Source organism: Oryzias latipes, chromosome 12 (genome assembly GCF_002234675.1).
Source record: "Oryzias latipes chromosome 12, ASM223467v1".
NCBI classification, from domain to species: Eukaryota; Metazoa; Chordata; class Actinopteri; order Beloniformes; family Adrianichthyidae; genus Oryzias; species Oryzias latipes.
In genome coordinates this window covers 7400247-7471795 of record NC_019870.2, presented here as the reverse complement: position 1 = coordinate 7471795, position 71549 = coordinate 7400247, and the positions used below count along the sequence as shown (strand labels likewise).

At 38.8% G+C, this 71549-nt stretch overlaps 4 protein-coding genes across 5 annotated transcripts; 1 reads left to right on the top strand and 3 right to left on the bottom strand.

Moving 5' to 3' along the window:
* The first annotated feature begins 11578 nt into the window (after window positions 1-11578).
* Window positions 11579-14869, top strand: ptger4 (prostaglandin E receptor 4). The gene is given in 2 exon segments (NM_001308974.1): window positions 11579-12597; window positions 13444-14869. Coding segments are annotated over 2 exon segments (1332 nt in total). The 5' UTR covers window positions 11579-11826; the 3' UTR covers window positions 14005-14869.
* A 4158-nt stretch (window positions 14870-19027) lies between these two features.
* Window positions 19028-31524, bottom strand: ttc33 (tetratricopeptide repeat domain 33). Of its 2 annotated transcripts, none has more exons than XM_004074536.4 (5): window positions 31414-31524; window positions 30812-31042; window positions 26521-26602; window positions 21928-22059; window positions 19028-19901 (listed from the first exon to the last, which is right to left on the bottom strand). In XM_004074536.4, the coding sequence occupies exons 2-5, from the start codon at window positions 31039-31041 to the stop codon at window positions 19527-19529; spliced, it is 819 nt and encodes a 272-aa protein (XP_004074584.1). In that variant the 5' UTR covers window position 31042; window positions 31414-31524; the 3' UTR covers window positions 19028-19526. The 2 variants fall into 2 exon arrangements, with proteins under 2 accessions (XP_004074584.1, XP_011479830.1); XM_011481528.3 differs by having other exon boundaries at window positions 31305-31416.
* Window positions 31525-32307: 783 nt separating this feature from the next.
* Window positions 32308-48187, bottom strand: prkaa1 (protein kinase AMP-activated catalytic subunit alpha 1). The gene is made up of 9 exons (XM_020707550.2): window positions 47977-48187; window positions 45002-45143; window positions 43785-43878; window positions 43358-43502; window positions 42341-42428; window positions 42022-42246; window positions 38575-39094; window positions 37030-37156; window positions 32308-35022 (listed from the first exon to the last, which is right to left on the bottom strand). Exons 1-9 carry the CDS (start codon window positions 48071-48073, stop codon window positions 34742-34744), a joined length of 1719 nt encoding a protein of 572 aa, XP_020563209.1. The 5' UTR covers window positions 48074-48187; the 3' UTR covers window positions 32308-34741.
* Window positions 48188-55687: 7500 nt separating this feature from the next.
* LOC101161658 (allograft inflammatory factor 1-like) lies at window positions 55688-65849 on the bottom strand. Its single transcript, XM_004074533.4, has 6 exons — window positions 65722-65849; window positions 65496-65557; window positions 64464-64530; window positions 60401-60442; window positions 59505-59667; window positions 55688-57038 (listed from the first exon to the last, which is right to left on the bottom strand). Exons 1-6 carry the CDS (start codon window positions 65744-65746, stop codon window positions 56951-56953), a joined length of 447 nt encoding a protein of 148 aa, XP_004074581.1. The 5' UTR covers window positions 65747-65849; the 3' UTR covers window positions 55688-56950.
* Between the last annotated feature and the right edge of the window lie 5700 nt (window positions 65850-71549).

Below are 71549 nucleotides of genomic sequence, written 5' to 3'. Positions count from 1 at the left end.
AACCAGTTGACCATCAAAATGTGTAAATTACATCTTAGGAAGCCAATACATTTGCATCTTTAAGAAAAAAAGCATTGGTACCTTTTTTAGCAAAAGAGGACAAATAACAATCAATGCCCTTACACTTCAGCTTTTCTTTTCCTCATTTCTTCTTTTGGAATGTCTCAGGGGCTGTTTTCATCAGCTTTAGTTTCACTTTTGTTTTTTCATTGAGGTCATGTGTTTAGCTGCACAAACAAGCTGCACAAACAAATGTATTCCATACATCAGAACTTATTTCGAAATCCCAAACTCAAATGAATTTAGAATCTATTCGGATTATCATTCAATTTGGCTCAGATCTTTCCATTTTAGCCAAATTATTTAACTGTATTTCAATATTGGCCTAGAAAATGGAAAAACAGATTATAGTAAGAGAAGGACTGATGTATTCCCACGTTCTGAACACATGCTGTGGATCCACATTTGTATTTTCTTCTTGTTTGGATTAAAAACCATAACTGTTTTGCATTTATAAGAATGGTGAGTTTACAATGTTTATTGCTTCACTTGTAGAATAATCAAAAATTAATTTTATTTAACTGCTATTATAAATAAAAATACATTTCTTAATTGGTAATTTTATCTTATGTTAATAAATATTACATTTCTCTTCCTGTGAATGTGGTATTTACAGTTTTATCTTTAAAAAAACCCATTATATATAATCCTTTAATCCCTTTCTTATGTTTTTATGTAATTTAAACCCAAACAAAAGACCAAAATTTGCAAAATTAGTCATTTTGCATTTTGGTGGGGTGCAAAAAGAAAAATTAAGTAAAGGAAATGCACCGCTTTCCTATCAGAATGTAATTCCTTACTACGACCACTTTCTGGGAAAGGACATGTTAGGTGAGTCATTTGGCATTTACCAAATCTGCCTGTCTGAAGATTGTATTATGCTCTACCAAAGCTACCGTAATTGGTCTTCAGCAGACAGTCAGGATAGACAGATTGAGTAGATTTACACATGGCCTCATGGAAAGTTTAACTAACGTGCCATGAGTGCTCCTCCTCTGCAGTCTGCAGCCTTTTAAGGCTTCACTTAATCTGCCTTCTGACCCCACAGGTGGAGCAAACAGGCAGTGCTCTGTTTGTCTACCTGCCTGCTGGGAGCAAAAATGATCTCAGTGCTTCCTCTTTTATAGATAAATGAGATGTACTCATGACTGAAAAAAAAACAATTTATGGTACTCGGAACCGAGCAATACACTCCCCTGTAAAATGAAAGAATTAATTTTGACTTCCTACAATCTGTATGCAGTGATAACGGATCATAAATTTGCTTCAAACATTACCTCATTTGCCAGGTGTTTATTATATTATCAGAGCATTGACAGTTGATTTAGCATCTTTTTACAATGTAGGTCAAAGGTGACGGATGAAGTTTTTTTTTTTCTGTTTATGATTCAACTTAGTTTCCGAAAAACTTAAACTTCAGGTCACAAGGAGACGTGCCTCTCAGCAAGATTTCCGAGTTCTTCACCACAGCGACAGCAAACGAATCAAAACACTACGCATGTGTAGCAAAGCACAAACATCCTGTTCATAAATGTCTTTTTATGTTTTTGGAACCAACGTGACACAACTGACAGACCAATGTGTATATAAATACCCCGCATTGAAATAAAAGACATGTCCATTTATTCTGATGAAAGGTTTGATTCCATTTTATTTAAGTTTGTTTCAGCAAAGCGTGCGACACAATTGAAAGGTCACTCACGGTCTGTCATCTTGACAAAATCGCAGTGACTCAGATCAAAAGTTAGATGATGGAAAACTGTGGTTAAAAGCTGTTACCAGAAGACGAAAGAAGTAGAGTGATGACGCAGGTGAAAGCTTTGCAGGAAATTCACAGATGCACTCTTTATTTGAACTCATCCTAATTCTATTCTGTTGTTGACTTCACTGCCGTCACAGCTTTTAGATTCTGTGTTTTTAGATTTCTTAATGGTTTTCTTCTATTCTGTTTGAGATTCTGTGTTTTTAGATTTCTGGATGGTTTTGTTCTGTTTGTCAGGTGACCTTTTTCTCTAAAGTTCACAGAGAGAAACTGCCTCAAAGAGGATCTGAGAGTTTCTAATACCATGGAGGTTTTTAGAAGCAATAATATTTAACATGCACTATTATTTTAATTGTTCTTAAATCTTAGTATTCTTTTATCATTATTGAATTTTCTTTCTTTTGCCAATGTGTCAATAAAGACTCTCATTCATCCAGGTTGATTCCATCATAGTAGTAGGTGTAAGGGCTGTCATCTGGACTTGGTTTTTAACGTTGAAGACGTTTCACCTCTTATCCAAAAGGCTTTGTCAATTCGAAATGACAAAGCCAGATGAGCCCTTAAACCTACTATGATTTCTTTTGCCAAGTCGACTGTGTGTTTGTATTTTTTGTTGCGTTTTTTTGGATGTGTGATTTTAGGTATGAATAAAAAAAATTGCTTTCTTGATTGTTTAAATGAATGTCTACTTTAACTGTTTGCTATTTGCTTGATTGATTGACACTAAACAAAAGAAGCCACAAAATAAAAAAAGACAGGTGAAACATGACAAAAACAGTTTTAAACAGAAACATATTGCTTTTTTTTCATATTTGGGCATGAAAGGAATGTGCGGTTTGGGTGTCAGGATGTGACCAAAGCGCTGCTCCCCATGATGTGAAAACAGAGAACACATAGAGGTGGAAGGTCAGGAAGATCTGAGACAGTAGGAGGGAGCAGCAATAAGGAGGAGATTTGGCAGATATGGAGGAGGAAGGTTGCACATGGTCTTAAAAGCCTCAAGGATTTTGAGTAATTTTCTGAAAATGACAAGAAGTGAGTAAAGTTCTATCAAGACAGGCGTGAGATGGTAGAAAAACCATTACAGTTATATTTATAGACGTGATCAAAGGCTGGGCAGAGGTAGAGATGAGTTAAAGATGGGCAAATACATTGAAAGAATATACAAAAAATTGCCAAATTATAGATTTTGTTCGGGATTGACAGAGAGAGACTAGATTCAATGTGAACAAAATTGTAATTCCTGTTTGTTTTAGGGACGTTTGCAGAAAAACAGGACTGACTTCCAAGTTGAGGGTGGAAGAAGGGGGCTCGGTTTGTGGGAATAGTTATGCTTATTCGTATTAATTTAAATTAAACAAATTAAAAGCTGCATGTTTGTGATGACCCCCCCCCCCCCCCCCCCTTAAAACCTGCGCTCTGCGCAAGAGGCCCATCCGTTCTGTTCAAGTGATGAGTGCGTGTTCATTGCGTGCTCCTTATGTGTAGGGCGAGGTCTGGCAAGGCATCCTATGGTTGTCCTACGGGGACTTATGCATTACGTGCGAACCCCGTGCATGTAGCCTTTGCATGTGGTCAGTCAGGAGCCAATGTGTACATCTTACTAACAACTAAAGTTTGGATTTGGGGCACCGTACGACAGCATCATCAGTACGTCATAAGTGTGTGTAACTTACATTATCCTTAAAAAAATATTTCCCAATACAATTACTGCAAGCACGACAATGGTACATTCCATTTTTTTGATGTCCCTTAAAGTGGGCTTGGACAACCCATAAACCTGCAGTATCCGTGCCGGTCAACCCCCCCATATGGGTGTCTAAGGCTTTTGCGAACTTCACCCCTGGAAAGGGCCTTACTTAGAGAACTTAAGCCAATTTAGTTGCCATTGCTCTGCGATACAGACGTCGCCATGTTGGAGCCAGATGACAGTGATTGGTCAGAGTTAATCTGAGTGAATGTTACTGTGGAAACTCTTGCCACCAATCAGGAGTGACCTTGTTTGAAGTCCACACCCCTTCTGCTGAAAGCGGGCCCAGGAGAATCTGTCAATCAAACATTGAAGTGGGGGCCAGACAGCACCATGTGCTTTTACTGAGACATCGAATTGGTCAGTTTGTAACTTGAATAACTTGCGATAAAGAAAAAAATCATTTTAAAAAATTAGGATTAGCAAGAAAACGTTAATAAAAGGTATCAAGGCAGGAATACTTCTTCTGACTAATAGCTTTACTGATTAATAACTGTTTATTTCTCTATAGAAGTCTATGGGATTTTGACTACTTGGAGCCAGCGGGTACTTCCTAATTGGAATGCAAGAGGGGGAGGGATCCCTCAGTCCAGTTCTCATCTACAGTCAATGGCTGCTGTCTGCCTAATGTACAGCCATCAAATTAGAAAGTCAGAAAATAACAAAAACACACTAGAACTTAGTTTAAGTCTCTGAATCTCCGTTTAAAACAGCCGATCTGATAAACAGCTTCTACAGCATGTTCTTCTACAAACAATAGCTGTTTCTCATGTAAATGCCAGGCTCCTCTCCACCATCAGCCTTGTTTATTTATGATTCTATCTGAGTCTCCTGGGGATTCCTCTGGTCATTACTGAAATGAGCGAGCTGCACCCATTTTGCTAGATCCCTGCCATTTCTGTGTTTCACGGGTTAGATTTCCCTTCAAATGTCCCTCTCAGCTCTGTCGGTTCTGTTTTCATCAAAGCTATAAAATTTTAAAAGGAGTTTGAAGGTCCTGAAGGCATTAGACTCACATTACAAAAAAACATTCAGAGTGATGTTTCCAAAGTGATTATTACCAGAAAGCTTTGCAGGAAAGTAGGAAAAAAATCTGCAGAAACATTTTTTGTTGAAACTGCTGTTGGATTTAAAAAATGCTTTACACTGGTAAATTTGGTAACTTCTAAAGGTGGAGACACCAGAATTTTTTATCAGGTAGAGCAATAAATACAATCCTGAAAGGAGACAAACAAACCAGTGATAAAGAGCTCATTTCTTTGTGCCGCTTAAGAAAACAAAAACTTGCACAAGTGTGGGTAATTTCATGTTTTTTGACCACATTTTCCAAATGTTCTAATATAAGGCTTAAATTACATTTTAATATAATCATTTGAGAAAACTTCATCAATGAAAACTTAGAGTGTGACCGCACTTTGCCCAATGTCTAGTCATTTGTACAGGTTTAGCCACTTCGCAAAAAACATAAATCTTTTATCTTTTAATATTTGTGGAAAAAAATATGTAGTTTAATTAAACACAATCATTGCACATAAAAATATATTAAAATTTTAAAAATCTGAACAAAGATGATTGTATCTGACTGCATTAGGGTGATTTGGATTACAAATGCAGCAAAAATTCTGCTGTTTCATAAAATCTTGTAAAAAAATAATCTAAAAACCAATTATTTTCTCCCAGAAAAGAAACCAGATATTCACAATAAAGAATCGGCGCTGACTTATTTTAATGTTGTTTATAGTTAAGCATATCTTTTGGAGTCATATTTCCATTGTACAAAGTGATGGAATCACTTGAAAAAAGAGAGGGATCTGGCTGCAGACAAGATGGCGCCTGACATTAATGGCCAGAAGCAGAAATTCTACAATTTATCCTTACCCTCATCCCTAACCTAACCCAAAAGTGTTTAGAATTGTGAAAAAAACTTGTATCAAAACTTAAAATGGGAAAAAATAAAACTATTTGGGTCGCCAGTTGAAATACAGTACTTCTCGAGTGATGTGGGGGGGGGGGCTTCCGGTCCTGGACGTTGATGTCTACAGCCAGGTCCTCTTGGAGAAACACTAATATATTACAGTAATCATTTCAAAAATGTGGGAAAAAAATGAACAAAAACTCTTTTAAAAAATGCCTGCAGTAAAGGATCTAAAATGTTCCTGAGATGACAAATATTCTTTTTAGTTTATTTCACAAATCAAACGGGGCTTTTAAAAAACTTTTGTGAAATTTTTTTGACAAAGAGGAAACAAAATCAATTTTCCGCAGATGTTCTTGACATAACAAAGATCCTCTCTAACAGCACAAGCTCAAGCTATCTGGTGGAAAATCAATGCTGACTAAGCCCTTCGTTTTTTGTTATTTTTGGGTGAAGTTATTAACCTCAAATCTGAGTGTTTGTGGAGTGATGCATTTGTATTTATGCCGTATTATCACAAATGAAAAGGAAAGCGGACTTCTTTCTGGTTCTAGGAGTCTGACGGCTCATTGCATCACTTCTGAGGCTTCCTCTTTTCTGATTGAATCGGAAATTCCCCAAAGTGCAACATCAAGTGGCTGCACTTTCTCACACTAACAGGAGTTAATTATCCTTTTTACTCGTAAAATAGCCCATTGGGTCATGTGACTTCACCAACTGTTTAATGGGCTTGTAAAAATAAACAGCCCAGAGTTGAATGTAAAGAGATTCAGAAGAATTCAGATGAAGACGTCCTTGTGTTTCTGAAGAATTTGGCTTGAACCGGCTCAAACCTCAAGCAGTTTGCAAATAAAGAAATTTACCGGGGCTTAACAGGCTGCGGGAAAGAGGAACCTCGTTCTTCAAAAGCAAGCTTCTCTCTACACTAGTTAATCTGAAGTGGATCGATGAAACCAAAAGTGATTTTAATGACGCCTAAGTAAAAAACAAACATTTTTGGGTCAATATGAATTTTTTCTGAACATAACATTACAAAAAAATGTCTTAAAATAAATGTTACGTTGGTAAATCTATTAAGGATCTGACAATAAAAGTGTCTAAACATTTCATTTCAGCTGAAACTGAAAAACATTGTCGTAAAGCTAACTGAGCAGATTTTCATGATTTTTAATGCTATAGCTCAACTACATCCAATAACATAATGTGTCTAAATGTGATAGCAATGATAGCCATTGTGCAAAAGATTATATATATTTATATATATGTATATATATTTTTAACATTCATCCAGGTGAAAACATTTAGGTAAAAACACCTAAAAAGTTGGATTTCCAACTGCTGTCCTTTGTTAATGTGGTACAACAAATGGAAAGATCTTTCAGTGCCACCATCCAATTGACAGAAATCAACATGCATTTAGCATTTAGCTGTCTGTAACAGTCATGCCTTGTCTCTATCTTTCTTTAAACGGATCAAAGCAAGCAAAGAGCAGAAGAAAGAAATACAGCACCAGGAAGTTAGGGGAAAGTACGCTGTCTTTAAAATCTAAGAGATAGGGAGATAATCCTTGCTTGACTTTATCAATATATATATATATATATATATATATTTTTTTTTTTAAATAAATACATCTAAACATAATGCATAATGGATAATAATAATGGATTGGATTTATCTGCGCTCACTCAAAGTGCTTACATTGTGTCCATTATTCATTCACTCCTCATTCATACTTGGTGATGGTAAGCTACTGTTGTAACCACAGCTGCCCTGGGGCAGACTGACAGAGGCGTCAGGAACCATTCACTCAGAGGCGTGGCTGCCGGTTCGCGGCTACGGCCCCTCTGACCATCACCGGGGCATTCAGACACATTCACACACCAGTGGAGCCACACTGGAGGCAAGGAGGGTGAAGTGTCTTGCCCAAGGACACAATGACAGTTGGCTGGGGGAAGTGGGGATCGAACCGCCGACCCTTCGATCATTGGATGACCCGCTCAACCGCCTGAGCCACTGCCGCCATGTGCAGATAATGATCTGATTAGATACAAAAAATTACAAATTGTTGACTGAATTTGTGAAAAACCTTTGTGAAAAATGAACAAAAGTAGTACTAGTAGTACTACTAAAGTAGTACTACTACTGCCAAACTACAAGACAAACAACACCAGCAGATCAGAGTTCCAGAGTAACATCCTACCAGACAGCCTTAACAGCTTCTACGCAAGGTTCGACCAGAACAACAAAGAGGTCCCCCAAAAGACCTCCTGGGCCCCAGAAGAGGCTGCGCTGCAGGTGTCTCACAAACAGGTCCTCAGGGCCCTGAAGCAGGTGAACCCACACAAGGCGACGGGACCGGACCACGTTTCACCAAGGGTTCTGAAAGCCTGTGCGGAGCAGCTAGCAGAGGTGTATACAGACATCTTCAACCTCTCGCTATCGCAGGAAACAGTGCCCCGTATCTTCAAGTCCTCTGTGATCGTGCCGGTCCCGAAGAAAACACACGCCGCAGCGATGAACGACCTTAGACCCGTGGCTCTCACCCCTGCAGCAATGAAATGTCTGGAAAAGCTGGTTCTGTCCCACATCAACTCCCTGGTCGACGAATCAGTAGACCCCCACCAGTTCGCCTACCGCCCCAACAGATCAGCAGAAGATGCGGTGGCACTGGCACTTCACTCCACCCTGCAACATCTGGACACCAAGAACACGTACGCCCGGATTCTGTTCCTGGACTACAGCTCTGCCTTCAACACCATCAGGCCCCTGAAGCTGACTGATAAACTCGCAGATCTGGGAATACCAACACCCACCAGAAACTGGATCCTTGACTTTCTCACTGACCGACCACAGGTGGTGAGGATGGGAAAGCAGGTCTCTGCTGAGCTGACAGTTAGCACTGGTACACCACAGGGGTGCTGCCTCAGTCCAAAGCTCTTCTCACTTTACACCCACGACTGCACCTCCCCCGACTCCAACAACATCATCATTAAGTATGCAGACGACACAACCGTCCTCGGCCTCATCAGAGGAGGGGACGAGTCTGCATACAGAGACCTTGTGCACAGGATCACCATCTACGGAGAGGACAACGACCTTGTTCTCAACGTAGAGAAAACAAAAGAGATAATCGTGGACTACAGAAGGAAAGCACCGCCACATCAACCGCTCATCATCAACGGGACTGTGGTGGAGCGGACCGACTGCCACCGATTCCTGGGTCTGCAGATCACTAACAGCCTCAGCTGGGAAAAAAACACTGTTGCCACAGTGAAGAAAGCCCAGCAGAGGCTGTACTTCATCAGGCTGCTGAAGAAGGCCGGTCTCAAGCGCCGGACCCTCACCCAAGCCTACAGGGGGCTTGTGGAAAGCATCCTCACAAGCGGACTAACAGCCTGGTTCGGTAACACCACCTTAAAAGAGAAGAAGATGCTGCAGAGGGTCATTAATACAGCTGGAAAAATCATAGGTTGCAACCTTCCATCCATGGACACCATCTACAAACAGCGCTGCAGGAGGAGAGTCTCTAAGATCATCAGAGACAGACACCACCCTGCTCATGGACTGATCCAATGCGTGGACTCAGGCCACAACCTCAGGCGTCGCAGGCCTGAAAGCATCCACGCACACACCACACGCTTCCACGACAGCTTCTTCCCAGCTGCAATCAGAATGCTGGCTAAGGACATCAGAGAGAGAAGACTGGACTAAAATACTAAGTGCAGTAAACAATAATATGTGCAATAATTCTATGTGCAATAATGCTTCTGTACAGATTGGGTCTCTGCAATATCCATTATCATATTTTACTGATATTTATATTTTTATACACCATGTAAATTTGTTGTCTAATTTTGACTTTTAACTTTATTCTATTTATTTTTATTTTCTTTATTATTTCTTCTTCAAATTTTTCTTTTGTCCTTTTTTAACTTATCCTGACATGAGAGATGCCAAAGAAAAATTCCGATGTACCGCATGTGCAAACGGCAATAAAACTTGAATCTTGAATCTTGAATCTTGAATCTAGTGCAATGGTTCCTATCAATTGACTGTATGTGACATATGTGTCAAACTCAAGTCCCGGGGGCCAAATGTGGTCGCCATGTTATTTTATGTTGCCCGCGAGAGCATACAAGTTCTCGATTTCTTAAAATAAAATATTTCTCTAGTTGATTACATATCATTTATGTGTAGCTGCTGTTGTAATTATTCAATGTTTTCAGGTCTTGTGTGTATGCAGACAAATTGTTGTCATCAAACCATCAGTTGGATGCAAGGCTGTGTGCAGCCTTTTTTTGTTAAATGTTATACGTGTGATACATGTTCTTTCTCGCTCAGTTTAATGTCATTTTTCTTTATATACTTGGGCAGTTTAATCATGGGTTTTAATAAGTGGACAAAATTTAAAAGGATTTATGCCAGAGGAACAAGCAAACATATGTTTTCTATGCAACTGTAATTGTCACTTTAAAACTTTACAATAATTAAATAAATGAGATATTTAATATTAAGGAGTAGTTACATTTATTTTTCATTACATTTAGTTAAATGTATAAGTTATATCTGGCCCTTTGAGGACAGCCCCTATGCTGATGTAGCCCTCGGTGAAATTGAGTTTGACACCCCTGGTATATGAGAACTGACCTTCGTGATCCCTCCCCTTCCACCTTCCAGGAAGTACCTGCTGGCTCCAAGAAGCCAAGAAGACTTCTCTTGAGAATAAACAGCTGTTACTCAGTATTTTTATTTGTCAGAATAACCATTCTGACAAGCTCCACTGCCTTTTGATTGACAGAATAGTCAGAATGACTAATCTTGCTCTGATACCTTTTTATGACAAGTTCTTGCTAGTCAAATGTTTTTTTTTCATGATATTTTTTCTTTAATCACAAGTCATTCAAGTTATAAACTGATCGATCAGAGGGCTCCTTAAAAGCTGGTTCATTTGATTGACAGATTCTTTGGAGCCCGCTTTCTGTCTGTGTGTGTGTGGGGGGGGGGGGGCACTTTGACTATGCTCACTCCTGATTGACGACAGTCGTTGCCATAGAAACTGTGACTCAGACCACTCGGACCAATCACTGGCTGGCTTCAACATGGCGTATATCGCAGAAAAATGGCGACTGAATTGGTTTAATTTAGCTGGAGTGAACATATATGCGTCTCACTCACTCCATCCAGTTCTTTTAAGCAGTCAATGTACCTATCAGAAAAGAGCTTACTAGCCTCAATTACTGTAGTTCAAAGGTTTTTTTCTAACTGATATGTGTAAAAAAATCATATTTGTAGTTTTGTTTTTGACTGAAGTTAAACGGAAAAAAATCTTCACTGTAGGAAACATCTGTGCCTTTTTGTTGCAGGGATGTCACCCTCACATGAGACAATGGAGGCAGAAGTTGCCTCCAATTCTCGATGTTTTTCACCCCTGCTCTAGAGAAAAGGTTCAATGTTACATGAAGGCTTCCTGATCTTTTTTTTTTTTTAAAGGATGAAGCTGATTCTGCACATTTGACAGAAGTCAGGCCGATGTTTGTTTATTCTGCAGCTCAGCTTCCCTAACTAACTCTCATAATTGCTAAAAAATCTTACATTTAATTCAAACTAATTAGTCTTGATGGCTTAACAGAGTTTTAAACTAGAGGAACAAACATTCCAATGCATTAAATGGATAAGAGGAAGTCACTTTTTTGAGCAAAAAGAATGCTGAGGAATTGTTGGTTAAAGATTAGAGATGCAGTTGTTTTGTTATATCAGCATGTTCTGTTTTTTTTTTTTTTTTTTTTTTTTGTGGGAGGGCTGAATTGGTTCAAAGCAAACTAAATAAATGCTGTTTGGGGAAAGCGTGAGACTTCCACCGTCATAGATCGGTAATAATTGAGTTGACCTTTTCAAGCCCCAGCTGTTCTGGCTCGGCAGATGTAAAACGGAGGATGACGAGGACCAAAAGGAACTCTGGACTCCAGGGATTTTCTCTGAGATGAAAAGGAAACGCGACCTGGAGCACATGCGCGCACACCCACGCGCGCAGCGCCTCTTGGCTGCACGCTGCTCGTATGTAAGGGAGAGGAGGAGCTGGGTTGGTCTGAGTAAACTTTCCTGTCTGCTTGTGGGTGTGTAAAAGCTCAGCTCGCAGCCTCGACGTTTCAGGTCCCAAACAAACGCGTCGGACTAACAGGTTCCTCTGCCGCGCTCGAGTTTTCCAGGCAAACATGGAGGTTTGAATCCGTGCGTAAAGAGGATTTTGGACGCGATGGATTCCCTATCTGGAGACAGCGAAGAGCGCACGCAAAAGGAAAATCTTTCTGAACTGAGAGATAGTTGTCAGTGAGAAAAACGATGAATGAAACTCAGGTCGCTCGTCCAAGGGCCCCCACCGTCCCAGTGATCATGTTCATCTTCGGGGTGGTGGGGAATGTCATCGCCATCGTGGTTCTCCGGATATCAAGAAAAGAGCAGAAGGAGACGACTTTTTACACTCTGGTGTGTGGCCTGGCAGTGACGGACCTCCTGGGTACGCTGCTGGCGAGCCCCGTCACCATCGCCATCTACATGAAGGGCTCCTGGCCCGGCGGTGACCCGCTGTGCCAGTACTCCGGCTTCATCCTGCTCTTCTTCTTCATGGTGCAGCTCAGTATTGTCTTTGCGATGTCAGTGGAGCGGTACCTGGCCATCAACCACGCGTACTTCTACAACCAGTACATCAATCAGAGGCTGGCAGCGCTCTCTCTTCTTGGCATCTACATGTTCAACGCCTTTTTTTGTGCGCTGCCGAGCGCGGGGCTCGGACACGTTACGCACCAGAAACCGGGCACCTGGTGCTTCATCGACTGGCGGAACAACAACATGACAGTCAAGAGTTATAACCTGACATATGCCATTGTGAGTTCGGTCGTGGTGCTGGCCACGGTCATCTGCAACGTGATGGTGTGCGGCGCCCTGATCCTCATGCACAAACGCTTCATCCGCCGCACGTCTCTGGGCACAGACTCGCGGCGGCTGTCCGAGCGCAGACGGAGTTTTGGACGCTTAGCTGGAGCAGAGATCCAGATGGTGATCCTGCTCATAGTTACCTCTGCCGTGGTTCTCATCTGCTCCATACCTTTAGTAGTAAGTATATATTTTTTTCAAAACACATTTTTGTAGAAATGAGTGTTTTACTGACATTACAAAAAACAATCATTGAAATATTTTAATCAAAGAAAACTACAGGCTGTGTCAACCAAAACAAATGTTATTACGCCCGTGGTTGGTATTTACGCACGTCCTTCTCACAGTTTGTCTTCTTTTCAAATCTCGTGGTTTTCTGTCACTTTGCTTTAACACTTTCAAGTGTTGTTTCTCTTGCACGCGGCATGTGCAGCTGCTCACTTCTCTGCCATTGATGTGGTTTCACTGCATCACCATTAAATGCAAAGGCAGACGAGTCCCTGACGTTTTAGTCTTTTATTGAAACAAACATAAAAATGAATCTAAAAATGATAAACTATAAACTTAAATCTCTTAAGACTACATGTCTTGTTTTAAATGCCTTTTTTTTATTTCTCTTTGACAGAGCCACGGTTAGGCAGAATTAACTACTGTGGTACTATAACCCAAAATGAGATGTCAACACATGTGGGCACCAGGTTTTAAGAGAGTAAATGACCATAATCTGTTTTAATTTTTATATTATACTTCAGATGTTTCACAGTTGAAGAATATTACAGCTGAGGTACTAAACAGAAGGTGTTTGCATGTAAAGAATGACATTGACAGTGTGAAGTAATTTGTTGGCCTTCTGCCAATTACACTCTTCTATAGTTTAGTAGAAGTTATTATTGCCTCAAGGCTTTGTTTGCACTGAAATAGTTCACTGGCAACGTTTTGAGACTCTAAGGATATAGGTTTTTTTTTACGTCATTCAAATAGTTTAGTGAAGTTTCATTGAATTAATTAGCTTTTTTCTGTTCCCAGTTGAGGATCTTCAGAAACCAGCTGCACACCCCTGGGGATGCAGAAACCTCACTGATCAATGAAGACCTCCTGGCCATCCGCATGGCTTCCATTAACCCCATTTTAGACCCCTGGATCTACATTCTCCTCAGAAAGACGGTGGTCCTCAAAATGATGGAGAAAATCAAGTATCTGTTCTGTAAAATGGGCCGGAGGCGACGAACAATCGGGAGGCAGTTTCACTGCCCCGAGGCTTACCTGTCCTCCTCCATCATATCCAGGGATTCGCCCTCGCTGGGGTCCCATGAGCCACGGGAAAGACTGAACACATCCCTGACGATCCTCTATGCGTCTGATGGGACGCTGGACAGGCCAGGGTCATCGCAGCCCGGGTCGCCGGGCAGCTTCAGCCTGCAAAGCTCTCAGGAGGGGGAGCAGCCTCAGAGAGCGCTGTTGCAAAAGGATTTTAAAGACGAACCTTCCGGGAAGTTGCTGAATCCACTTCCAGTGTACCCCAAGGATCCAGATCTGCATAAGGCCTTCAGCGATGAGACTGCAAACATGCAGGAAAGATGCATTTAACCTCCCACTTGAGGAAGACTGAGTCTGGAACAAACACAAAGACTGAAAAATCTTATGACACTTCAAATGTATTACTGAAATGAATGTTAACTCCTCTGAAGACCAGAGAACAACATCACCGTTCAAAGAAGGTTCACAGAGGAGCTTCTTGTTGCACTTGTTCAAATGTCAATCAGTTACGTACCAGAGATTTTTTACAACTCGTACTGTACAGAATTGATGCATAAATGTGACCACAGATATATTTATTTAAACTATTGTTGTCTTCTTCTCTGTGAGAAGGTCTTCCTAGTACACACATTGTGTTTTTATGAAGGGCCATTTAGAAAGAATTAAAGCCATTCCCGGAATAACAACGAAAAGGCAGCTAAAGTGCAGCTTTTCCACAGCAGACACCAGATAAGGACAAAAAAAAAGTTGGTTGGTTCTCTAAAACCTTTTTCTTTTTTTCAAGTTTCATCTGATTGGAGCTAAATGTGTTGGTTTTAATCAGATGTAAGGGGGTGGGAAACATTTCTCGACACGTTTTGAGGGTTTTATTTCAGCCAGGGGCGGCACAGGCATCGCTTTACAACAAAAAAGGTTCCAATTTCAACTGAAAGATGTCTGGTTGTGCAGTTTCCATGTTCCGACTGAACACAGAGACTTGGTCTGCAGATGAAAGTGCATGCTTGCTGGTCAGTGTGTTAACCTGTTATGGACTGGCGACAGAAAATGGATGGAACTGTTTCAACGTGGCTTTGACTCAGTGCTGCTATTTAAAATATTTGTGGATTTTAAAGCCAGGATCATGTTTGTGAACAAACTGTTGTTCTGTGATGTGTAAAAATTGTGTAAGCTAAAATAAAATAAACAAAGAATACAATTTTTGGGTTGTTTTTCATCGTAACATTTGGGATTGTGCCTCAACATGACAGGAGTACAGGAATCAATAAAATAATCGTTGCTGAAGATTACATATTGATCTAACCTGATCAATGATCCGAACCGCTCCCTTGAAAGATTTTCTTCCACAATAAAAGTGAAAAGAACTGTCTTTAACCAGATAAATCCTAGCAAAACCTAGTTATATTATATTCTACAAATGCTTTTGCTAACTGCGAATGTCATTGATGGACCAAGTTCTCCTTCTTCCTCAGCAGCTATGATTGCTTAAGCACATTTTCAGCTATAATGAGACCGCTCACCTGCAGGCAGATGGTGTCTTAGAGTCTGAAGGTTTCCAGCTCCAGTGTGGCAGGCATCCAGAACCTCCCAGAAGCCATGAAAAGTCCCGGAGAGAACAATAAGCCAATAAAATGAGCTGTGACCTCAGACTTTGAAATTTGTTCAACTTTTGATGTCTCCCCAGAGACCGAGGGAACCGTGATTGACAAACAGTAAAGAGAGGAATTCAGTCGAGGAAATAATGATTCTTCCTGGAAATGTGGACCACCTCATCAATAATACACTGCAGCGTCCGGCCACTTTGGACATTTACCACTACTCTGCGAAACAAACTGCATGCTTTTAGAGAATGACACAAATTACCGACTGAGGGCTGACGGTGACGCATCTGGTCAGCTCCCTTTACTTTTTTACTTTCCTGCTCGCTTCAATTATTTGAATTTTAAACATCGATATCTGTGGTTCCATCCTTGTGGGATTGAAGTTGAGTTTGGGGTTTTTGGATGTTGTTTGTTGGCAGAGAGCTGGGCAAGTTGCGGCTCTGGATGAGGGTGCTCAGGTATGATAGAGCTGTTGAGCTGATCAATGTGCAGGCAAATAAAAGACCTTTAATCTGAAAGATTAAAGAAAGAAAGAGCAAAGCTATGAACCCGATGCACCCTTTAAAAATGACAAAAAGGAGGCTGCATTTAAAGATCCAATCGGATCATCTTTTGATCCATTTCAAAAGCATTTCCAGTGGTCTTTTAATGATGATTATGCTGTTCTTTGTTTTCTAGTACATAGTTTCTGCAGAGCAGCAGTAGTTCATTCAAAATTTACCTCAGTTGCATGAGAACTTTTCAGTTTTCAGAAACGAAAATTTCAACTTAAATTTTCTGTATATATGTCGTCCTCCATCATTAGAAAAAGGCCACAAGAGCATGTTAAAAACACCCAAAACAACATTTTCACTGGAGTAGGTCTTTAAGGTCAGCAGGATTCTGCAGGTTGGAAGTTCTGCCAGAAAAGCTTTGAAGCAGTGAAGCATCTACACAAAGGAGTTTGGATTATGCAACCAGAATGAGACAGACTTTTCTAACAGCAAAACTTGCATGGCCAGGAAATAGCAGAGCTAGCTGTTCCACCTGAACATTAGCTGCTGCATGACTGAGGTTTAGCTGGCAGGTGTGGTAGTCTCTGCAAGGATGACTAAACTTTCCTCTGCCAGCTCTTTCAAAGGAAACAGAGCTGTTTCCAGACCAGATGAGACATATCTCTACAGCGTCGGCTACAAGGTCTTCTTCTGGTTGGACATACCCGGAAGTTCTCAGTACGAAGTGGCCTTCTCATCACATTTATAAACCATCAGCTAGACCTTTTTGTTGTGAAGAGGTTGTGACTATATACTCTTCTAATGTGGTTGAGCTTTTGTAAGACAGACCACAGCTACACAGCAAAGGACGCTTGTGATAGTATCTGTTTGTTCACAACCCACAGGCCACAATTGTGAGCATAATAACATTGATTGGCTGATAAATTAAAGACACACTCCTATCTTCTTCCTATCTTTTGATCTATTGTAAAAGAGTTCCGAGTGGTCTTTTTCATTTTCATTCTGGTGTTTTTAGTCAAGATCAAAAACCTGACAACGTTTTTGCAGAGCGGCAGTATTTCATCAGAAACCCAGGAGTTGTGGGCAGAACCACTGGTGCTACCCGCATTGTCTTAAAAAATTAGAAGATGCAGAAAATGCTTCTGTGCTTCTGCTTTACACAAAGCCCTGGGGGGTTGCTGTGTTTTATTGGCCCCAAATTGGCATTGCAGACATTCTTGAAATAGCAGACCGACATGACTCTTGATGTTGCAAAACATTATCTGCATCATCTTCAACATGCGGCTGCTTTCCCAGCTCAGGAGCAGGCCCTGAAGTGTTTTCTTATGCATCTCAGGTGCTGAAAGTACAGCTTTGAATTTAAAAGTTTCCCTTGCTCTTTAAAAGAAATGACAACACAGTAGAAAAGGTCCTGAGAAATTAGGCTGATCGCACATTTTTTGGAAGAGGAGCGAAAAAACTGGAGCGATCCATCCAAGTATTTGCGGCACACTCACTCATGTCACCTCGGTGAAGCCCTCACTGCCCTGCAGTGAGAGAGATGGAGGGGAAATTCCCCAGTGCGTCTCGTCTGCCTGACAGATGGTTAAATGATCCTCAGCTGACAGCTCAAAAAAACTGATGACACTTTTTCAACTGCTGCGTTTGCCTGGATGGTCCGAGGGGCAGCCCGAGGTCGCAGATTTGGATGGAAAAGTTGGAAAATACAAACCAATTATTCAGGGAATCGCAACAATAGATGGTCTTTATCACAGATTCGAAACTATTTCTGATGAACCGAGTAGGAATGAGATATTTTTATTGACAGATAACTAGAGGTGTAGGCCAAAATTGTAGGGCTTTTGTCAAGATAACAGAAATAACAGAAGTTGCTTTATTTTTTTCTTCAAGAAAAAGATTCTGAACCAAAACAAACATCACCGTCTCGCTTGAGAGACAGATTCCATCCCAATTGACCTTAAGCACTGCATTACATTGACCCAAAAACAGTAGCATTAACATACATGTCATGTGATATGTTACCAATCTTAAACCTAAAGAACTAGTTTGACAAATCGTTTGACCACAGCTGCTGGTGGGATGGTCCAGGAGTGAGTTTCGACATGTTTAAGTAACCGGGTTAGAATAAGTTTTTTTCCAAAAACCTGGTTACTATAATAGCATGTGACCTGAGTAGGGGATCAACAAACTGGTTTTCCAAGGTAGAATTCCCAAGAAAAATAGGCTTTTCCCAAGAGTGCATTAGCACGACAAAGGTTGCAGACGCTCAACTTTCACAACAGAGGAGCAGCTGGATGGAATCAGAGATAACTGCAAAATGAACAGAAGGCGCGTGACATCACCTGTTTGTAATGGACCATTTGAAGCCAGGTTTCCAGCACTGTGATCGTCAGTCGGATGGGAAATTGCGTCTTTGAATCTCATTCTTTTTCCAAAAGTTCTCGGAACTAACGCGGCAAGTTTTTGGAACTGGATTCAGGCCTTTGTAGGGCTTTTGGTTAGCCACGAGCCAAATGACCACACCCACATTTATCAAGCCTAAAAGTAAAATAAAACAATGTACATAAAATGTCACCCCCAACGCATTTATTCATATACATATTCCTGTCGTCACATTTTACATTAGTGACTAGGATTCTTTTTGTATTGAGCCACCTAGTGGTTAAAAGGTAAAGTGCATTGGCTCCACTTATGTTTGATTTTGTATTTGCCTAAAGGAATAAAAATAAAAATTTGCTCCTTGGATGAAACACACACCAATGTTACAGTAAATAAAACATATTCCTTATGAAACAACGCATTTAATTATTTTCATGTAAGTAATGATTTGACTTTGTGTTAATAGAATTTAAATAATCTATGCAAAAAGCAGTGTTTTGCCATAAAAGAACAGGAAATGTCATCCATGGATTAGGAGAAAAATTGTGTTTTGTAAGTAAAGACCAGTATTTTGATTAATTACCAATCTATGGATTTAATTAAAGCCAATCCAAGTATTGCATATAATAATTCATGACCAAATTCCACCAGTAACGAGGTTTCTCTTAGTAACCAGGATCCTTAGGAAAAACATAAAAACCAAGATGCGTCGGGTGTGACTTTGATAACTTAAACGTGAATAATATTTTCAGTTTCCCATTTTTATGCAGTCTTTGTTCTGTTTTATTCAAACATAAAAGACTAAGGATCATTTTGAAATACAGTGAGCAGAACCTGTGATCGTCTCAGAGGGAAAAACAAAACAACACAATGCAAGCAAAATCTCTGATCACTATTCCAGTTTAAAAATATGACAGAAAAAACACACTTCATACGATGACATAAAGCTGCAGGGCCTACAAGAAAGAATAAAGGACTTGATCTACAAAGCTATCAAATATTTATATATATATTTACACACGGAAAAGGTGGCAAATGTCCTCAATCTAGTTTTGATGTCAACACATTTTCAAACGAATCAAACAAACACAAGTTTGGGCTTTAAACTTTTATTCCAGAGTCAACACTCTTGCTTTAAATCTTAGAGCGTCCACTTTAGATAAATAAATGAAATGTTTTGGGGGGAATTTCTCTCGTAAATGGATCCGTTTCCTCACAGATGATTCAGGGGGGAAATATAAAACTCCTACAGGCACGATTACTGTGATGAAGACCAAAGACATGACGACTGCAAGAAATTCACGTGATTAAAACTTTAGACTTTTGTACACAGTCGCTCCTTAAATAACAGCATCCACTCTTTAAAAAGACGATCCCCTCTTCATAGTCCTCTGACTTTGACCAACTGCTGGTGTGATGATTCTGCACTTTCTCCTGACTTCTCCTCCTGGCTCAACATATTCTGTATGTTCCCCTCAGCATCTATGATCACAGTGGTCTTCCTCAGCTCCTCATAGTGGTTCTGCCGTTCAGCGACGGCCACACAGGCCGCCAGCACTTCGTCCGACTCAAAGTCGTAGTCCCGCTCCAGCTCGGGCGCGTTAAGGATCTGATTCTTGGTCTCTTCCTCCTGCCTCATCTTCTCCTTGGTGGCTGCCTGCTGCTTCTGCAACGTCCAGGCCCACTTCAGGTCTTCGTCCCATAGGCTGCGCTCTGACGGGCGCAGGTGGATTCCAATCTGGAAGGACCTGACGGCCTGCAGAAACCACACCAACATGAGAGCAGAGAGCAAACACGAGTGGAAGGAAGCAGGAATGTGTGATCATCCTGAAGTCAGCTCCACCAAGAATAAACAGTTCATGCTGCCGTGTTTTTTTCATGCAGTTATGTGAAAAGCCCCCTCTTTTTTTCTTTCTTCTTAGAGCAAGCAGGTCCGTTACCTCTCGCTGGTTCTGTGGTTACCCCCATAAGACCCAATGTCAGTCTTGACATACAGCAGTTTCAGCTCTGTTAGATTTCCTAAATAAATCCAGTTGACTACAGATTTGAAGCATTGCTGAACTCAATTCCAACAAAAGTCGCTGATGTAAGAGCTTTTTATCACATATTCACTGAACTGGAAAATAGGAACAAGTCCTACCAGAGAGCACAATCGAACGAAAAAAACCCAGCAGTGATGAATTTTAGACCGTAAAAAAAAAGTTGTAGTTTTTGAAGATTTAAAGGAAGAGTTGTGCTATTAATGTGCTTCCCAAAAACACACAGACTAAACCAGCATTTTAGGAAAACCTGTCATTGTCGAGCCAAGTACTTATTCAAAAGAAAAATTACTTTCCGGCGCGAGGTCCTGGCTGAGCCGTGAAACAGCAGAGACACTGAAATGACGGAGATAAATTGAGCCTAATAAAAGACATATTACTCACTAAAGACAAATGAGCTCTAGTTACAGAAAAAACAGTGTAGCGGCCAAGAGCTAAAAAGAAACCCACTTCCTAGTTTTTCATTTATCAATGCTGGTTCAAAAAGAAAAGAAAAGCGTTAAGCTTCACTTTTTTAGTTAAATGGATACAATTTAAAGAATTAAAGTCTCACAATAGATCCTCTTTGGATCCACTGTAAAAGCGTTCCCGGTTGTCTTTTATTTGTCATTGTGTCATCAAAAATGTGTTGTTGTTTTTTTATCACTCACACAATTAACAGTAAAAACGGACAATTTAAATTTGATTTCATCCTCATGTATGAAATAAAAGACTCCTTTTGTTGCCTTTTTGTAAGTACATCAGGTGTTTTGTCACATTTCTTCAGCGTTCAGTAAACTTGTAACTGAACTGTCAGAAGAATGTGCAGCTCAGCCGAAGGGGGGCTAAATGAACTGGCCGAGCTCAAAACAACACATCAAGTCTCATCTTGAACACACATTTGGACTTTTTAGGGAAAAACTTGTTTTTCTTTCCTCCAGGAGAAACTCAACTGGTGCCAAAAAAAATTAAAAATAAACTAAATCTCAAAAAGAAGAATCACTTTAACACAAAATACCACCTTAACAGCTACTGTTTGTTTCTCTTTAATGCTTGCATACTCTTACATAAGTGTAAACAAACAGCATTTACATGAGCATCGACTCAAACATGAAGCTTTTAAACTCCGCCTGAGCAAGCCTGGCTAAAAATACCTTTAATAAAAGAAGTTTCATTATGTAATGAAGCGTGTCTTTATATGGTTTAGTTTGAGATTAAGCAAATATTCTGCCACTCCTGTTGTTGTTTTTCAGGGCTGTCGGACGGGTCGGCTGCTTCTGGGCGGCCAGGCGGCGGCAGACGCAGCAGCGTTAGCCTGAAGCTTTTCTGACTCCAGCCCAGGCTGGTTGGCTGTCAGCGAGTGAACAATGACGCCATGATCCTTGGAGTTCGAGCACACGCAGGTCCCAGCACGTTTCGAGGTAAATTAGGCAATAATCTGAGTCCTCCGGCACCATTCGGGGGAACTTTAAAAGAAACGTTCAATCGTGGAGGACAACTGCTTACGAGAAGCTGTAAACAGAATCCAAAAATCTTCTTAACGGCTGCAATATTGATTTGTGAGATAAAAACATTGTTTGTTTAAGAAACATTTAAAATAAGTGAAATGTTCAAGCAGGTTTGTGAACTTTAGACTTCCAGTTCTTGTTTAAGGAGTTTGGAAATGGTCTGGCTTTCTCAAGACTTACAGAATGTTTCCCAACAGTTGAGAGAAAGCTTCTGATTCCAGCCGTCTGGAGAGCAACGGGTGAAGGGCTTCCTTACCATGTCCACCTCTCCCAGGTTGAGCTGCGCCCGGCCCAGAGTCTGCCAGCCCTCCCACCACAGCGGGCGAAACTTCACGGCCATCTCTGCTGCTTTCACTGCAGGAAACACCTCGTGAAGGATGGTCAACACCTGCAGACGTAGCAAACACACACAACAGTTGTCCACGGGTTCACTACATTTACCAACTGCAAAAAAAAAACAAAAAACTTTTGCACAAACAAAAGTTGCACATTTATTATGTTGCATTGTTTTTTTTGTACCTTGACATTTTTGTATTTTTTTATTGAGGCTGTATCTGGTCATTTTCCTGCAGAAGCTCAATAAAGTCCTAATTTTGTTTTTTGGATTATGAACAAAACTGGAGTCTGTTATAAACGTCACACCAAATCTCTCCATATGGGAATAATCAAATACAAAGTAAATTTTTTTTATAAATGACCTATTGAAATGTTTTTGATTGTTTTTATTTGAATATATCTGCTCGGAGTTGCAAGCTGCAGCTTCACATAATTATAACTAATCCAGGCAAACTAACTGGACCATGGTTAACCTGACTGACCAGATTCACCTGAATTTCACCCTCTAGGTCATACAAGTCCATCTAAACTTCAGCGACAAACTACTTTGTTTTCTGGATTATTTATTCTCTCGCTTCAACTTTTAACCGTAAATCTAAAAAAATCTTGCCCAAAAAAACCCTGTTTTAAACTTGAAAAACTTTCATTTCTCAAACTGCAGGGATTATGAAAACCTACGTAATAAATAAGATCTTTTATAAACTGCTTTTTTTTGTCTGCTCCCAATTCACAACAATTTGAATAAATTATAAAATATTTTTGAGCTTAATTTTCTTAATCAGTCCTTCATCACCAGAAAAATGCCACAACAAAAAGTTAAAAACACCAAAAACAGCAATTTGATTGGAATGGGTTCTATGAAAGAGGCAATGGCTGAAGGTTGTTGGTTGTGTGTTGTGTCGGACAAATGCAGCTAACTTTCAAATGGAAGAAAGTCTTCATGGGAAATATAGCTGCCGCCCCGCAGAAAAGGGGCGTTTGACAATCGCTGGACTATTTCAAGTGTAGGAAGAGAAAACCACATGAGTGGTGGTGACAGAAGTGAACAGATGAAGCCAAAGACAACAAATCTAATGAATTCAGGAGACTTTTGGCAGTTTCTGTTCATCATTGTGGCTTATGAAAAAAAATGTTACAGTGTTTGTCTGCTCCTCTAATGATTTCCTTCTCAGATATCCTGTAATGGGTAATATTATATTAGGCGTACAATACTCAACGTGATATGAATGACTAAGGCTTCGAGGAAAAGGGTTTATTGTGTTAGTTATGAATAAATAACTGAAAAGGCTCTGCCCAAACATTGCAGTTTCTCTGGTTTATTTTCTCTGAATATGATTTCAGAAATTCTTGTTACCAAGATTTGCATATTAGAACAAAGTCAAAAGAAAAACATGGCAGGAGAAGGGAAGGAAGAAAGAGAGAAAAAGAGGGAGATAAAGATCTCTTTGGCTCACAATCATGTAACTACACGCTGGTTTGTACTCAAACATGACATGGCAGTCAGCCAACTTATTTGTTTTATTAATGACTCATCTTGTATGGAAAACTTTCTGTTTGATTTGAGATCAAAATCCCACAACCTAAATGTCTTAAAAAGCCATATTTCATGTTTATGTGAAGCTACTGTTTCCAAAATCTCCTCTACATGGGCGTGGCCGCTGGTGCTGAGCTGACTAGCTCCGCCCTTGAAGAGCTTGACAAAAATGAGGGACAAATTGGGACAAATGGCACAGAGTGACAGTATCTTTTCTCTAAAGTTTATCTGTAGCCATAAAGAAAAAGTGAAAAGTGACACATTTTTGGTTCCAAATCGACACTTTTTGAACAGGAATGAGAAAATGAATGTGTGTATTACACATATAGGGCTGCACGATATGAGGAAAACTACGATACGCGATATTAGTGATCAAAATCGTGATGATGATACAATTTTCGGTATATGAACACATAGCAAAACAACCAAAAACATCATTTCCATTTTACTGCAACAGTTTAAAAATTATCCTGCAAATGATTATAATCTACATAAGAGGTGAACATCTAACGTGTAAGGCCTCTATCTGATTGGTTAATGCATAAAAGGATTTATTTGATTTGTTAAATACTTCAAACATACAGCCATAGCCATAAGACTGTAAGACAGCCATAAGATTGTTTTGTTTTGGAGGCGATTGTAAAAAAGTTCCCCCGATTTAATTCTTGTTTTTATTTCAGAGAACACATTTGGGACTTTAATTTTAAATACGTCCAGACTACAACAAAATACAGCCTTGGATGAGCTTAAAATGCGTGCTGGCAATGAAACAATGTGCCATCTTGTCTTCTGCCGCACCTGAGCTGATGTGCATGCTGGTTGGGGCAAATCAGGAAGCTAGTGCAATATGCATCCGCCGTTGTGACATCACAACAGCGCATTAATTCAAGCTGAGCGTCTTTGCGGCAGTTTGATTGACAGCGATTTAAAAGGAGAAATACTCAGAAATGCGAAAATAAAATTATTTTTTATGACATTTGTTTGCTTTCATAAGAAAAAAGGCCACAAGTACATGTCAAAAACTCAAAAATGTGATTTTTATCAGATGAGGATTTTAAACACAAATACATCAAACTGTAACACAATTTTAGGAAGTATTTAGATGATTGTTAAAAAAAACTGGAGATAAACCTAAAATTGTCTGTAGCTTTTGTTTTACTTTAATATTGTGTATTTTTATTTGGAATAGATCACAAAAACATAACGTAAATAAAGTCCTTCAAATTAGTTTAAAGGGCAAAAATCATGCTATTCTTAAACCTTTCGAATACGATATGTTACTTTGACACACTAAAGAACAAATGTTTAAGGAAATATGAGGTTTTTTTCGCTGATCGTATTCCAAAATGGAGGTAATACGACTCGATCTCTGAGTCAGCAGTTTTTGCTCCTTGCGGGCGCCGCCCAGTTCATGAAATCAACCTAGAGTCGGCCTCTGCAGCGTGTTTCAGACTCTTCATTCATTCATGATGTCAAACACTCCTAGATTAATATGATGAAAAAGTCACTGCATACTTGAATTAGTTTCAAACTGAATCGGACTAAGCTTTAATAGTAAAACAGGGGTTGACATAGCCCAGAAATTTGCACTGGCCCACAGGGCCAGTAGTTTTTGAAAGTTACTGGCCCGACACCGCGCACAGCGAGACCCGCCGCTCCGCAGGTGCTTGCAACTTTAGGGGGGTCCGGGGGCATGCCCCCCCGGAAAATTTTAATATGGTGCAATTTGGTGCATTCTGGTGACATCTAGCACTTATTTATTTATACACTTTTCAATGACTAAAAATAGAGCATATCAAACTTAAATCTGCTCTAGTCTGTTTCAGATGTTTTGAAGAGAGCACTGCAGTGTAGCAGGAAAAACTAGTTAAGAAGTTTTCATGCTGCTTCTAATCACTGCTATTTCACATTTGTTCCTAATCAATAGTTAAGAAGTTTTATTGACTTTTTTGCCCTGACTGCCTTAAGGTTCTGCTTTTTGTTACTGTTGCAAAGTTACATTTACTTTTTAGTTACTTTAGTTACCTAATTAAATTAAATAATTGAAAAATTAAATACAATTAAATTACTGAGATCATTCAGCTAACTAGAAATACTTACTGCTTACAGTGTTGTAAAGAAAAACAAAATTAAGTAGTTTGACCTTATACTCCATTTGAGTCTGAGATTCAGGTATTTTGAGTTGCCTTTGATTCTTTGACATTCAGCTTAAAGCTTAGTGCATACAGTTTCATCTTCAATGCATTCATTAAATATCTTGCTGTCCATACTACTAATTAATAACTCCTAACATATTCCTATCTATTCCTGCCATGTCTTCCACATCTCTGACATGCTTCAGTCTCTCTTCAGTGACGGTGTTGGATTTATGATCATCGCGGTGAAAAACCACCAGGGGGCGCGCTGATATGTGTGTCAGTTTAAATATATCTGCCTAAAATGTAATAATAACCCACTGGCTTGTTCCTTCGTTGTTGCTGTTTAACATTGTTTAGTATTGAATTGTTACATTCAATAAAGTTTGAAAAAAAAATTGAGTGAGCGCGTGCCGCGTGGTGCTCGGCAGTGACAGCCGCGCGCGCAGGCGGGAGAGGAGGAGAAGAGTGCTAAAAGGTTTCCCATAGAAACCCTTGAAGTTTGAACACAGGACTAGCAGAAAAAGTGAATTATAAAGACGAGGTAAATCTACACGTTTTCGCAAAATATACTTTATTGTAAAAGGTGAAAAATGTATTAATTGTTAGATATTTTAGTGGCCCGAGCGGACAAGTAAAAAATAAAGTCTTGTGGTCCGTACTGCTCGAAAAACAGGACCGGGCCAGCGGACAAATGGCTATGTCGAGCCCTGGTAAAATGGTCTCGCAGTGTACACATTAAAATGTGGATTTGTGTTTTCTCGCAAACATAAAAACTATTAAATTTTTGTTTTTAAACAATTTCATCAAAACTAATCTACAGTAAAATATAGGAATGGTATACCTGAGACTTCATTTCATACAGCAGTGGGTTGTCTGGGGTCAGCTGAATTGCCTCGTCCCACTTCTTAATGGCTTCCCAGTGCCTGAAGAAAACACAGTTTGCTTTAAAACTGACTGAGAAAACAGATTTGCTCCTCTGCAGATGCATGGCATGCTGGGAAACATTTGGATTCTCATAAACTGAGATAGAAAAAAAAAAAATTAAAGCACTGATATTTTTACAAGGTTTGTCTGAGCAACAGCATAATTGATTCAGAATAAATAGCATAAAGCAGCAGCAGTGAAACTGGACCCCCAGTTTCATCGACCCCACCCTGTGATTTGACATATATCGTGTTACCAAACGTCCTGTTTGCACAGATTTTCACGCTCTATAGGCGATTCAACTCAATTAGTTTAAGCGAATCAGACTTTTATTAAACTGGATTGAGCATGTGCCTGCTGTAAGTAAACTATATCCTCTTTTGCTTAAATACATATTTACCTTTTAAAGCAGGTATAAGGACAGTAAAAGCCAAAAATAAAGGGAAACAATAGGAAATTTGAGCATCTTGAAACAATAAAACCACAAGGTTACAGAACAAAGCTGAGAGTAATGAGAAACCACGTTATTTTAAATAAACACAGACGGGTCAGTCCCTTTAAAATGTTTGGAGTTTGTTTTCAGAGAATCAGACAAAAAGAAATGTTGTGTAAATTGGGATAAAAAGGCAGGAGGAGCTTCAAGGTACTCTCCTTCTAAAAACACTCTTGTTGTGTTATTTTTTAAGGGTGGACACCTCACTTTTTGCCAAATTAAAGTCTCACACAATCGTGTTGTTGATGATGACGTGTGTGCTGAGAACCGATGACTTTTTTTATGGAGGTGGATATCCAGAAAATCTTAAACGAAAGCCAAACCCACTTCTACACTGAAAGAACTGAAATATACGTTGGAAGGCCGTAGGATAAGATGTTGGCGGCATGAAGCGGAATGACAGGAAATGGAACCAGAAGTGCTGAAATCTCATGATCAAATGAGGGGAGAAATGCCGCAAAATCATTTGGGAGGAAATGAAGCAATAAGCTAAAGAGTCCTAAAGAGACCCCCCCACATTTATCATATTGCTTCATATGAAGCTATTGACCTCACTGAAGGGAGGATGACAAAAACTACTTTAACTTTCAGTGATGAAAGTAAAGTTTACTGAAGGTTTGTGTGTAAAAACGGGTCCAGACTTTATAAATACATTCCATTCCATTTAATAACCCAGCAAAACGAAAATTGTGACAATGAAATGGGCTAAACAGTCATTTTCTAGCTGTTTTTTTTGCATTTAATGAATGTAAAACTTGGAAGTTTTTGACAGAAGTAGAGTAAATGCAACAACAAAGAATTAGCCACAAACTATGCGATGAATCAACCCAGAAACAGGATTGTGGCTCCTGTTATGCCCCTATATCTAACACAGACCAGGAGCAGATGTGTGGAGTGTTTTGGTAATCCATCTCCTAAGAGAAAGAAATAACATAGAATTTGGACAAAAACAAGAGATTTCATTGATAATTAGCAAAACCTAGACAACTTAATTGAAACTATAGAATTAGACTAGTAAATTTGAAGACACACACTGATGAAAACAGCATTTTTGTTGCATTCTTGTGGGATTTTTTGATGATGGAGGACACATATAAGGAAAATCAAGCACATTTCTGAGTATTTCTTTATTCAAATTGTTGTGAATCAGGTACAAATGAATAAATACCCTTTAAAAAAGGAGCGCATTTGTGGTTAGAAATACGCTGTTAGATTGGGGGTGTAAAGGGCTGTAATAGCAGGAGACCATGTAAACAGATGGATGATGGGAAGTGGGGTGGGCTTACTCCAACATTCTTGCCCTACAACTCAGAGGTGAATTTCTAATGAACTACTGCTGCTTCGCAGAAACTATATCCTAGAAAATGACACTGGTGTTTTTGTTGGGGATTTTGGCTAAAAAACAACATAATCATAATTAACGAAGCGCTGGGAATGCTTTTAAAATAGATCAAAAGGTTATAGAAGTGGGATTTTAAGTAAATTCTCGACCGACGTGGTGCTTTTTAAAAACTAACATTGCTTGTGCGTTGAAAAAGAAAATTTAAAGTTAGATTAAACTCCTTTCTGTACAAGATGTACCTGAAGAGAAAGCTCAGCTCATAAGGAAGCATTAGCCGTGATGTCATCAGACTTGGCCTGACATCAAAGGTCAATGTTGTTAGAGGCACAGAAACCTCCTAACTTTCTTACATCCTCCACCAGACACCACCTCAAACCTCTGACTAGCCATTACGCAACACTGAGACCTCATTTCCCCGGCAAAATCCACTTTCTCTGGGCAAACACAATTACTGCCAATAACTGAGGACAACAGCATCTCCTAAGCACGGAGCGTTTTTTTTATCTTTTTTTTACAGGGTGAATGTGCGGTTGCTAAAAATCTTATTAGCCATAGAAGCAATAAAGAAATTAGGACCTTCTTTTTATTATACAAGAGAAAAACAACACATTTGATCTTCATATCAAAACAAAATTGAATAATCATAATTACTACTTCACTTTATGAGGCTTAGCATAAAACTTTTAAAGCCCATTTCAGCCTGAAACATTTTCATTGAGTTTGTACATTTTTTTTTGGCCTCATTTGACTGAAGTTAAAAGCAAACATTTCTTTCTCAAAACTCATCATAGTGGAAAAAAAGCCAGAAAAGCTTTTACAAGAGTGATGTGATTGAGTTCTGTGTAATAGTGCCCTCATCTGGAGAACCTGTAGTAGAACACCATCTCCTTAGCTGGTATCATTACTTCATCCTTGGTTAAAAACGGGAAACTGCACGATTCCGCACAATCTCTGCACAGTATTTTCCCTTTATACACTTCCAAATACACGTGGAAACTTTCTATTCTTTGTGGCCCCAACACTGTCAATACTATATATAATGTATAATAGGCCATATTGTCAAATATTTTATTGAACCTTTTATTTTTTATCTTTAGTAACTTCTACTTTTTTAGGTTTACAATTTTTACACTTAGGCCTTGAACTTTGCTAAACCATTATGCAATATATTTAAATGCATTTGTACCTGTGAGAATGGCAAAAAAAAAAACAATCTATTCTATTCTAATGTAATATGTGTGACAAATAAATTTGAAATTTCATTTAAAGTGAAAAGGATCCTGATTCAAGCGATGGAAGAAGAATAGATTAAGACAAATGAACTTTTATTAATCATGTATAACTGAAAGAGATATGGGGTTTACAAAAGAAGACCCTCAAAAGAAAATAAGAACATCTCCATTTGTTGCTTTCAGTGTTTTTGTCGTTAACTTGAAGTTTAAAAGATAAATTATGACAATATTATTATAGTTAAAGACTTTTAATACACTAAGCAGAGGAAAAGCTACAGTCACCCTAAAAACAACAAAAAAGAAGGTTACATGTAAAAACTAAACTAAATATATTAACTAAAAATATTGATTTAATGGACCAAACAAAAAAAACAGGAAAACTAAAACTGTGCTCATAGTACAATAACAAAAATACTTCAGTTGACTTGAAATATTTGTATTAAAGTCCCACTCTGAATCATCTTTTGTAAAAGCAGTCCCAGTGGTCTTTTGGTTGTAATTATGTCATTTTTAGCCCAAAAAAACACACCAAAAAAATTGTTTTTAGGAAATAGTTTCTGTACAGCGACAGTGGTTCTTTAGAAATTTGCCAACAGGTTGTGGGCGGGACTGTTGGCGTGGAGTAAGCCCACGCCCCACTTCCCGTCATCTATCTATTTACAGTTTCCCCCGGTAGCTCACAGCGTTTCCCAACGCCAACCTTACACAGATACGACTGGAGGTTCCACATCATACCTACAAGCTTTTTCCGACAGTATTTTTTCATCTGCTCCTGATTCATAAAGGTTTGAATAACAAAATAATCAGAAATGCAAATTTAAGCTTTATTGTCTTTATTGTCTTTATGTGCTTTATGTGTCCTCCATATATATATAAAAAAGCCACAACAGGGACATGTTGAAAACAGATTTTTTATTGGAACGGGATTTTAAGTATAATTGAGAATAGGTATTGCAAGTATATACGTGTAGTGTAGGATAGGAAGTAAACTAACTGACTGAACACTTCTTCGCAATAAATTGGATTATTTTAAGTTTACGATACATAAATAGAATATAAAAAGTAAACTTCAAATATATACTGCCTCACTTTAGTACAGTCTAAATATATTTGTACTTTTGGTGCAGGTGAACAGCCTCACCTGCCCTGCTCAGCCAGCAGCGTCCCCTCATCCTTCAGCCTCCTGCTCTTCTCGGCGCAGTCCTCCAGCAGGATTTCCCGACGACGCTTGATGGCGTGCAACCAATCCACCTCCTCTTCATCGGGAGCGGCTCCAGCGTCCTTATCTTTCTCAGTGTCAGCCTCAAACTGTTGCACCGATGACTTTGACACCTTTTCACCGATTTTCCTCTTCCAGCCAAATGAAGCCATTCTGTAAAACAAACAAACAAAAGAAAAAAAAAAGACTTTAATTCCAATGCTTTTATTTTGAAATAACATGATAAATTGTCATATTACGAATATTTTTTTGATTAATTGAAAAAATGTACTGACGAATTAGGTCATGTAAAACTGGAAGACAATTATGAAAGAACGGAAAAGTTAAATTAAACCGAGTCGAAACAATATCGAAAGCAGACAGTCGAAATGCTAAGGATCCAACGAGCTAGCATGTCCCCGGCTAACATAATCACCTTGAAACATAGACCCAATTTCTTGGTTAAAATGTGCTTTAGTTCTTTCTAAATGTGCACGAGCAAGTACAAATTTTACACAAAATACATGCAACTGTTCTGTACGCACGCGTGTTTTGCAGCTGTCCGCGAGCAAGAATGTTATGCTAAATTTACGCCATGTTTAGAAACGTATGTGGCGCGTTCACGTCGTGTAGTTAAAACCAAACACGAAACTGTAACTACACCGGAAAAGTTATGAGAAGAAAAACAAAAATTCAGACATTGATAGAAATATTAGCATACTAATACAGATACTCTACTTAACATACTATTGCGAGCATGTATAGATTCTGGGAATTTTCTGCTAAATGTTCTTTGCTCTACTCCAACACGATATGGCATTTTTAAATATAAATAAATATAACGATTTATTTTATTCATACCTATATTCCACTTAAAGTCTATATTATTTTTTATGTGTCTAAAATAGGGGTGTGATCAACTTTTTCGGAGAGGAAAATTACCTTCGACCTTTGAACTTTTTCACGTCCTACTCTAGTAGTAACTCGTAAACATAACATAAACCGGAAGTGGTCATAGCACGCTCCTCTAATAGGTCTGTTTAACTGATATAGAAACATATTAAACAATTAAAGTAAAACTAAAAAACTAACATAAAAATAAAAAAATTGAACAATTTTGGGGTTGTTATCATTGCATGGACCTGTCAGAACTATAGTTTTGTTTCAGTAAAGTTTTTTTTTTTTTGCCAAACAGGATTAATACAATAACAGTGAAATCAATTTTGAATTGAGATTTTTTTAATGAAAAAGTGCAGTTGCATTTTTTTCCCTTTAAATATATAAACTACATCCACAGACTTACCCGAGCCAGTACTATTATTATTATTGGTCTAATAGTGCAGTAATCTAATCTAAGAATGACTCAAATTTTTTTTAGTTTGACTATAAATAATATATATTGTGAATAAAGTTTAGACAGTAAAAAGACAGACAAAAAGTGCAGTTCAGCAGTTTATTAGGCAGTTGTGTATACAAATGATTCAACAATATTCATTCAAATTTACACGGATCAATCTGGTATGATCTGCTTTCACATCAAACAAAACACACACCAAAAAAAAAAAAGGTTTCTTTAAAGCAGTTCAAGAATAGACTAAACTGAAAAGTCTATCAGGGCACTTTTCCATAAGCTTGCAAAAAATACTTTTTTGCACACATTCATCTCTCTTGAAAAAATAAAAAAACACCACATATTCCAAGACACACTTTACCAATGATTTCATATCTGCCCTTCTAAACCAACATGAATGTTAAGTTTATCATTTTTCCAAAACAGTCTTTTTAGATTCATGTTATTTATAGGATTTCAACATAAAAGACTAAATATTAACTAAAGACTTCAGTCTACACTTCTTTGCAAGACACAAGAGAAGTGATTACAAATACAGCCACTCTAAGCTAGTTTTCATTGAATGAAACCTCTGAAAAATAATCTTTAATCCTGATGGGAGTCCTAAACACTGTAAACTTTAAATGCTGAGACTTCTTAATAGAAAGATCAAACGTCACTTGTTTGATTTTTGACTGTGCAAAGTTCTTTTAAAACCAGGTTCATTACAGGGAACTTTAAAACTAGAGAAACTAATTTAACTCATACTGTCAATTGGCTTTGGTGTTTCATAATAAAACCTGCTCGCCGTTGCAGTCGTCTTCCATAGTTTGGCAAAGTGTTGCTTTGATTGCAGTCAGGACTTCCCTCTTTCATTCCTGTAAATGCCGAGTGCTTTAACCAGAAAAAAAAATCCATTCCTAACATGGCTTCTAAAGTTCCACTAACAAGAGAAGTGGAGGACTCTTAAAACTGCAAAATCCCAACCAGCAATTAAATTTAGACTTGAAAAGTGATGAAACAGTACTTATAATGATAAGGCAGCCAGACATCACTTAAACCTGTAAGACTGGAGACAGAAAACAGAATGAGAATTTAAAAATAATAATAATAATAAAAGCAAACTAAGAATTGGCGCTGGATAAGAATCTTAATGGGTTTGTGTGCTTTGCTTCTATCATTTTAACAGCACCTGCCAATGCCAAACTCAGAGGTCAAGTTCAGGTTACAAGCATGGGTAAATCTTTAATTAAGGTCAGCCTTCAGAGGAATGCGTGAACAATCAGAATATGTTCAAAGGTGGAAAAGTCATGGATGTATTTTTCTGCCTGCACTCGGATCACTAGTCAGCTTGAAAATAGAAAAGCCCCCCCAATGAGGCTTTCAGGGGACAGATTGGCATTTGTGAAGTAAATGTCAGCAAAAGGCATTTTCACTCAGTCACTGTATTCCAATGTAATTAAGGAATGACAACAAAAAGGTAGAAATGAACCGGTCCTTTAGAGTGAGGCACCCCAAACAAAAATTAAAAAAAGATGCACATCTGGATTAGGTCTCTTGTGTTATGACACCTCCTAAATGGAAATCAACTATAATTCTCTTGAAAGACAATCAAGTGTCACAATAGTTGTGATTGAGGAAAAGCAAAATTGTAAATTGACTAAAAACAGTAGAAAAAAAAAGGTAAATAGATATTTTTACCATCCAGCAATAGAGCTTATAATACAAGAAAGAAAAAAAAATTAAATCTTTTTAGAACCAACACTCAATCTACCTAATGCATTGATAAATATATTCATGTCTTTATATATATATAAAAATGTGGGGGACAGAGAAATTCAAACAATTGTCTACAACAAGGACAAAACATGAACATTTAGTTTTTGCCATTTAAGATCGACAAAAGAAAAAAAAAAAACATAAAAAAGATGAAGCATTCTTTTTTTTTTTTTTGTCCCTGACACGCAGCAGAAAAACGCTGCACTTCTTCAGAGTCCGATGAAAATGACGGGCGCCGTTTGAAAGCGACGCCCTGGAACACCCGCACCATTTCTGAGACGCACTGAGAGGAAAAATAAACACGAGCAGCAAGTAAGAACAAAAACTTGTGCAAAAGTGCTTCCTGCATCCTTTTGACTGCCGCTCAACCATCCAGCCCCAGCAACTGACTTTCTTCTTTGCAGGCATAAATGTGATCTTGCTCCCTGGCAACAGTACACAACGTTCAGTGTCGTCACTTCCGCATGTTTTTAGAGATGGGATGTGGACATCTAGGTCTGAATTGATCCAAAAACTGTAAGACCTTAGGATAATTGGTGTTTTTGTGTCCTATGCAGTTTAGTATCTTGTTATTCTTTCCCCCTTACCTTTAAGAAAAACTCCTCCTACATCCCTTTAAGCTTAGGGAACACCAACCTGCATCGGTGCCTTGGAGGAGTCACCTCATCCTCAGCCAGGATGAGCTGAGCCATGAATCGGCTGCATGCTTATTGCTATAAAGACACTCAGAGAGGAGAAAAGGCTAGCTATGATTGTTCTGCAAGCTATCGTGCAAGTAGTTTAATAAGATTTGCGCACATCTCAAAGAACTCGATGGTGTGGCTTCCCGGTCGGGGGACAGACATGCTGTCCCCCGCCGTCGAGTCGATGGACGAGGTCAGGGATGAAGCTAAGGAGCCCTCGGCGGTCTTAGGTGGTAGCGCGGCGGCAGATGTTGCCGGAACATCTGCTCCTTCTGCATCGTTCTTTGTAGTGTTGCGGTGGTTGCCCACAGATCCAGAGCGGAGGGGGGTTGCAGTCCCAGACTTTGTCTCCAAAATTTCATCTGAATAAGACAAACACAAAAGGTTGTATTCTTAAACCTGCCCAAAAAAACATGCTTAAAGGCTCCCTGAAAGCTTTAATTACAGCTTTTCAAATGTTCCCAGTATTCCATCAATTATGATTTTGCAGTTTTTAGCCAAAAATGTAAAAACATGACAGTTTCTGCAGAGCAGTAGTCGTTCTTTAGAAATTCGTGTTTGAGTTGTGGGCGGGACCGTCGGCGAGCAGCGAGCTCGTAGCCCACAAAGCATATTTTCTACATATCAAATGCGATCTTTTCAAACTGCATTTATTTGTCTGCTTCTGATTCACAACGATTAGAATTAGGAAATACTCAGAAATGCAATTTAAGTTTTTTTTTTAAATCTCCTCCATCATCATAAAAATGGCGCAAGAACATATTAAAAACACAATTTTTCATCAGAGTGTGTCTTATAATAGTTCTGATCTATTATTCTTGGTTGCAGATATTACAAGTTAGCAGCTTGTCAGCAACATCTGCAGAGTTCCAAAAAAACAAACAAACCCTTTGTATGTCAGGTTAGAGTCCTGGAAGTGTGTTTACTAAAGCCTTCAGCTACACTTTAGTGATAAAGCTGAACTTGATGGGAGTGTAGGGCTCAAACTTTACACGGTTCGTTTGTGTCACACCAAAAGCTCAAAACCCCTCCCACCTCACATTTTCCTGTGAGCCACTGCCAAACACCCACACAGGCTCCCACATCTCCCCACTCCGAGTCAATCATTTCTGAAGTCTGTGGCGAAGCAGCACACCACAGGACAGATTCCAGGGAAACGTTCGGCACAGTCTGTGAGCTGCATTTGTCTTAATGTTCAAGTATTAAGCTAAAGAGAAACAATCTTTTTTAAAAAAAATCCAGTCCTAACCCTCTCCACAGGCTTTTATTACACATTTGGCTGTTTTTTTGTGACTTCAGATGACATTCAAAACATATTTTGTCCTTTGAAGGGTTAAGCAGCACAACACACAAACATTTATTAAATAACCTTTACAAAAACATCCACAAAAATAATCTATAGGCCATTCTTTCTTAAAAGAAATAAAACCCAAAAGGTAGCTTTGGTTCTTCTAAAATATTTTAAAGCTGAAACTAAAAGATGAAGATAAAAACATTCAGGTATTTAAACAAAATCTTAGCTCTGAATAATAAAAACAAAAACAAAATATTCCTAGAATGCGTCTTTTTTATAAACAGATAATGGCCTGATAAATGACCAAGAAGTGTGTGAAAGGTCAAAGTTTTACAGACTCATAAATCAAAAAACGTCGAACTGGTTTGAACATGACAGCAAATATTCATTGAATCAAAGTGTAGGGCAAATTGAGCAGATTTGTTGTTTTTGGAAATTAAAATATTAAATAGATGTATTTAGAAGGGTTCATTTTATCATACTTTCCCTTACTTTAAAGGAAAGCAAACAACAGTAGCTGTACACCTCCCTGTTTGTCCTCTTACAGTGTGTGTGTCTGCATTGTTTTTTTTTTTTACTTTAGTTACAGTAAAAAAAATAAACAAAAGAAAATAAAGATCTACACTAGGGCTGCACGATATGAAGAAAACTCGCAATATGCGATATTAGTAATTAATATTGCGATAACGATATAATTTGCGGTATATAAACAATTAGCAAAACAACCAAAAATATTATTCCCATTCCATTACAAGTGCTTAAAAATTATACTACAAATGACCCTTGTTGACGTAGGAGGCGAACATACAACATAATAGGGCGCCATCCGATTAGTTAACAACGTGAAGGGGTCCATCTGATTGGTCAAATGCAGAAAGGGATTCTTTCCATTAAACACTTCAAATTGCCATAAGATTGTTTGGCCACATCTAAGGTAACCATTTATTGCAAATTTGCTGTCTTTTGCGATATGCATATTGCACAGCTTGAAATTGCGATAACGATAAATTTGCGGTATATTGTGCAGGCCTAATCTACACACTTCCTGTTTGAAAGAATGTTGTAGGAAACTGACCGTCTATGCTACGGAAGTCGAGGAGGTAGGTTCTGCTGTCCACTTGGTAGAGTTGAAGACTCATCTTGGTTAGCATCCCTGTGACGGGGTTCTTCCTTCTCACACGCAGGTAATATGGGTTCACAACCTGAGAACATCCAACGAGAAAACAATCAGCTCACTGATGAAGACAATCTGACATATGTGATCCCTCTTCAAGGTATTGGCTTATTAACATAATGTAATCAGCCAATGATATCAAGACTACTAGAGTTTGGTTTATCGGACACCATTAAAAGCAGTCTTTAAAGAATTCTCATCTCTCACTCGGAGTTCCTGCATATAGGTGATGCATTTCCTCAGGACTGAAAATGTAAGATTCAAAAGTCTAGATGATTAGTTCAAGTCTCACAACAGCCTCCTGTGTGAATATTAAAACATGTCTATGGAAATTTCCCTGTGTGTTGTTAAATTATGGTCTTGGTCACAGTAATTACTTCAACTTCTCAAGGCCAATTAAATAAAAGCTAACTGCTGAGCTAATTCAATTTTATTTAAGTCAGTCTATTTTCATTTGGATGAACTGACACCAACTTCTAGAAATGTGGATGTTTATCACTAAAACACAGATGGGGAAGTTCAGGTTTATAAGGTTGTTCAGACTGAATTTTAAAAAGACATTACTGTATCGCAATGAGTGGCAGGTTAAAAAAAACAAACAATCCTCGCTAACAAAAAAATGCAATCGTCAAATCCATGAGCCCACTTTCTTTCTTTTTTAGGGAAGCAAAGCATAAAAAGAGAATGTGTGTCAACTTTAATATAAGATTTTGTTATTTTATTGTTAAAAGTTTCATCATTGTTCAATTTAAATAAGTTTTTAACAAAACAAACAAAAAAAAATCTAAGAAAAAAAATTTGATTTTAGGAAAAAAATAAATATTTAATCAAATCGTATAAAAAATCATATTGTAGTGAAAAAATTAAAACTGACTGGTAATGATTTTCAGACCTGATGACAAGATTATTAACATTGTTATTAATAAGTTATGTTAGAAAATCTGTGCTAACTGATGTTTGTTGAAACTAATATTGCATATTGACCACAGAATAACAGGAAACATATATTTTTTATGAAGGAAAAGTGAAAATTTCTCTCCTAAATTTGACCGTTTTGTAGTTAAGCTTTAATGTTTGGCCTCACTGTGGGATCTTCTGCATGAAGGTTCTTTTTCGTTTAGTGTGTAAGCTAGAAACTTAATTTCAACTAGGAAAAAAATTGTTATTAAACAGATTTTTATCTTAAGATTCTTGAGTTAGGTGAGATGGATAGAGAACCTCTTCAAAGATCAGGATGAAGGTCTGTTCATTAAAAAAATAGATTGTGTGGATTTAACGGGTCAGAACATGTTACAGGTTCTGGGATTTTAAAATGCTTGAGTCGCAACAAGCTAAGGAGTTCAAACAACATTTCAGTAGTGGCCATTTCATTTAGCAGGTGTCCATCTGGCGTGCAGACATGTTTGGCAGGAACCCATCCCCACACCGCTCAGAGGGACGTCCTACCTTCCACTCATAATCCAGCTGTTTCATGGCGCGGCACACTTCCGACATGATGTCATTGGGTCGGCTCTGACTACGGATCCCCAGGTGCCACTTGGCTCTCCGGACGCCCTGGTGCTTGGACTTCTGGGGGTTCAGTTCGTCCAGGGTGTGGCGGGGCCTGGGCGGAGTTTCCGCCACGAGGAAGGGTACCCGCTCGGGGTGGGGCTTTAAAACGCCAGCCACGGCTGCGGCGGAGGAAGTCAGGTGCTGGTCGTCCAAGAAGGAGTCGGGAGGGCTGGACGCCAGGTAGAAATCCTTGGCTTCGCTCATGATGCGCCGATTGTCAATGATGAGATGGTAAGCCACAGCTAATGGATCCTGATGGTTGCGGCTGTATAAGCAGGACAGAACCTCCTCCTCTGTGCACTCGAACTTCTCACAGACCTCCTTCAGGGCCTCGTCATCTATCATGTTGTTGCTGTAGGAGGGGTCCTCAGGGAACAAGTACTTGGGTAGATCTTGTTTAAACCAATCGTCCTCCCTGTGGGGAGCACACACTAGTTAATTTACAAAAAAGTGAGCGTTTGGTGTCTATAACATGTTCTTATGGCATTTTTCTGATGGAGGAGGAAAAATATGAAGAGAATTAGGCTTAAAATTGCTTTTCTGAGTATTTCTTCAATAAAATCGCAAATCAGGAGCAGACAAAAATATGTAGTTTGAAAAAGATTGTATTGGTTATGCTACTCCCTGCTCTGCTCTATTCTGATAGATGACTACATCCATGTCCGCCTTTGTTTTCCTTGTTTGATCTGGCATATCTGGCTTAGAAGATATGGCTGGATAGCTCCACTATTGCTCGCCATTTTTGTCGCACCGATAATGTCAGGTTTGGGGTGTGAGGGCTGTGAGCTGGTGGAAAAGCATGTAAACAGAGAGCTCTCAGCAAGGGGGGAAGGTAAGGGGGGGCAGGATTTCCTCCATGCCAGCGTTCCCGCTCACAACTTTCTACTGAACTCCTGCCGCTCTGCAGAAACTATTTCCTAGAAAACCACACAGGTTTTTTTTGTTTTGGCTAAAGACGGCACACACATAACTGAGAGGTCTTGGGGAATGCATTCGCAATAGATCACAATATGATCAGTCGGGGTGCAACGGATCATGGTACGCATCACTAGCCACGGTTCGGCACACACATGTACCACAGATCAAGCCCCAGTCTCGCTTCTCGTGTGCAACTTGTGTCCGCATCATTTAAATCAACCGTCTATTCACAACGAACGCCATTCACGTGTTAAATTTCCATGTCTCCGTTTTTGTTATAACATGCCTTAGTTCCTGCCTGACACACGTCCAAAAAGGTGTTAAGTTAAAGCCCCGTGGCGTGTGGGAGGAGCTTCCGTCTAATGCTTTTCTCGACTTCATCATGGAGGACGTGGATGATGAGGGATCAGTTCTACAAAAGCATCGATGAGCAGCGCACGTCTCTGTGTGTGAGTTCCTGACATCATTCAGAGACTCTCACAGCCAGGAGCAGGCGGTAGAAAGCCACCGCCCCATCTGTAACCAGTGGGAGGGGTTTTATAGCAGCGAGGGACACAGTGAAAGACTGTCAACTCATAAATTCTGACTTCATTTTTTTGAATATATATACATTTTTTTTCTAGACTCAATGTGTCATATTGCACTTCGTTTACATGGGCATGCTGAGTATTTTTTCTAGATAGGAATATCTTGAGTTCAAAGATGTTATTCATTTTTTGTTTTTGTAAATATTTTACAAACATTTGTGTGTGTGTGTGTGTGTGTATACATTTTGAAGTACTTGATATTTTTAATTGAATATATGTTTTGAAGCTTTTCCAAACATTAATTGTAGGCCTCTTTCTTGTTTTTATTTCCTTTTTACTGATCCAAAATAATGATCAAAACAGGACTCCCACTAATGCACCCGGAAGGGTCTTTAAGGTGTATTTTACTCAAAGCGCTCTCAGAAAATACGGGAGAGAACGGAGGTTTAACCCCCAGTGATTCTGACATCAGCAACACTGTTACAACTAAAACATGAGCGCACTGTTTACAGGAAACAAACCCACTCAACAGGTCGGCTACAGTCTAGAGTGCACATTCCTCCAGGGTCACGTGGTGTTAAAGTGAGCGAGGTCTGCCGTTTAATCAAAGCCATCAAGGAAGTGTGCAGTAGAGGCAGCTGTCAGCAGCTTCTGCCTCTGCCACAAGAGTCCTCTGGGGAGGCTCAATTCTCCTCCTAGAGCCTCCTCCAATAACTGAGGCCCACTTTGGCCCTGAGGCTAAAAATCTAGGAACTCTTGGAAGAAAATGATCAGGAATTGGGAAAAAGTTGCATAAGTTTCACAAATTAAAGTTCTTTAGCCTTTTTTTGGGGAGAAAACTTTCAGGATTCAATAGAGCAGATTGATGAGCTTGCCTGCATTCACCACACAGCAGCTTCCCTAGAGTTTATTTATATGTTGGTTCCTTGCAATATCGTGGTTTATCTCACAATGTTGCTTTTTTTTTTGCAGATTTTTGTGTGCGATTTTGCATGCTACTGTCAACCAATCTCTGTGCTGTGTCTCCTGTCCAGAACGTGTTCAGTTTTCAAAATCTTTGATCAGACCTTTGTTTTCATTCTATAGTATTACATTTATTTGTCTATTATGGTTTCAACTTTGAGAATTTAAACAAAGGAGTAAAGTGTGAAACTGTTCATGAATTTCTGAGAAAAGTATATCAAGAGCATTGTGAGGGGTTTTACAGCCTTAATAGATATTTGTAAAAAATAAAGTTGACTACTTTGCAACCATTGACTGTATACGAGAACTGGACTGAGTGAGTGTGACCTCACCCATAGAAAATGGATTACTTCCAGCTCCAACGCCATCTTTTCCTGATATGGACACCGCCATGTTGGAGCCCGACGTCACTAAGCTGTGATTGGTCTGGGTTGGTCGGTGTCCTTATTTCTATGGCCAATCAGGAGTGAGCTTATTGAAAGTCCACACCCCTTTCACTTGAAAGCGGCGGGCTACATGAAATCTGTTTATCAGACGTTCTGAACGTTCGACGTGAGGGCCAGCAGGCACCACCTACTTTTATCGAGGCATCAATTGGTCGGTTTTAAACTTGAATGAAAAAAAAAAGGATTAACTAAAACATTTTTAAAGAAAAGGTAGCAGAGCAGGAATAGTTATTCTGACAAATAGAATGATTAATATCTAATAGTAATAGCCATTTACTTCTCAATAGAAGTTTTGGGTTCTTGGAACCAACACGTACTTAATATTTGGATTGCGAGGGGGGAGGAGTGACTCAGTCCAGTTCTCACATACAGTCAATGATTATAATGCAGATGGTTTTATTGACTTACAAGAAAGGGTTCAGGACAAAACTAACCATGAAATTCATGTTACCTAAACGAAATATTGTAAACAGCCTGGTTGATCTTACCGGATCTCTTTGATGGTGGCTCTTTTCATCGGGTCCACCTGCAGCATGTGTTTGAGAAGGCTTACTACTGAGGGGTTCAGATACTGCGGGGTGAAAAAGATTCCATCGCAAATCTTTTTGAAGAGAGTTGGCACATGGTCATCGTCAAAGGGGAGCGTCCCACACAACAAGGCATAGAGAATGACACCACTACTCCAGATGTCCACCTCTGGACCTGCATATAACCTAAAAAAACATAACAAAAAGCAACAATTAGAACAAAACTCAACAAGATATTTACAATATTTCTTTCTTCTACTAAAGGAAATGCAAATGTTACCTTCCTGAAATGACCTCAGGAGCAGCATAGTTCGGAGAGCCACAGCTTGTCCTGAGGAACTCTCCGTCTGACATCATGTTTGATAAACCTGCAAGAAAATAGAATCCTCTTAGAAACATCTTCCTGCACAAGATGGAGAAGTTAAAGACCCACTCCGATGGAAAGTGTCTTTTAAATGTGTTCAGGAAAATGAAGTAAAAATGTGCATTTCTGAGTATTTATTTTTTTCAAATTGCGCATTTGTGACGTTTCTAATGAACTCCTGCTGCTCTGCAGAAACTATGTCCCAGAAAATTACAGTTTTTTTTTCAATTTGGCAAAAACCAGCATAATTAAAGACCACTGGGAAGGCGTTTAAAATACATCAAAAGACGATTGCAGTGAGACTTTCAGGTGACCTCCATTACACCATTTTTAATCATTAAACTATTCTTCAAGTCTTTCCATAATCCAGCCTCCTCCAGCTGGTTCCAGAGCAGCCAAAATTCTTGAAACGGTTTGGCTCTTCCGTGTAGTTAGATAATAAAGTTAACACATTTCATATTTATATCCATTTGAGCTTCGGCCATCAAAAGTTCAAGATCTTCACACAAAAGTTGAAGTCATTTCATTTCAGCCACAAGAGAGAAAAAAATATCTATAATCCATCGGAATGGAGATTGTTTGACAAAACCATTCCAGGACAGATAATGAGGATAACTTTGTGTTAATTTCCTGCATAGCTCCGGTTGAAAACATGACCTTCAAAGTGTGTTTTGCATGTGAGCTGTACATTATGACATTTGTGTGGAGAGGAAAATATTTTAATAAAGAATTCAACAACTTTATTAACTTCAGGTTTTTTTTAATCAAACCAAAAAGTTCCACTTCCTTCTCTTCTCAAGCCTGTATTCGTCAAAATATTGTTTAAAGCAGCGGTTTCCTCATGTCGTCATAGGTAAACTCAACTGATAGTAAACACCGATATGCTTGACACTACAACCAAAACTACAGGTTTTAGGAATAATAAATACCTACCAAAATCTGCAATCTTTGCATTCATGTGTGCATCTAGCAGCACATTTTCGGGCTTGAGGTCTCGGTGAACCACCATGTGTCTGTGGCAGTAATCCACAGCTGAGATGATCTGCTGGAACAGCCGACGGCTCTCTTTTTCATCCAACTGTTAAAGCAGAAATGACCCATTAGGTGTGATCTCTCGCGGCTGACTTAGAATCATTTGGTATTATGCTTTCTTTCTTTTTTTTTTTTTCCACAGCCAGTGCCAACTTTGTGGTTCACACTGTGTCAGGATTACTCAATCACAACAAGCACATGCAGCTCTTCTTCTGGATTCTGGTTACTTTAAAAATAAAGTTTGACATTTACTTAAAAAAAGTAGAAAATCCCTCCTTATATTTAAATACTAACACAGAGGACAACTTCCAGTATTAGAGCAAATTACCTTTCCATTCTTGCAGATGTAATCGAAGAGTTCGCCCCCTGAGACGTACTCCATCACCATAAAGATATCTGTGGGGGTGCTAATAACCTGATACCTACAGCAAAAACAAATGAAACGTTTAATTAAGAGGATTAAACAGCCGAGGTGAGAGATAAATGAAAAAAAAAACCATCAACAGTGCTAATGCTCAAACAATAAAAAGCAGTTAAATTACAACTTCAAAGGATGAAAGGTGGGTGAAAATCTGACCAACACAGTAAATTAGTGACAAGCTTAAAAACAGGGAAAGAAAAAATATGTTTATTAAATCAAAAATAGGTGAAATAAGGCAAAATTAAGTTAAGTTTGGCGCTTCAGTGTATAAACAATGTTCTACAGCTTGTTTGCATCATTCTCTCATGAAATGACCCATCTGAGTCTAAAATTAAAGTACCAACTCGTGCAATGGCCATTTATGGGCTTGAAAATGGTTCTATGGCTGTTCTGTCAGAGTTGCTGCCACTAGGGGGTAGTTTCAGAAATATGTGGCACATCCTAACAAGGGGGCTGCCCTCTCGGTTGTTTGTGTTCTGTCGTTGGTCCATTAACTTTGCTCTGCTGTGGAAAGCCCAGAGGTCACCATGGACAAAGAGCAGCTCTGGGGAAGAATGGAACCAGCAGTTCAACTCCTGCGAGACTTTTAAAACCTTTTAAGTATTGGGGTGCTGTCCTGGGAGTGCAGTTTAAATGAGTGATTAATGTTAGTTGTCATCAAGCTTTTAAGGCAAATTTGGACCAACCAGCATTCAGCCTTTAGCCATTTGCTAAACAGTGCTGGTTGGACCGCGAAAATTCTTCCCTTCACTCCAGCGGGTAGGGAATTGGATCAGATGAGCTCTGACAAAAATGATTAACAGCTTAAACAAAAGTTATGAGCAATACCAAAAGTGATTTAAAGCTATAAATTCAAAAATAAACCTGAACATTTCCTCAGTAATATATTTGAGATTGAGGGCAAACAAGTCAGACAGAGAGGAATGATGCTGTCAGACATGATTCACTAAGACGAGGCGATTCTGCGAAACCAGCAGAGGCTTAAGTCCACAGATATTGTCCTAAATGGATGTGGTCTAAAACACACTATTAAAGTCTGAAAATAGCTCCGTGAGTGGTATTAATGTGGCGGCGGAAGGATTAGAGAGCGGCGAACGGTGCGTGGTGTGTAATCTAGGACTCACAGTTTAATTATGTGAGGGTGCCTGAAAAGTTTGAGGTTCTGGATCTCTCGCCGAATCTTTCCCACCACGTCCAAGCTGCGAATCTTCTGCCTGTTCAGGATTTTCACCGCCACTTGATGCTTGGTAAGTTCATGTTGGCCCACTGCAGGACAAACAGATGACAGGTCATAAATATCCTGGATTTTTAAGAATAGTTACATGGAAAATACAAGCCACAGTTATTAGGAATTACTTATTCAAAATATTATCAAACATAGTATTAAAAAGTAACTTTAAAAACAAAATCTTCTATTTAAATAAGCTGTTTTCGCAAATATTTGTTAAAGTTCCAACATTCCTAACGGAAGCTGCATCCATTCATTGATTACCAGACGGGACCTTTTTTGCATGTGTCACTGTTGATGCCAATTCATAGATTGATTGAAATTTCCCCAAACGGTGAGAGAAGCAAGTCTGCAGGAAGCTGAACAGTTTTTTTTTTAAAGTCTTTCAAAGTTCAAGTGGGAAATCAAAACAAGCTCATTTCATGGCTATGTGGGCCAAACACGTCCAACTCTGCAGTTGACCTTTAGTCTGAATTTACTGAAATTATGCTATTAACGTAAACCCGTTCAGATAATAGAAATAAATGAAAACTTTGATCGTGTGGATAGATTCAATCAGAAAAAAATATTTCCGCACAACAAAGACATTAAAGCAGCACAAAGAAAATACTGCAACTACTACTGGGAGTTGGAGAACAGTTTTTGCTTTTTAAGTTGTCCCATCGAGAAACACAAATCTGGCTCAAAGGGATATCATTTCACCTTTTAAAATACAAGCACGTCAAAAAACGTGTCCACTCATCCAACAACTATCTTCTGGCATCCAGGATTCGAGCTGCGGAAGCAGTAGTTTTAGCGAGGAACCCCAGACCTCTCTTTTCCCAGCTACCTCTTCCAGGATACAGCTGGGAGATCTAATCTTTCCAGAATGTCCTAGGTCTTCCCATATGCCCCCTCATAGTTAGACACACTCTTAACAACTCCCTAAAAAGGCATCTTTGTGGAATTCTCACAACGTTTTTTTTTAGTTTCCAGATATGTTTTAAATAAAGGTTAACCAATGTCTATTTACTGAAACCATGTTGGTTTAAAGCAGTGCTTCTCAAATAGTGGGGCGATGCGATGCCAGGGGGGGCGCGCAGTAGTGGCGGTTTTAGGCACAGGTAATACGGGCAAATGCCCGGGGCGTGGTGGTGACAACGGCTCAATGCTTGGGAAAAAATCTGCGCCACTATTGGTTTCCTATTATCTGTTCTATCACAGAGTTTGTAACAGCCTGAAACCTGTGAACCGCCGTCCCTGCAGCTGCTCCCGTCTCCTGTCACACACGTGTGTGAGAAGGAGAGGGGAGGGGTAGTGGGCTCAGGCTGCGAGGTGGAACAGCACACGCTGAACAACACCAGGATCATCACATGCCTTTAGATTCCTCAGCTCAGGCTACTAATGTCATTCTTTATGAACTATTGTAGACATTTTGATGCCGTGTCTTTATTTTCCATAAATGTATTCTTTGCGTCTGCCTGTGGTTTAGTCGGTGTCAGTATTTGACAAAGACAGCAGGTAATGCAGGAAAACAGCTGCACTCTTTGAGATCATAAATAAATAATCGATCATTTAGAAAAAAAATCAGCACTTTTTTTTACGTATTTCTTTAAACTAAAAACGTTAAATATATTGGTGCTACTGTGTTAATGTTTCACATCAATTTACATTTAATATTATTTATTGATTGGATTATTTTTCTCAGCATCAAATGGTTCAGTTGGTCAAAAATGTTTCTAGTTTAAATAAGGGCTAGTGTGGTGTTGGGGGGGGGGGGGGGGGGGGGGCTAGAATTTGTTCTTTTCAATGAAAACTCCTGTTTGATCAGTTTGAATACCCGGTTAAGGAAAAATGTTTTTTTTTCTTAAAATCCAAAAAACAGTTGTTTAGGAACAACAGTTTGAAAAATAATCCGCATTTCACACCTAAAAATCATACATATAACTGAATTTAAATTTGGCAACCTCACTGGCTTGTGACAAACGTTTGTCCATATTTTTACCAAAAACCTTAGCAAATGGCAATAAAAAAACATATTTTTCAATTAAACTACTCTGTGATCCACACAAAGAACACTCCACTGTCAAAACTACATAGAGGACAACAACAACAACAACAAATAAATAGACCAAAAGACACAGAAAATAAAGTGTAGATCACACACACACCGACTGCATACAGAGTGGGTGGTTCTTCATTTTTTAACAAATAACTGATCTTTATACGTTTTTAAAACACGGTTGGATTATACTTTAAAGTAAATACAAACAATAACTGCACGGAGTAAATCATTTAGATGTGCTTTATTATGAAATTAGTGCTTGCATGCCTCGTTATTGCCAAAATACAAAACTGGGCGTGAATTCTGCCCCCGTTTACTTCCCTTTCACCCATAAAAAAGCCCGGCCGCCTCTGAAATGAAAAAGCGTGTTAAGAAACGCCGCACAGCCAGGGGAAAGGTGAAATTGCAAACTCTGCGTTTATCGCCAATCCGAAAATCAAAAAAGGGGAGGGGTGATGAAGACAGGGCAACATCCTAAACATAACCGTATCCCGAGTTAGGGGCTGACGAGCTTGACTCCCGGTATATATCTTGACACCGACTTGTGGCTCTTTGGCTAGCTTAAACCGATGCTAACTGATTTATTATTATCTTTTTTTATTTAAAGAAAAAAACAAGTTTGAAAATGTTGATAAGTTGCGCACATCAGGTGGCATTAGTTAATTATTCCAAAAGCTAGACTAGCAGCATTATAACATTTATGATTAGCTTCCTGGTGGTGACAAGTTAGCGTCCAAGCAGGCTAAAGTAGGCGCTAAGCTAAAAGCGCCTGTAGGCTCCATCTTTCATTCGCTGAGATGTGCCGAGGCCAACGCTTCCACACGTACCTTTAACCTTTCCAAACGTCCCCACTCCGAGGGTGTCTCCAAGAATGTAATGTCCTATTTTAACTCTTCCTTCGTGCTTCTGTTTGTCCGTCGCCATCTTCCCGCAGCGGCCTTTCAGCGGGATTTGCTCGCTAAGGGGCAGAGACGGGACCAACTCCGCTGTCTCTCCAGCGGCGGCTCGGCTTCGCTTGGTGGGAGGGGTGGGGGGCTTCTCCGACTCCTCTGATTCGTCGAATTCACGGGTGAATGATGCCTTAACGCTACACACAATGATCGGAAATTGCAACTTTATCACCACCTCGTTATGATAGTTTCTTTAAAAGACCACGATAATGATCAATTTGAATTTGTAGAGTATTTAAGGATTAAATGAAACAGTTTTACTTCAAAATGGTATATTTAATTGTTTAAAACAAAGAAATAAAGATAAAGAAAAAGTCAAATATGTAAATTCAGTTTATTCGAGCCTCAGTAGTATTATTTAATTAAACGTTTTATTTAAAATCCCCGTCCTGGAGGACAATGTTTTGACTAATGTAGAATAAACTAAGGGGTCTCATTGCAATGTTGGATTCTTATATATATTTGAAATCCTAGTTCTGATTCAACTTTTTATTTTCTTCATTGAACAAATCATTTGAAGTTGCTGTTACTATTTTCAAGTTAATGTTAAAAGTTCTTTTAAAATAAATATTTTAACCCTGTCTTCATGTAAAGCTTCTTCTTTACAGGCAAATATTTTTTTTTTAATTTGCCTTTAGAATTAAATATATTTGTTACAGGTTCATGTATTTATTGTAGGTATAGAGGCAACCTGTATTAGTGGCATATTAAAATAGCAGATAATAAACAAAAAATGCACATTATTACAATTTATGTTTTCCTTTTACCTGAGTCTCGACAGAAAGGAGAGACATTTCAGGTTGTTGCCCATTTTTTTTAAATCACAGATTAGCAGTGCCATGATGACTTTGCAAAAACCATAAAAATAAGGGATGCATATCAGCTTTCTCACAGCTTTCTTTCTGATGACACAGAAATCAGCCCTCAGAGAGCAAATGCATGCATGCAGGGAGGCAAACATTTCTCTGTTGACACAGATAGCATGCAGGCTGTTTGGAGACAAAGCTCCAGTTCAATAATCAACCAGTTAAACTGTGCTGAAACAAGAAAGTTAATCCATAATTTATGCACTATATACATTCAACCAAAAGCACCAAACATAGACCTGCAGGTGCTCCTGTCGGAGACCACATAACCTTCATTGACTCATGCAATTTGTTCAATTCCACAAAAAAGTGTTAAAACATTGACTTTTTTCATTGTAAAAACTTATACCTTTGATAATAATCTGCTGTTAAAGACTAAGAACAAACACATTTTTGGAAGATTCTGGGTATTTAATGTCTTAGAATGAAAATAAGACTTTTTCTTGATATTAGTTTATCCCTTGTGCTATCTTAGATGACCCCATACTTTGACGTGTTCTCCCTACCATGACAAAGGTGGATAAAGGTGGAAAGATTTCATGTAATCCATGGACACCAGTGAAGATCACAAATCATTGAAGAGAAAAGGTTCAGAGCACTGTCTAGTGGGTCTAGATGACCCAACTCCCAATGTTTAAGTGCCTAGGATAGCACAAGGGTTATGGTGTAAACTGTTGTCTTTGTTGGTGTTTAACAGAGTGCTGCGCTTTACAATGAGTCTCTGCTGAAAATTGAACAAATGAGGAGAAACCTAACAATACAGGCAACAAAGAGATAGAAAAATCTCTTCACAACTGGAGCAACGTAGATCTGAAGACGAGGGGTAATGACACTGATGGGTAAAAAGATTGCTCCAATGGTTAAAATGTTGTTGTTTTTTTTAGAATTTACAAGCAAAAAAGATTTTAAACTAATGTCAAATCAGTTTATACCGTAAAACTTTGAAATGCACAACCAATAATGTTTATAGGCCAATGTAGATGTGTTTTACATGGATATGTTTTTTGTGTCATTTAATACTCACTGTCTTTTTAAATAAAGCCAAGTCCTTTTGTGTATTAATATGTTTCCTATAATTTGTCCGCTGTGGTACCTTATTTTTTTTTTTCAATTCTCCCTGATCAAAATAGCTGTTTTTTATCATTCATTTTCCCCCCTTTTAATTTCCTCTTAGGTGAATTGATTTGAATGTTCCTTACAAGGTGCACTCAGATAAAGAATTATCTGAACAAAATGCTCTATGGTTTTGCAAATGGGGGGCAAATATACACATGAATAAATGATAAAACTTATTTAGGAGCTGAGTTGGTCAAATGAATACAAATGAAGTGCAAACTGCTGTGTTTTAAAAGAGAAGATTTGAATAGATTTTATTATATTATTCGTTTTGATTAAGTTTTCTACTCTGGAATTTCCCATTTTTGTTGCAATATCAAAAACAAAATAAAGAGTGGAATACTGTACTCAAAAAAGGCTGAGAAGTGAAAAACAGAATTTTATAACAAAAAAATATTAAAGTTGTGCAAAAAGAATGTAATGCAGAAGAGCTTAGTCATCTTCCAGTATTAACTCAAACCCCGGGCTCTTAAAAAAAAAAAAAAAAACAGTCTCCACTTCCACCTTGGGGCTAAGGCCCAGAAAATATGAGAAGAAAGGCTCCAATTGTCCGTTTTACATCCGTGAAAGACAATCAGGAAGGCTTTAAATTGAATTGTAAAGGGAACAGGGAGCCACTCCAGAGAAACAATGACAATGAGCTCCCTGTTTCTTTCCCCTCAGTCAGCATTCCTGCAGCTGCATTTGAAACAATCTGCAAGTGAGTTATTGAAGACTCAGGGAGGTCTGTGTTAGTGGCATCTCAGTAATTGAAACAAGATGAAGGGGAAACCAGAAGTATGTTTTTCAAACCGCATAGAGGGAGGAAGTAAAGACTCTGCTTCAACTGGAAGAAAAATCAGCTTGCTTTATGACAAAATGTATTTGTTTCTGGTGACAATATCTTAATCCAGGGCAATTTCTCAATACGATGAGTTATATTAACTTGCATCTGGACCGATTTTTGACATATTTTTGATGCTGAAACAGCATCTGAATAAAAGTTGGATTTAATAAATATTTTTTTTCCAGTTTGGTTCCAATTTGACACTGATGTATTCTTTTAAGTGTCCAGCAGGTGGCACTCCTCCTCCACTAGAGGAGATAGATAAGCCTGGTAATCACGGGGCTGTAGTATGGTCTTTAGGCAAAATCAAACCAGCAATTATCATCAGTGTTATAACTTTGGTTAAAAAAATAAACATGAAACAAGAAGACACCAAGTAAGCAAAACACAACTAAGCAAAAGACAACTAAAAACTTTGCTTTTTGTTTAAAGGATAATTAAAAAAAAGTTAGAGAAATCTGACTTTGGGGTGAAATTACGGATTTATGCAGCAGTGTGACAAAAAGAGTGTCAGCAAGAATGAAAGGAAATGTATAGAAGACTGTAGTGAGAGCAGCCATGTTGTTGGTTTGGAGACTCTGAGAAGGAGACAGGAGGCAAAGCTGGAGGTAGCAAAGATGAAGATATTGAGGTTCTCTTTGGGGGTGATGACGATGTATATGTCCAGGAATGAATCCATCAGAGGAACAGATGAAAATGGTTTGGACACGTTCAGAGGAGAGATGGTGATAAGATGCTGATGTTGGAGCTACCCAGACAGAGGGGACCAAAGAGGAGAATGGTGGATGTAGTGAAGGAGAACATAAGGGTGGTTGGTGTCAGTGAGGAGTATTCAGAGGATGGGATTGGATGGAAGCTGATGATTTGGTGTAGCGCCCCCCTAAATCCGATAGACACTGAAGCTGCTTCACCGCTTTGAACTATTTATTGACACAAAAGCTAACAAGTAACTGCTCAAGGTTCTTTGACAGTGATGCCAGAGAGGAAGGGAAGAAAGTACAAACTCCCACATTTGAGGTAACAAGCCATAAGCACCCAATCTCTGATGATGAAACCTCTATAAAGTTCGGCTACAGGTGAAATTATGTGTGCAGAGACACAACCACTTACATAATAATGGTAGTTATGTAGCATGTACAAAGTGTAGTGCAGTTCTTTATGCAGAAGACACACCAAGTCAGTTACAAACATCTTTAAAGGTTGGTCTGGTAACAACTGATCATCTTTTTTTTTATATGTATTCCTAGTGGCCTTTTAATTATGATTATTTAGACCCAAAAAGTCGTTTTCTAGGACACAGTTTCTGCAGAGCGGCAGGGGTCCATCAGAATTTGCCTCTGAGTTGTGGTTGGGACTGTTAGCTGGGAGCAAGCCCGCACTCATTTCCCATCATCCCTCTGTTTGGACTCTCTCCCGCTAGCTTACAGCCCCTCACAACCTAACATTACCAGTGCAACCAAAATGGCTAGCAACACCAGAGCTATCCAGTTGTTCAGTCTGGAGCCAGGTGGCAGCTCAGACGAGGAAAACCGAGACAATAGATCCAATTGTCTGCAAGTGGATGCAGGGAGCTTGTAGCCTGCTGAATGTAGTTTTTATGTAACAACAACAAGCATTTTCAAACTTTATTTTTTAAATGAAGAGTTGCTCAGACTTGCGATTTCAAGCCTGATTTTTATATATGGCCTCCATCATGACAAAAATGCCATAAGAACAGGTTAAAAACAGCAACAACCAAATTTTCATTGGTCAGGTGAAGCTTGCAGATCATCTAGCACACAAACAACGCTGATGTCAGCATTTCCGATTGCAGTAACGAGACTCTGAGGTGCCCTTTTTCCTTCTTAAAGGTGCCAGACGTTGAGTTGTATTCATTCTTCTAAAGGGCACTATTCACAATGAAGCATTCATCAGAATGGGATTTGGTCCATGGGCGTCCACCCCACCCTTTCTCTGTCTCTTCCAGTCTCCCTGTGTTCCTGCTGCGACACTCCAAGCTCATCAGAAGGTTTCTTGAAGAAAATTCAGTTTAAAATAATAACGGATCGTCCTGTTATCCATGATCAGCTGGTGGGGTTGTGTCAAAACATTTAATTCACTGGGTTTCTGTGTAAACGCTGAACAGAGAGAAATGTGCATCATTCCGGGTTCCGGGTTACACAGCAGGACGCGTGGCGTGCCTCTCTGCGAATACAACTATCTTCAAATTACTTAAAAAGTTGATTTTATCCAAAAAAGAGAGCTGACCATGCCCCCGAAGAAAACCCAGGAATACGAAGACCTCAAAAAGTCTCTTGAGATTATTCAAGAAACGCTGAAAAGTTTTATGGACCAAGTGTCGGCTAAGCTAACGCCACTTTGGGAAATGATGGAAGAGTTCCGAAGATTTCGGGCTCAAAACGAGCAGCGAGAAAACCGGGTCGAGATTCCGGAGAAAAGACTTGATGATGTGGAACAGCAAGTAAGGATGAATAATGTCATTCTCACTGGAGTACCAATCAAGCCTCGAGCGAAGCTAACAGCAGGTGCAAGCACTGCTAATGCTAGCCCCAGCGTAGCTAGCAGTGCTAATACGGAGATCGGTGGAGAGTTTCTGGTACTCCAAATGGAAACATTTCTCACATCTAAAGGGATTTCCCTGGATCTCAATACCATCGAGACCGGCCACCTGCTCCCCAGGAGAAAGGAGACGGATAAACCAGCGATCCTCATCAGGTTTGTGAATCACAAACACAAGCTAGCTTTGATGACCCAAAGGAAACATCTGAAAGGTTCGGCTGCTTATCTGAACGACCATCTGACCAGAAGGAATGCTGAAATCTCAAAACATGCACGGCTTCTCAGGAAGCGTAAGCAGATTGAGAACACTTGGGTTAAAGGCTGCAGGATTTACGTCAAACCACTCGGTCCAGAGGACCGGTCCAAGGTTCTGGTTGTGAACACCATGAAAGACTTTGAGAAGTGTCTTTTCACGGTCGTCTGAAACAACATGGAGTAATAAACCAAAGAGCAAAATAATTTCAAGAAATATGACACCTGGATTCATCACTTTCTCCATCGTCTGACGTCACCTGAATAACAGCAGAGCTCTGACATGCAGACAACTTGACCTCAACTTTCACCGCACCTGATACCAGCTGAAGAAGGATATGGACCTGAATCTAATGTCTGCAGTCATAACATCGAAGAAAACTATTAACTGTTTTGAACCCAGAAGATCAGCTGTCATTTAGCAGAAGAAGAAATACCAACCTTGGACAATCGACAGATTATGGACCCCTTTTATTTTTCTCTTACAGCATTACTTTATTATAAAAAAATAAATAGAAATGAAAATACAAGAAAAATATAAAAAAAGTAAAACAAATGATTAATCACTTATTGAAAATTGTTAAATTGATTGACTTTTAATGATATTACTTCACTTGCTCCAAAAATGATAAATTGATTTAAAAATCTTTCCTAATATAGAATAATTTTGCACGTTTTTAACTTTTGATACTTGATGAAATTTTGCCATGAAAATTCCTGAAAAAGTTTTGTGTCTACTTTACTGATATAGTATTATGTTTTATTCATATGAATGACTTTTATAAGTAACATAATCTGCATATATATCTGAATTTGCCATGTTGATTTCTAAAATAGTTATTTTTGGCGTAATACTTAAGTAATTCATCTTTGTCATGTGCTTTATCGATATCTTATGATTTTTAATTCTGTCTGATAAAAACTGGGAACCGGATATTGATAAATCATGTAATAAAATGGTTACAGTATAACGGGGTGGGATTATATAAATTCGCTTCCTTCCACTCCCTTTCAAGCAATATTTATTAATATGTCTAATTACCCTAAGTTTGATCAGTTATTGTATGAATGTATAACTGATGATTATATTGCTTTTGTGTATTCTTTCTACTTAATTGCTTGAAATAAACCATTTCAAATCAAATCAAAAAAATGTTGAAGGAAGGTCAAATTGGGGTCAGCTGGGAAGGGTTTAGTGCTTTTTCTTAAGAAAGTCACATTTTCTAAATATTTTTGAAAGCGAAAAATTATTTTAGGAAAAAAAAAAATCTTTTTTTCTCTCATTGGGGTATCTTTCAGCGTCCAGCACTTTTTTTGATGTTGTTTCGTGTGGCTGTAAACGTATGGCAGGTCATTACACGCAACAGTGCACATCCTTTTAATTACCATGATGCTCATTATAATCCTGCTGGGTCCTCCTGTTTGCATGTCTGTAACACTCTTAGTATCCTGGGTTGTTCTCCTAAACATGCATAACAAGCAGAGCAGTACTCCATCTCATCAGGAGTGATGCTCTTTGAAAGACAATTCAAGACTTTTCCGCCAGAAATTGATGTTTTTTTGTTCAAATCCAACTAAAAGTGGAGAATGTTTTTTCAGCTTCTTGTTCATCTGAGACACTTTTGTCAATTCTGATCGAAGATATACTTACTGGTTGAGAACAAGAAGCAACTTACAAATAAATTTCTAATGACTCATTTTTGGCAAAGCTATAAAAATGTATAAAACACAGGAATGTAAAGCAAAGAAAACTTCAGTTTTTAGTTTGGATCCAGTAAAGCTCAGTAAATGAAGCTCGACATAAATTTACTGTCACAATATATTATGAATAGCTTCAAAATATAAACAGCCATTTATAGACAAAATAACTCATTTATATTTGGATTGTAAAACTGTGTGCGAGTATCACATCTATTCTAATAAAGGATCTTTGTCTCCACAACCATCAATAACAGAAAAAGACTCAACATGGCTTTGTGAGAAGAACTTTAATTCCTTTGGTGTGTGTACAGTAAAATAGGAACACTAAAATATGGGACACACTTGTTACCCACAGAGTAATGTGTACAACAACACAGGATTTTATGTGATACATGGATGTTTTCAGATAAATACAGAGGCACACTTTACATAAAGAACACACAAAAAAAGTGATTGGTCAAACAGTGGAGTGTTGGAGTAGATCAAAAGATTTTTACAGATTTAAATACTTTGGAAAGGAATTTTAAAGAGAAACTGCACACACACACAAAAAAATAATCAAAGGGGGACAAATTGAGAAACTATTTATACATTTTAGATGGTGAAAAAAAATATACAAAAACATTTCTGGTGTAAACATAAGTAAACGAATGATTAAGATTAAATGGTTTTTCTGTATTTGCTAGGCTAATCCTCCTCCAGACTGCATTTAAGATCTACAGTATCTGCATGTTGAGGCACTTGGAAAGAATATGATTGTTTTGTAGTGAAGCCTATTTACATTTGTGCCTTTAAAAAAAAAAAAAATCACACTCCTTCCAAAGTGAATAGGACCTCACAGATCTAGAGATCTACTGCTGATTAGGCGACAAGCTGAAGCTCAAAGGTCTATAGGCAACGCAATCCTACTCTTATCGCAGCTAGAATGGGTGAATGTTTCAAAACGCCTTTCTGGAGAGGGTCTATGAGCTTAAGATAACTTGGCTGCCGTGTCCAGATCTGCAGTAGAGGTCTGCAGGAAATGGCCACGGCCTGTTGTTCCTGGCAGCTGATCTGAAGCCACATGCTGCCCCAGCGTCGACCCGGCAGGATCCAAGGCAGAATACCGCCCACAGTGAAAGAATCTGCCCCCCCCAAAAAAAGCTGCTAGCCCCATGTTTACCCGCAATACTATCACAATACAGAAAAGCCACAGGTAGAATGTAGTTATCCCTTTAAACACAACCCGCTTGTGACAACAACAAAAAAAAGGTTATTTACCAGATTACATGAACAACCATCACTGCAAAAGTTGATTTAAAAGCAAAAACATGAACAATTTTCACAGTCAAAACAGTATTTAGGGAGTTGTGGACTCAGACTCCCAAATGACAGATCCCTTCCATACATCACATTGTCACAACCAACCCCCCCCCCCCCCCCCCCCCCCCCCCCCCCCTTGATCTCTGCTCCCACACACACACGTCAGAAGTCGTCCCATGCGAGCATGGCTGGTCCCTGTGGGGTGCAGTCTCCAGCCTCATCCACACACCTAAGGCAAGCTGGCAATGTCCCGCTTTGGAGGGGGCCCTTCTGGCTTGCAGGGGGTGCTGTTGGCTTTGTCTTCAAAAATCAAAACTCTGGAAAAAGTAGACACCAAAACATTGTTAAAAGAAAGCTCATAGCTACAGAAATTTGGGATTTGGTACACTAGAACAGAAATCATGAATATATTTAGACATTTGTAGCACTTGGCTGGTGAAGAATATGAACTTTGCAGCTGTTTCAGTGTGAAGTTTGTGTTTAAAGAAAACCAGAGGTGGTGACATCATCCCCATCAAATTTGAGGCTAAAAATCTACTGTGGTTGTCCACTTTTCTACAGAGACAAACACACATTTATTTATCTAATAAAACATCGTTATATATATTCTTTGTTTTTGATAATGTGCACATGTGCTGGTTGTTATTTTTGTATGTGACAGCAAAAAGCAAAACTTTTGTGCAAAAAAAGAAGAAAAAGCTACTTTCTGTGATGACATGTTTGTATGCAACTCAAACAAAAAAAATGAATTCTAAATAAAGAGTAAACATTTTGTTTCATTGCTAATTTTTTTCATTTTGATTTCTGAAACATTTCATTTTGTTATTTTTTTCTTTTTTTTGGAATAGTTTTAGTTTCAGGAATTTTGTTTTGATTTGATTTACTCTCTCTTTTCCCTTTTTAATTGTTGCTCTTCCTGATGTTTTTGTGTAAATCTTCAACCATTCACTCCGTCCTCCTCAGCTGATTCTGACGTGGAGGAAAGCGGTTCTGGCTTTGCATCTACATGAAACACATTCATTTCTTTTCTCCGACCAAAGTGGTCGCACTCTCGAGTCGCAGCTGTAGTTCGCCTCTGACTTGCGGGTGGGACTGTGGGGAACCCCGCCCCTCTTCCCCTCCCTCTTGCTGCGTGCTCAGGTCAGGGGGCTTGTGGCCTCCTCCGTGTATTTTGTACATCATAAATAAGCTCTTTGTCAAACTAAACTTCTTTGTCTGCTCCTGAACAACTCGACTAAAGAAATACTCGGAAGTGCGATCTTAAGATTCCATTTTGCTTACATAATTTCCTCCGTCATCAAGAACATGTTAAAAACACCACAAAAGTGGGCCTTTAAAATATAACTGTTTGACAGAACTGAATCCATTCTTCCAATGAAAAGAATATAAATGTCTTCCAGTGTAACAGAAGGTTGTAGAATAACAAGATCAGTGAGATCCACAGCCTCAGACAGAGGATGAAGAGTCCGAGCGAAGAATGAAGAGGAACCAGAGGACAGAGGTTTATTGGTTTATGCTGCACACAGCAGACTGAATGAAGCGACTGGAGCTATTCAGAGCAAATGCCTGTCTTTAATTTCCTCTTTTGGAATACTCCACAAAGCTCCGCTAAGCCAATAACACCAATGATCCAAACAAGGAAACCGGCTCCCTGCGTCTCTGAGCTGCCAAAGCTTCGGAACCACTTTTGCTTCCGCTTTCACTTTGACAACTGTGTGCAGAGCTTCTCCTTGGGAGAAGAGGTAAACCCGTTTGCTGGCTGTGGTCATGCGGGCGTGCTGGGTCCATTGGGGTTGCCAGAAATCCACACTATGATGCGTGTGCGCAGGGGGAAAGCCAGCGTGCAAAATGAATCAAGCTCCAGTTTCAGACGCTTCCAAATAATAAAAAGGAGACCAAAAAAAAAACAAAAAAAAAAAGAAAAATCAAGCTGGAATGATGGTTTCGCCTTTCTTAAATAAACAAATTATGTTTCCAGGGGAAAATTTTTAAATAACAGTTTTGTACCCATGACTTCTTCCGGCTTCCTTCCAGAAATGAACAAAAATGATCTAACAGCAAAGTTATCCCAATGACCGATGATAACAGCGGGCTTGGAGGTTCAATAAAAAGCTATAAAAATGGATTGTAAACATGCGATAGTACACTTGAACCTTAGAAGATGCCTCCTTGATTTGATTGCTGATATGATTTCTCTCTGGCTAAGAAAAGAACTGCAGTTGCTTTTGTGAAGTTATTTGTATTACAGATGAAAATAACTGTTAGAAGTTTGCCGGATTACGGAACGGACTTTTCAAAAATACATCTGAAGGCAAATGAGGAAAAGTTATGCATTAACTCTGTTTAGCATTTTGGGGATTATGGGATTTGTCTGCTGGAGGGGTCCAGCCTGCTTAATCTATGGGAGTTGCCATGCAGCACCCGAGCGGGCTGTGGCTTCTGCAGGCTGACCCGGCAGCAGGCTGTTTTAAACGGCTTAAAGCGGCCGCGCTAACCCATTTAAAAACAGGCATGGATATCCAGCTTTTATTGACTGGACAATGCTGAAACACAGCATTTTGGAGCACAGAAATAGACTTTTTACAATGCAATTTAGATTTGTTGGCAGGTTTTAATGGATTTCATCATCAATGACACCGGATTTTGCTAATGTAGCAGTATGGGGGGTTCAGGCATAGATGGATGGAGTGGTTGACTGACAGTAGCCATTCAAAAATAAGGTTGCAGCAGTCTGCACACAAAAAAAAAAGAGGAGAATTCTTGTAAAAAGGAGATTTACTTACAGTTTGAGCACGGCGGAGCGTTTGCCCAACATCATTTTGACAAAGTCTCTGTAGTTAATGGTGTTGCTGCTGCCGCCCGTCACCTCCATGATCATTTTCTTCAACTCCAAGTGGGTTTTGGGAGCGCCCAGTTTCTCCATCATCCGCTTCAGACCCATCAGTTCTGGAAGAAAGGGTCATCCAGCGGGAAAAGCACGCCGTTAGAGAATCTTTTTTGTTTTGCATCAGTTGAATCAAATCTAAGTGTTCTCTCAATCAATTCTAAATACTGACTTTAACAAAAGTAAAGGAAAAATTTCTACTGAACTTAACCGTTTAAGAATTATAAACATTTTGATACAAGGTGACATAAAATTATGTCACTTTTTAAAGAAAGACTAAAAAAAACACAGATTTTTGTGCGAATCGAGCCACAATCTGATTGATCTAAAGGGAATCTTTCTATTTAACAATCAGTGATATTCTGATTGACTTTTTATTTTATCCAAGGATTATTGACAACAATGGGGCACAGTTCCCTTTGGATAATTTTGTGTAAGCCGACATGAGGAGAGTGGAGGTGGAACAGAGACTGACTTCCGTTGTGCTTTTATTTTGAAAGTGTCAACAGCAGATCTGACCAGGCAGCTGGAAAACTTCGGATTCATTAGGAAACAAACCAAACCTCCTTATAAAATGAGTTGTAAGTAGATTATTTACCAGTTTTTGTCTCTATTTGGCCAGGTATAACTGTTCACTTCACTTCTGGTCAGAGCAAACGAGTTCCCACAATGCTCTTGCTTTTTCATGACACGTGAAAATGACAGTCATTGTTAATTACAGCTCCCTCCTGTCAACGCAGCACTTGGTTGTTTTCGGAGGGGGCAGCTGAGGCTGTAATCTTCCTGGATACTCACCGATCTCTCCCTCGTCGTTCAGGTCGAACTCAGCATATTTGTCTGCAAAGCAAACAAACGGAATATTAGCACCTGAGGCGACGCATTCCTCCTCTAGCCGCAGACGCCCACGGCCGGCCGGCATCTCAAGTGTCAGCAGAACAGCCCCTGCACTGTCCAGCTGCCTCCCAGCGGCAGCTGATAATGACAGGTGGGTTTGTGTGGCAAACAGCTGCTGAGCAGAGCTGATATGCCAGGAGGAACACAGAAACTACAAGGATTTCAAAGGTTGGAGGAGCTGTGTTTAGGTTCCACAGGATGGAGAACAATGAGCTTTAGGAGGAAGCTCGCCGCTTGGCTCGCCACAACTTTCTTCAGACTTCAAAACTCTGTGATTAGAAACACGTGGATGATAAAATTGCAATCTTAGCTGAAAGGGAAAAACTAAAAATGTCTCTGATCTGAACATTTTTGGAAACCTTTTCATGTCAAGACAGAATCCATAATGTTTCTGAGCTAAAAGGAAGTTTAGAAAAAGATGAGTTTTACATTTATCTGTCTAGACGCAGAAATAAATAAATAAATTCTAATTTAGATGCAAACATGTATGGAAATTATGCTCCTAAACGTTTTCTTCACAGCTACAATCAATAGTTTTAATTGGGGCAAGTTATTACTTCCAAACTTCTGAAGTGACTCAATTTAAAAGTTCACAATTGCATTCAATGAGATTCCATATATCATTAAAAATAGATTAAAAATTGCCATTTTTGAAAATACATTTCTTTGATACTTAAAACTGTTTTCACAGAGTTGCTGATTTAAACTGAACAAACATAAAAAAGCGGTTAGTTTTGCTTGAAAAAAATAGAAGAAATAACGTTTATTGTAAACTAATTTAACAGTAAATCTACATACAGGAAATCAGAAAATAATACAATAGAAATAAATGTAAATATTGTTGTTTAGTTTCAAATGAAAATGGTTCAGATGACTTATCTTTTTTATATAAACACAGAATTTGATGGTTTACCACCAAACACGAGTCCTTACATTTTTGTTGTTTGATGTCAGAGCAAATTGAACATTTTAGCGTTTCTCCTTAAAGCTCGCTGTATTGTTTGATCGCTAGAAGACCCCCTTTATTCGGAGTGCGTGGCTATTTCTGTCCCACAATGGCGGCTCTGTGTGCCTTCCAGGGAGAGGGGGGGTCCTGTGTTAACTCTGAACCCAGGGGGAGTGGGACGGGACAAGACCAAGCCTGTTTGAAAGTCTGTTGATCATCTGCGGTCGCACACAAAAAAAACCAGCCCGCTCCACAAACTCTTCCTCACGGCCCACTTCAAGACGAGTTCTGCAAAACGACCAGCCGTTTTCTGCGATGATCAAAATGAGGCGTGTGATGGTTCAGGTCGTTTGTTGTTCTGAAGAGGCTCGCCACAGAAAAACAATGTGGATCAGAGAACACTGGATCTGGACGCCAATCATTTCCTGCACCGATATAGCCAACGGACCAAAAATATGTTCCCATGCCCTGAAAAGATATGAACCCCCCCACCCACTGGACCGTAGATATAGTTCTTTCCAAAACATCTTGAATACTAATCTCAAACAGAAACATAAAAGCTGGGAGGCAAAAGTGGACAAATGCATCACTTCTGGTTCCTCAGCACAAAAACGTGTCTTTCCCTCAGATTAACAAAGCCGTTTCTATTTCAAACACATTTATGGAAAAAAAAAAAGAAGTTAACTGGTCTAAAAAATAAAATTTTAAAATGCACAAATAAACTGTATCTTTAAACTTGACATGAATGTTTGAAATGTAAACAATAAAAACTGAAAATCTAATTTTCTAAAAGATTTTGGGACTAAGTTTCATAATTTTCCAACAAAATGATCCAATAATTCCACTGATATCACACGCTTCAGTCCCAAAACATCAAAACTAGAACCATATTTTTTACTGTAATGTTTAGACAAATAGTTTAGACCCATCTACCGTTTCCTTGCTTTTAGCATGACTATGAGGATCTAGTTTTCCCCAGATTAGGTAGGGAATGCTCACAAAACCCCCCTTTTTTGGGGGTGTGGTTTGCTTTCACACTGCACTTTAGAGAGCAAACATCATCAGTTGTTCATTTGGGGTCTTCCCCGAAACAAGTTCTGACCAGGAAGAAAAACATTATTTGTTATCGTTACTAAGATAAAAAACCTGTTCGTACAACCAGTCATTTGACTGCCAAAAGTAAAATAACATCTTCATTTTTTCCACTACCTCTCTGTGATTCACACTTCTTGGCATTCCTGTGAGATGTTTTTTTTTTATTACTTCCTACTTGGTTCACATGAAAGAGAACCAAGACCATGTTTGGAGGCAGACCATAGTTTGCTGAAGAGCCACTCTAATGAAAATTGTGCTTTTGGATTTTTTAACATGTACTTGCTTTTAATAAAGGTTGTAGTTGTTACCACAGGCTCCCTGCTCCTCCCAATTCAAATGTCTCCACTTGCAGACAAATAGATCCATGTCCACCTTTGTTTTCCTCGTCATCTGGCTGGAAACTATAGGCTGGCTGGATAGTTCCAATATTGCTCCCTTTTGTTAGGATGGGGTTTTGAGGGGCTGTAAGCTAGCAGGACAGTGTAAACAGAGGACAGATGGGAAATCATCCCAGGGCAACTGTCCTGCCCACAACAATTTCTGATGACTTACTGCTCTGCAGAAACTTGTGTCCTAAAAAAAAGCAACCAAACAACTCATCCTCTTTTGAAAGTTCATTCCAAAAACTTCCATCTGTGGAAAAGAAAAAATCCTCAAAATAATGTTTGCACATGGTCTGTGCCAATGCGCATCTGCACCTTGAAATAGTCACATCCTATAACACCAGAGAGGACAAAAGTATGAAGGAAAAACATGAACATGGCCCTGAATGTATCCAGTTTTGCTACCAAGAATCAGCAGAGTGTGGCCGATCCTCCAAGTTAAATTTGCCTGTGAAGCTGCATTGACCTGAACTGAATCGTAGCTGAGAGCAGTGTGGTGGGGATGCTGACCTCTGGGTTACTGGGACAGTATGAAAAAAGACAGAAAACAGGAAAACTCCCGGGACCCAAGTGTCGAGCCCCCCTTCTGTTTATGTATGCTGCTCCATTTCCTCTAGCCAGTTGAAGTAGGACATTTCGGAATATTCCCTAGTTCAAGGCCAACACAGCCGTATGTCACCCAAGATGACAAAAAAACGAAAAAGGAGGAAAAACCTGACTGTTCTGGCAAACCGTTTTGTGAATCATGCAGTTCTAACGAAAAAGTTGAGGAAACTGCAATTTCTTCCTCCTTCAGAAAAACGTCATGAATTCTCAGCAAAGTTCTGAATCCTGAAACGCCCCATGTACATTCTTCCTACTTCCCCCTCAGGTAAGTCCTCCAGAAATTCCCAGCAGGGCGTCTGACATTTCAACAACACTCAATATGCAAGAGTGGATGTGGGTGTGCAGGCACTCTTGCATGGTTTGGCGTAGGATGATTCTATCGCATTTTACGCACCGACACCACCTAAGACCAGGTCCTGTTGAAAAAGCGCTGGACCTGGACTGCTCAAACCAGGATTCAATTATGCATTAGATAGTAAAGAATACATTAAACACAGCCTCTGAGTTGGGAAACCTTTGATACAATGATCCCATTTCACATATAAGATGAAGGTTTCACAAATCAGAGGCTGTCTAATGCATAATTTAATCCTGGTTTGAACAGTCCAGGTCCAGCGGTTCGCAAACAGGACCTGGTCTGAGGTGGACTCTGTGCGTAAAAATGTGATAAAAGGATCCCATTTCACATTTCCACAAATCAGATAAAGGTTTCACAAGTCAAAAACCGAGTTTAATGTATTCTTTAAAATCTAAATCATAATTTGATTCAAGTTTGAGCAGTCCAGGTCCTGGACCCGGTCCTAGGTGGTCTTAGTGTGAAAAATGCAGTGGAATGTTCCTTTATGCCCTCGCGCATTGGAAACTGTGAATAGGACGCCAACTTCAGCGTTGTGTGTAGGTCAGAGTTTAGGGGAAAGACTCGGTGTCTACTCACTTTTGAAGCCCTCTAGTTTCTCTGGCAGGTCATCTTCATCCCTGTACTTCTGGTCTTCCATATATTCCTTAGACGAGGAAGAGGAAGAAGGGTTAATCTGGGTTTTCCAGACACTTCTTAAGTTTTAATGAAACACTCAAAATCAGTTCAATGATGTTCATGAACTAGACTAGATCACCTGACAGACTAGATCACCTGACAGACTAGATCCCCTCACAGAGGCATTGAGGAGCCAGAAGGAACCAGTGTCATAATGGCATGTGGGGAATGATCTTCAGTGTCAAAGAGAGCAATCAGGCATTTAATAATGCAATTTTAAGTGTTTTTTTTAAACTGATGGATCCCCAAAACACAGCGGATTACAATATTTTAAAAGGGAATTGTATCTGTTTTTATGTTCTTGTCATACGTCGCTCAGCTGAAAACAGGTCAGTTTAGGTGGTCAAAAAAAGAAAGGTGAGCATCCAAATAACCTATACGGCTAAAATAATATGAGACACATTTGTTTAAACAAAAAAAAGTTGATTTAATACCCACAGTTAGGTAAATTGTCATTGTTGACACTAACGGGATTTGTGGAGTGTCAATAAATCCCACGAGCTCCAGAGATGAAGAGTGGAGAGGCAGCCTCTTCATCACAATGGGGGGAAATCCGAGATCACATCAAAAGTAACTGATCTTTCACGTCACAAGGCGCCATATTAAACAAAGAGCCCATTCAAACACCTGTTCTGAGGCTGAACAAGGGGGCCGGGTACCCGCTCCAAACACGACTACTGAGCTGCTGCTGCTGAAGATCGATTTAATCAGATCAGAAGCAAATGCGACCCTGTGGCAGCCGGTCCGGACACCCAACAAGTGTCTTCACACCGAAAATAATCGATAAGAATGAAGGACCACGACCAAGGCTTCTATCTGGGCAGAAACGCGGGAGACATTCAGCCTGGAAGCCTCAGCTCCGCGTTCAATGCCAAGTCAAGTGCAGCTAGGCAGCCGTTAGGGACGGCCGACAGCACCAACCCTCCTCCTTACCTTATTTATTTCTTCCAGCTTTTGCCTTTGTTGCTCCTTCAGCAAGCCAAAAGCTTTTCCGCCTAAAACAAAGAAGGAAAGAACACATTATTTTAAACGAATAGCAGGACATTCTGGACTGTGTCCAGAAACAGAAATGCTCCAATTTACAGTTTTGGCTAACCCCCTAAAAATGAGAGGATGGGGGCAATAAAACGTCGTTTTTTAAATTTAAATAATCATGTACCTTGAAGATTTGCGTGCGAAGGCATCCTGTGATTTAACTGTGGAATTTGTTCCAGGAAAAAATAAAAATAAAAGAAACAAACGATACAATTTGCAGGACTGAGAGCGACAGAGACTGTCCACCGAGGAATTACTCCCTATTTAAAGATTGAAAAATGGGCCAGTCGACAAAACACACGCAATCACCAAGCGACATCCGGTTTAACCTTTCAAAATAAATCTAAAAACACAATGACGATTATTATTATTATTATTATTATTATTATTATTATTATTATTATTATTATTATTATATCAGTAGCAGCGGCAGTATTAATAGTAGTAATAGTAGTAGCAGCAAAGCACCAGCTCCAGAAGGGAGTTACTTTTTCCAATTGATATGCACATTTTTGAGTAGGTGCTGGACAAAACAAATGAACGTCAAAATTTAAGTCAATATACATCCGCAATTAGTGTAATATATTTTTGTTTATTCTCTGTTTTCGTTCACATCAGAAATGATAAAAATTTCAGCATAAAACAAAATCATTTTGAATTGATGAAACCATGCTATTGTTTTGAAGGTCCCAACTTTCAAGTTCCGCTTTTCTGTCCATAATCCGTAATCTTGAGTGACTCACTTGAAGTCAATTGGGCCATTTAGTGCTCGCGCTCGCCACCAAGTGGCTCATTAAGGAACTAAGTGAATTCAGTCACGACACTGACTGACATATTTCAACCACACAAAAATTGGTCTTTTAATCAAAACAAAAATCCAATTTAATCGGAAAAATTTGAAGTAATTATAATCAAATAATTATTTGCACATTTTGATTTTATTTTAAGTAAAATCTTCACGTTTAATTGTTTAAAGTTATCTTGTTAAAACAAAACTAGAATTAATTTGCATTTTGGAAACTGAAAAGTTTGATATTTTTCTACTAAAAAAACCCAAAAAAATAAGTCTTCCTTAAAGTGAATTAGGCTTTTGTAGCTCCCAAAGTACTCTTTTCAGACATATTCTCTTTGTATTGCTCAATAGTTTTTAGTTGGAGTTTCAGTTTTACTGCTCTGATTTCGTTTTGTACATTTGTTGACACATGAACTGCATGCATGCCTAAACTCGTATTAATGCATGGAAACTCATTTCAGAATTTTCTTTAAAAACGGATAATCAAAACATAACTGCTTTTTTTGAGGAAAGGATTACTGTTAGAAGAAATAGGTGAGACCTAATGTCTAACATGAGAACATGTGTGATTTCTTTTTCTATTTATCTTTGTGTTCCAAAAAAAAAAAAAAAAAAAAAAAATTCAAAGAAATTGGGCCAACTTTTGACCTGGTCTGGAAAAGTCAGTAAATCTTAAATGATTTTTTTTTTTTTTTTATTATTATTGTAAAAAAAAAAGTAAAAACAACAACAACATGTGATAAAAACAAAGAAGCATCATTTAATGTATATCACCATAGCCATTTTTATTTTTTAGGAAACCTGATTATGTTTTAGAAATGTACCCACAATTTTAAGACAATGGATGGAAACAGCAGAAGTGATCAAAATACCATTGTAGACATTCAGTTAAGATATTTTCCTTTGATCCCACATTTAAACTGTCAGTTATTAGTTCTGCATTCTTTAAAAGCAAAAACAAAACTAAGATAAGCGACAAACTTAAGTGTTTCACATAAGCATACGTTACCCCGCTTGACATACTGTTATGGGGTTATTACATTTTTTGCATGTATATTCATGACAGTCATCTGCCTCTGTAACTGTAATTTGACTGGAGTGCTGCGCATTAACCAGGGAGACCACCCTGGGAGCCGACGTGTGCTCCTTTTTATGTCCATTACCTCTGTGTTAGATCATTGTGCTTAAATAAATGATGGACTTTAGATCCGCACAATGCTGCTAAATCAAACAGACAGCAAAACACTTTTATGTTGTAATAACTTGCCCTCCAAGAGTGTGAAATCAAACCCTGTTTTTTTTAAAGTTTTTAATATTTAGAAATACATGACTCAAATGAATCTTTATTATATTTGCATAAAGTTTGACACCAAAAAAAGGACTCTTCTCAGATCTTCAGCTGATTCTGAACTAAAATCACATGTTCGTTTGTGTTCTGCTAGTGAAACATCACTATTTCAGAAAAATGTACATCAACTTGCTGTAATATTTCATTATTTTTTTTCTTTGCTTGTGGTCTCTAAACTTTGTAAAACTTTTCAGACAATTTTCCTGCAACAACATTCAGAGGAAAAAGCCTCCGTTTTCAGAACCTTTCAGCAAAGGTCAAGCATCCGAGGCAGTTGAATGAAACCTCTTTTGTACTCGTACCCCATAAGGGGTTCGAGTACACTCACACTCGACGGTGAGTGTTGTAAAAGGTTGAAAGAGCAGCAAAGCGGATGATACAGTTATTCTTATGTGACTTTTAGCTCAGCTGTCATGAGTTTTTGTCCAACTAGCCTTCAGCCTCATAATGATGCCTTTGTCATAGATAAATCCCTGCTGTTTCTGTTGTCCTCAGCCTCGCTGCAGTGAAAGAAACTCTGAGAATCAGATCTGCTGTTGAATCAAAGCAGACGGTGCTTAGTTCTGTAGTTTTTTCAGTGCAAGAAGACTGTGGAAGCAAAGAATAGTCATCTTTAATAAAAACTGATGACATGCTCTGTGGCGCTCAGGGCGCCTTTCTGAGCTGCAGACTCCAAAAAGTCCTGCAGGGCAGTGACTCAGAGCAGACACAACTGACACCACCATGAATAAACCCAACCAAAGGTTTCTAACGAGAGCAGACATTACACATTTTTTATTTTTCTAATGAGATTGGTGGCAGTGGAGTGAAGAAAAGAAGCATGAACCAACATTTCCAGAAGAAGTTTACCGGTACAAACCACTCTGCTCATCTGATGAAAGTAAATATTGTCAAATTGGGTCAGTGGAGAATTCAGCCAAAACTGGCCAAACATGAAATCAACCTTTCTGAGGAACACAGGGAATTCAAAGCTTTTTATTGTTGTTGTTCTTTGCAGTGACAAAGGTTTCTGTCTTGTTTGCATTTATATGGCTGTATTTTCTGTTCTATGGAGATTACAATGAAAACCCTTTAGTATGATCTGTTGAGGCCACTGCTTTACAATTAGGACAATCTGGCCTTATTGGACCGGTCTGAACTGGATAATGACGTTCTTAACCAAATTAGATCAGTTTAATCAATTTCTGCTTTTGAAGATTGAGTTTAGATAAAAGGTACACGTAAAATATGTAAACCCTCTCTGATCATTTTATATCCATTTTTAAAGCATTCCCGTTGGTTTATTAATTGTGATTAGTCAAAAAAAAAACAAAGCTGTGTCGTTTTCTCAGACATAGTTTCTCCAGATTAGCAGGAGTTCGTGAGAAAATCACCTCTGAGTTTTGGGCTGAGGAACCTCATCCCCCCTTCCTATCACCCATAACTGATAGTTCTCCGTTTAGATACTCTCCCGCTAGTTTACAGCCCCTCACTCCCTCAACCCAACATTAACAACATAAATGGTGAGTATTATCGAAGCTATCCAGCCGTACAATCTTGAACCAGATTCCAGCTCAGATGAGAAAAACAAAACGTACATTGACTACAAGTGAATGCATCAGAAAGGAGCAGGGAGCTTTTGCCCCTCCCAGTGTGTTATCTACATCACAAATAAGATCTTTTTCAAACTACCTTATTTTGTCTGCTGCTGATTCACAATTATTTGAATACAATTTGAATAAAAAAAGCAATTTTAAGCTTAAATATTCTCAATATACGTCTTCCATCATCAAAAAAATGCCACAAAATCACATTAAAAACACTCAACACTCATTGGAGTGGATTTTCAAGGGATCAATTGGGTTAAATAAAAAACAATTAGATGCGAAAAGTGGAGTTTGACACGAACCTCTAAGATATTTTAGGCACAATGACAGGAATAAATTTGCCGATTTCACAATATAAAGACCTGCTTTAACTTTAATATACTCTTAAACTTTGCTCTTTAACAAAATGCGTATAAAAAATGTCAAATTAATATAAATATATGTGAGAAACCTTATTTCTGTTGTTCTCTCTCCTCATTTGATTGAACAGCAGAAGACAGATGTGCTGCCTTCATACTGAATCTGAGAGAACGGAAAGAACTGTTAAACCTGATTTGTTTTCAAACAGAAACAAAAAGCGAAAAAGCTTTCAGCGGGGTGTGGGGTGGGTAAGCATTGCACTGGGAAGCGCATTTTTTAGAAGTCTTTGCAGATTTTAATCTAAAATCACAAGCCAAGAAGGAGGTTACATGAGATTAAGGTGAAGGGTCAGAGGGTAATTGCTTCCCCAGAGGGTGTCTGTTGGTTGGCTAATGCCAGATGAAGTGAAAAAAGGCCTCATCATCTGAAGAGTAAGGAAGCTCCGGGAGAAAATGAGAGTCAAAGGACACAAAGGCAGAGAGTTGGGAGTGCTGAGGCGAAAATCCGTTCCATTTAATCGCTTCTTATTGATGATTTATGAATTCATTTGGACAGAGAAAATAGAAAAACTGGCACAAAGTGTTCGTGGAGTCAAAGCCTTTTGGTCAAAAACAGAAAAAGAGCACTATGATTATATACACGCACAAAAAATATATAACAAAACAGGAGACAAAATTGCTTTCATAGCAAAGTTGCAATGTTAGATCTGTGAGAGCAACCTGACATAGTGAAACTTTTGGTTGAATAAAAAGTATATGATCCTGTTAGGCTAGAAAAGGGAAAAAAGGGGTTTCCTTTAAATAAAGTCATTTATCAGAATAGCTGAAGGGGCAGATGAAATGCAGGAAGATGGTCGATGGAAACCTAAAGAGATGAAGATCTTTTCAAGAAGAAAGTATAACAAAAGTAAGAAAAATGCAGTTAGGAACTCTAAGTTACACATCCACTGGAGTCATACATCTAAAGAATTAGACTATAGTGAAAAAGGTCACCGTATATTTATTAATCTATTGAAAAAGCGAAAATCAGAACTGCATCATTGCATCGTTGCCTGGAATCCAATCTTAATTAAAAAATTAAATAAAATGAACTTTTTATCATCTATGACAATGTTAATCAAAATTAAAAGAAAGAAAGGATTTTAAATGTTTCATTCTACAAGTATTGCTTAAAATATATAAATCTGACTTGTTGATGTGTGAAGAAATTATTTCTGTTGTTTCTGACACAAATTGCTGTAACTAGCACAGAAAAAGGATGTTTCATTTAAGAGTACATAGTGAAAAATGTTAAAACAAAAACAAAAACGGAGCAGCTACCTAGAAAGTAAAAAAAAAAAATAGAAGGGAAAATAAATTTTAAAGCAGTGAAGTTAGCAAGTGACAACACAAACTACTTAACTTTTTTCATGGAAAAAGTTCTGCTTCAACATTTTTAGATCAGACAGAAAAAAATGAAGTTTCAAGACATTCCATCCGCAGTTACATTTCTTGGCCACTTGGGGGAGCGCCAAGCATCACCTCACGGGCACCCGTACCTTCACCGTGCTTGCTTTTAAGCTTTCTGAGCTCAACCGAATGAACAAAGAACACAAGATAAGAGTAGATTACAAACACTACCTTATAAAAAAAATCATCAATAAATCCTCAATAATTAAATAAAAACAAACAAAAAGTAAAAGAATACATCAATAGAGGGATTTTAAAACAAGTGAAGTGATTTTTGAAACAGAACACTCCACATGAGGGCAGCATTTATTCAGATAGGAGTTTGTCTCAGTTACAGAGCATTTATGAACATATTAGCTGTAAATCCCTTTAAAAAGACGTGTTTGTCCACAAGTTAGAACAACCACCTTCATCTTC

What these genes read in the sequence shown, in the direction of transcription:
- ttc33 (XM_004074536.4), bottom strand. Translation starts at nt 31,041, where the DNA reads ATGGCTTCATTTGGCTGGAAGAGGAAAATCGGTGAAAAGGTGTCAAAG. An exon ending in TGTATGAAATGAAGTCTCAG is followed by an intron (nt 22,060 to 26,520) that starts GTATACCATTCC and finishes CTACGTCTGCAG; the next exon opens with GTGTTGACCATCCTTCACGA. An exon ending in ACCTGGGAGAGGTGGACATG is followed by an intron (nt 19,902 to 21,927) that starts GTAAGGAAGCCC and finishes TGGTTTCTGCAG; the next exon opens with GCCGTCAGGTCCTTCCAGAT.
- LOC101161658 (XM_004074533.4), bottom strand. Translation starts at nt 65,746, where the DNA reads ATGCCTTCGCACGCAAATCTTCAAG. An exon ending in GAAACTAGAGGGCTTCAAAA is followed by an intron (nt 60,443 to 64,463) that starts GTGAGTAGACAC and finishes TTTGCTTTGCAG; the next exon opens with ACAAATATGCTGAGTTCGAC. An exon ending in CGCTCCGCCGTGCTCAAACT is followed by an intron (nt 57,039 to 59,504) that starts GTAAGTAAATCT and finishes TACTTTTTCCAG; the next exon opens with AGTTTTGATTTTTGAAGACA.
- prkaa1 (XM_020707550.2), bottom strand. Translation starts at nt 48,073, where the DNA reads ATGGCGACGGACAAACAGAAGCACGAAGGAAGAGTTAAAATAGGACAT. An exon ending in TGCAAAGATTGCAGATTTTG is followed by an intron (nt 42,429 to 43,357) that starts GTAGGTATTTAT and finishes ATTTTCTTGCAG; the next exon opens with GTTTATCAAACATGATGTCA. An exon ending in GCCACCATCAAAGAGATCCG is followed by an intron (nt 39,095 to 42,021) that starts GTAAGATCAACC and finishes TGCTCCCCACAG; the next exon opens with GGAGGACGATTGGTTTAAAC.